Source organism: Chaetodon auriga, chromosome 24 (assembly GCF_051107435.1).
Source record: "Chaetodon auriga isolate fChaAug3 chromosome 24, fChaAug3.hap1, whole genome shotgun sequence".
Taxonomy (NCBI): domain Eukaryota; kingdom Metazoa; phylum Chordata; class Actinopteri; order Chaetodontiformes; family Chaetodontidae; genus Chaetodon; species Chaetodon auriga.
Window position 1 is genome coordinate 18183875 of NC_135097.1, and position 72089 is coordinate 18255963.

Genomic DNA, 72089 nt, shown 5'->3' on the forward strand with positions numbered 1-72089 from the left:
TAGAACCTGTTCAATTTTCTCAGTCGTTACAGGTATTTAGCTTATAGGAGTTTTGTGAGCTGGGGCTTCCTTGGGCGGAAGATACATGTAGTCATCCCATCATGCATCCCGTATACGTCGGGAGTTTCCTGATGCCCCCCCCCCCCCTTTGAATCTTGGCACGTAGCTGGCGATGACCTCCTCTTTGTCTGGATGCTCATGTTGTGAAAACATGTCCAGTGGGATGTTTATCTTCAGAATCTCAGCTCTGTAGGATGATGGGTCGACAAAGACCTTCTCCATAAAGAGTCCATCAAATTATCAATATACTCTGTGCAATACACAGACACACAGAAAAAAGTGAATCACTAGTATCATTTACTAGATTATTCAACAACTGTTAATATAGTGACATTTTGCACTTTGAATTTTGTAGTTTCTCAGGTATTTAAGTGTGTTTTTTTGTTTATTTATTGTGTTGAAAGTTGAGTTGTGATACTTTGTGTCATGTATATGAATGTTAACACTTATGCTGAATATGGCCTCAGTCTTCACTGGTTTGGCTCTGTACTCTCCCTTCATGGAATTTGGGAAGTTCAGTTTGGAAAGAGGATCCCCTGATGATGTGGTGGCCTGTCTTCTATCAGCATTCTTGCTGTAATGCAGAGCATTGCAACATTAGTCCTTGCAGGGCACAGTAGCCTGGACAGCTGAAACAAAAGTATATTGTTATGATAACAGGGCATACTTAGGAGTAAAACATGACACCACTGTTACAGTATAAATTCAAGCACAAAAGGCTGCAGCAGCTCACTGTTAAACTTGATCAACAGCAGGTAACTGTAATGACGCACTGGCCTATATAAAAAGAGAGAAGTGTTCATTTTATCGTACATGTATAGCTATGCACACAGCTACATACAGCATAAAAAAGGATCATTCATAAATAAACTCCAAGAAGAAACACATTGAACAGATCTGATCTGATAAGTGACACATAAATTCGTACAAATAAAAGTATTTATTCAATTCAGCATTTCTTATTGCACGTGGTGTGTGTGCGTGTGCTGTGTCTGTAACCCCCGCCTCTCCCCCTCCTCAGTGCGTACACACAGAAGCCACCACACATCATGTACCAAAAAACAGAAAAAAAGTCAAAAAAAACCCCAAAGCGGCTCCCACTGTGGCTCCCAGGCAGGAGCCGGCTGAGATCGTTCACTTCAAACAGCTGGCTATAAGAGCTGTTTCGTTCGCAACTGAGACATCACTAATTCCACTGTTCCATGTTATAAAATATAGTGGCGCAACTTGGTGGGCGTTATCCTGGTAATTTCTCTGCATGAGAAGTCCAAGGTGTGGCATGTGAGTGTGTGAACGGGTTGAAATGTATGTGTCTCACACCCAATGCGTGAGACTTGAGAGCCCTGCACTCGTTTTGCCCTGGGCTATGCTAACATATTCCAGTTTAGAAAATACTTCCAAATGCATCATTTTCACAAATTCACGAAGCTTAGACCCAGCAGAACCTCTGTGTATGTATCACTTGACTGACTGGTTCGCTGGGTTTGCATATGGAGACCATGCTGATTGCTAACCCAAAGCAAGCGGATAGTGTTAGTTTGTGCTATATGGCAAAACACACGTTACAACATGCAAGAGTTCACGCTAATCTATACACGGGTAATTATTTGTATACTTACATGTCCCTCATCTACAGGTATTCCGTGAAACTGGAAGCGTGTGGCCACTTGGCCTATTTCTGAGAAAAACAGGATTTGGAGGGAAGCTTGACTGGTTTGTCTTAAGTTTATGTTGGCACAGGTTCGTGTGGACTAATGAATGAATCTAGTGAGTGAGGTAAACAGGGTTAAGGTAAACCAGGCTGGTTGGTCTTAATGCACTTGAGGTGGTGGATAAGAGAATTGGAGGAATGGATGCAAATGTCAGATATGGTTGCGTCTCCAGATGGTTGGGAGTATAAGGTAGCAGCAGTGATTTCTGAGCAGTGTAGAAAGCTGAAGAATGCCAGAGGGAAGATGGATTTCTGGGCTCTCTATGACAGATAACCTGAGCACAGAGTAGTGATGCAGTGGCCAAGCAGGACTGAAGTGAGGGGAAACATTCTAACATAATACATGGTTCATCCTTGTGGAGACCTTGATTATGTTAATGTGATATGATAATGTGAAGGGACAAAGCTCTAAGGGACAAATCGCACTGATGTGGACCACCCTTTGTTAATTAGGCTATGACAGTGCTGTTGTCCAAGTAGATGGCATTGGTCTTCATTCATACCCCAAAGATTTGCTGGCAATTTGCAGGACACCAAAAGATACCATTAATCGGGGTGGATGGAAAGGACTTTGAAAGCGCTGTTGATGTCTGACTTGGACAACCAGGCTCCTTGGCCAGCAAGGCAGGTGTGGGAGATGGCAGCTACACAGGAGCAGCTGTGCTGACCTTTATTGAAATGGGAGGAGGTGAGGTGGCCAAATTGGGGGAGAAATAGGAGAAGAATGGCACAGGATTTGAAACAACCTGGGTCTGATGTGGTTGGCTGGGCTTTTTTGGCCTTGGGATGCGCCTTGACTTTATCGGTGTTGGTACAGAGTCAAACAAGCCTTCACAATGTTTAGGATTGTGAAGTTATTTATGATGACACACTGACATTGATTTCCAGGTCACAGACAGGAGGACGCAGGAAAGAGGAGACAAGGAAGCACAAAATAGAGAAATGAGAAGAGCCTCCTGAGTTTCCCTCTTCCACTGTGTCTCCTTTTTTTCCTGTCTCTGCATGTGTATGTGGTGTTGGTATGGCTTCCCTCCTGGTTCCAGGCTCGACTCCTCCTTCACACCTGCCATCAATCAGCTCTTCACCTTTCTCAGCCTACACACCTGCCATTTATCAGTTTGTCACATAGGTGCATTTCATTCCCAGCTCTTCACATATCCAGTGACAGATCAATGCTTCAGTTACTGTGACATGCTTGGAGTATGTCACTACCGCTTTCTGTTTTGTTGTGCTTTAATCTTGAATTGTACTAACTGTTTTATATAATATAGATAATAATATAAAGTGTAATCCCATCCAAGCTAGCAAAACTTTCAAAAATGTTCTGGGAATATATTTTTAGTTCTTACACAACATTCTCTAGATATTAAAAATATCTAAAAAGTTTTTCTGATCCAAGACCTACATTATTGTAAAGTTCACAGAACATTCCAAGGTTTCTTGAACATTTCCCCTTAACATTCTTTTGATGTTAAAATGGCACGTTTTTCTAACGTAAAACACACGTTATTATGTTCCCAGTGCATTCTGGGAAGATTAGTGGAATGTGCTAGGAAGGTCACTTGAACGTTATTCCCCGTAACATTCTCTAGTTGTTAAAATCACAAGTTTTTCTGACATAAAAATAACATTATTGTTATGTTCCCTAAAAATTCTTGGAAGGTTAGCTGACTATTCCCGTAAGTTTTACTTAAACGTTTTCCTTAATGTTCCCTTGATGTTAAAATATTTTTTCAACATATAACGAACATGAGGCTACATTCTCAGAATGTTTGTGGAAGGTTAGTTGAATAAGCCTTATGCTACAAACCTTTGATTTACAGAAAATTGAAAGTGTGTATTCAGCAGAATTGCAGCAGCTTGTTCTTCATGGCAAATTGTGCCTGCTTTAAGCTCCACCCTGTTAACATTAAAATGTAATATCCAAATCCCTTCAACAGCTCACACACACTACAATATTCTACCACATCCTCCATTCTGTCTTTGCCACACATACCAATGTTTCTCTGTGAGTCTGACTGTAAAGAGCATAACTCAGACTCAGTTGCAAGAATCACACCAAAATCCAAGTCCAAAACTGTAAGCGTTTAATTACGGAAAGAAAGAAAGAAAAAAAAGAAAAGAAAATACAACTAAACAACAATGAGAATAATAAAGGCTTGGGAGGACTGATTGGACGATTAAGAACAGGTGATGATAAAACTGACAGGAAACTGAACAATGACAGAAAGTAATTAGTATGGGAATGCATAAAGGAGACTTACTACAAAATAAAACAGGAAATGCACTTAACTAGTGTTTCCTCTTCTTTCGAGTATATATGTTATGCTAAGCTAACTGGCTGCTAGCTGTAGCTTCTTATTTTCTCTACAGACATGAAAGTGGAATTGATAGTGTTATCTAATTCTTGGCAAGAAAGCACATAAGTGTCTTTTCCAAAGTGTCAAACTTTTTCTTTTAAATAAAAGGATGTCACCGGATCCTGGTGTATCCTCCTGACTACCAGTAGTTCGAATTTGTCCTCTGTGGAGGACATTTGTAAACCTGAATATCTCCCACCCACTGCATACTACTGAATTAACACCTTTTGGCATCTACAGAGGACATTTAGGGCTTTTCAATGATACCAAATGTGAAGGGCTGGAGCTTTGGTACCCTTCTCTTTCTCGTTAAGGAAAATGGCATCCATCAGTGCAAAGCACATTTTATGGGAAGAGGAAAAGTAAGTGCATAATACTTTTTATTGAGCAAATTTTGGCTTGAAATGTTATTGGCATATTTTATATAAGTAACAACACATTAAAACATTGTCTGGATTATTTTAAATGTATTTTAGCATAGTATTTAAGTATTTAAAAAGTGTCCAAACCCCCCCTAATATTTTTTTTTCCTGGTAGTCAGGAGGATATCATTTGAAAAATGAAGGTACCCATTGTCTAAGGTGACTAAGGTGACTAAGGTACAACTCTAATTTCTAAGTATATCTGCTCATTCATGCTCTCAGATGGAAACTCGAAACACTACATCTTTCAGACATCATAGGATTGACTTAACCTTTCAGTCCCATACATAAGAATTAGACCTCTTCCCACTTGTCTAACTCCTTATATACCATTAGTTGCATCTTCATACAAAGTTAAGCCAGCAATGCAGTTTTGCCCCCATTTCCCATCTTACTCTGTTTCTTCATGCATACCCATTCATACTCTTTTCATTTCTTATCTGCTCATTTATACCTTAAACCAGAAACTTAATTTAAACCTTAAAATATCTCACACCTTTCATACATTATTAATATTATCGAACTTTTACAGCCAACAGTCCAGCATTCACACCACAATCAACACTGATTCAACCATCATCTAAAAAGTCAGTCTGCAGCTACATTTCAGCTGATTATATATTCGTATATACGTAGTGAAACAACATTGATACAGCCATCATCCAAAAGGCAGTCCGCGTCTAAATTTGTTCTTTGACATATTAGGCAAATAGTCTAAGAAAATACTAAGGCAAGACCTTTTTAAAGCGTAAATGATTTGTCTTTAAAGCAAGTCTCACTAATGAGTTTTCTCCTGAAATACACACCTTGGAAATTTGAAATAAAAAAAAAAAAAAATACATCCCTCAAATACTATACTGTATATGAGGTGGTCCAAACTTGTAAAACACACACACTAAACCATCTAACTGTTAGGAGATATTAGTATTATTTGCTTCTTAAAAATTAACTTTTGCCTAAGTTTCAATATAAATAAGAAAAACCATGGAACTATATGAAAACACATTTGAATAACTGAAAAACTACCAGCAAAAAAGGCTACCAGCAGGGAACCTCAGGGGAACTGGTTACTAAATTTGCCCCCCATAAAACATTACTTCATGTAGTTATTAGAACTATTTTGGTAATGTTACATTGACCAAAAACATTTGCACAACATTCTTAGAATGTTGTGGGAGGGTAACCAAATAGAAACCTGTACGGAACGTTCCAGGAATGCTATTGGAATGTTTTTTGTTAGCTGGGTATACCCCATGTTATGTTATTATATTGCACTCTATTATACTAGATTTTTTCAGAACAATATAATAGTGTAAGATAGCAAACACACACACAGTACCAGAGTGATAAGGACCACGCACCATGGACAAACTAACTGGATCATCCTCCAGCTTGATACACTGTTGTCCAGATGTGTTCATCAAAAAGAGCAGCAACACACTGGTTTATATGAGCATCAGTTGTGATTTAAACAGAATGTGTTTTACCTGTGTGGACCTGTGGATGGTCAGCAGTGTGTCAGAGATCTGTGTCTGTGTGCAGGAGAGCCACCAAAAACTTTGTCACACACTTGTGAGCCACTTGTGGTCAGTGTTGCAGGTTGACGTGTACATTGACATGAACCTGGAGTTTACTTTGGTAATTGCTAGTGAGTTATGAAGTTAGTTTAACACTGAATACTGAGGGGAACAATTAACTATAATTCAGCTTTTCTAGGGATCTGATGACATGTCAGGTCATTCCCAACTATTAGAAGGCACAAACGCCCACATGTCATATTTTGGGGGCATGTGACCCCCATCCCAATTAGCCATTAGAGGAGAGGCAGTGTGGCATCTTGATTTTAATTTTTATTGTAATTATAGATTGTGTGGAAGGAGACAGGTGCACATGCTGAACATTATTTCAATCAACACTGTTGAAAGCTCCAAAAAAGCAATTAAGTGGACCTTTTAGTTGAAATCATTTTAAGAGGTGAATAGTTCCGTTGATGTGTAAGCATATACCAACTAAGCAGGTGATTTCAGCAACAATACTGTTGTGCCTCTCCCCTCACTTCCAAAATTGAGTGTACTTCCTCCATTCCGCCCACTCACGCTACCAGTGGTGTTTTCAGTCACCAGAGGGACAGATTATACTGTTTGTTAATCCAAAAATAGTTCACTTCTCTCTACACTGTTGTTGCTGTTTAGGCTCATATCAAATGTGAAATAATGGGCCACAATCAATTTTTATTTACAATACTTACACAGTTTATCTTAGAAGTAATTGGTTCCCACATAGATTATTTCCTACTCCTTCTCGGTGAGTTTACTTTGTCTTTTGCACAACGTGCATGTCTGTCTGTGCCAGCTAGCCTTTTATTCACCTTATAAATCCTTTGCATCACAGTGGAGGTGACTCACCCAGTCTGCTACTGTCTGCATGTTTCTGCCCAGAGAGGAGCTCCAATGCTAAAAATGACTGTTTCTCTCAATGGCGCTGATGACACACTTCGAGTTAAGCTCGAAGATTCAGTGGCAGAGATTTGTTTGTTCATGTATGTAATATGACTTTAAGGCTGCATAACGTACCTATCAGATCGAAAAGTTCAGAGAAAATACTGTTAAGCATATCTGTTAAATTCTGCAATGCACAGATCAGTGTCTTTATTTTTTTTCCATGTCCTCCTAATTTGGAATTCATAATTCCTTTGAGTCCTTACCATTGTTAACAAATACATGTCAATAAACTGAAGGAACATTTAAAGGTGAATAAATTAGTTTTTTTTTTTTTTTTTTTTATCTTTTTTGAAGTTAGCAAGAATACAGAAAGTCCACTGATAAAGAAGCAAATGAATAAATACATTAGTCATCTTAAAAATGACTGATATAGAAGGAACAATGCATCTCATCAGAAAGCAAGTTGTCAGGATGTTCAGCAATGATAAATAATATACACCTGCAAATGTTTTTTACTAATTGAGTTGAAAATTAATTTTGGAAATATACACCACTGTATGAAGTAATCTTGCTTTTTGAAGAGAAGCTTGCATTAAAAACAAGTTTGAGACTTTCATTATTTCTGTTTTGTGCTCATGTTGTGTATTTCTAAGTTAACATGTTTAACCAAATTACCACATGACAAACTTAAGGCCAGGCAATATTGCACATTGTACAGAGTGTTAGAGGAATGGGAGGTGAATAGGATTCCACTAGCACATTTTTGTCCTCTAAGCAGGTTCATCTGGCCATGTGTTGTATTCCAAAGCAGATGAAAATGATGTCAACAATACAGAAATCAGCCACATTAAAACCAGGGCAGGGGTCCACAAAGGCATTTGTCCAAGAACCAAAATTTTCCTGAGGGAACTGGACTTTTAAAGAGAATAAATAAAGTTACTTAGGCCTAAATTAACAGTATGAAGAGACTCATAAAAACATGGAGAATCCATAATGATAACTTCACACTGAACTAGACAAGACCTCTGCAAAGGAGGCAGTCAGTACCCAGCATGAAACCCAGTTCCACTACCAATGAATCCTGAGTCCTTACTTTAACTAAAAACTCCTCTTTTGGGAGAAATAACCAATGAAAATAAACCTAAGTGACGCCTCTTGCGTCTAACAGACAAGCTGTGTGTTTCTCTTTAACTATCATGAAATATGGACTTTTTGTTTTTTTGCTAGGGGTTGCCAAGGACAGACTGGAAATCTTCCACTGGTGAGCAATGTTATTATACATTTTCTGAATTCATTAATATTCTGTAGCCAGATGGCAATGTGGTGGCTGGATATGACCCGAGGGCCACCAGTTGACGATATGGGCTGGGTCCGGATTGACTTAACGATGGGTCCAGATACGGACTTGGGTCCGTACTTTGAGAAGTCCTGGTCTAAGTGATACTGCTTTCTATGCGGTATAACATAATTGGCTAAATGAGGTACACTTTATGCCAAATAGATGAGTGGATATTTCATACATCAATGAAGCCAACTTTTTCTGAGTAGACTGGAATACTGGAATATATGGTCCTTGTGGTGTTGGGGAACACTACGTTAACAAAGACTGGGGGGCAGCAAAGGAAAAGGCCGGTTTAGACACACAAACAATGATCTTCCTCATTCTCCAGCAGCTCTAAAGTAATTCTGTGTTTCATTGCAACTGAATCAATACCCATGATAGGGACATGTCTTCAGCACAGTCATCTGTGAGGGCCAGGCTTCTCAAAAGCTTGGCTTTAAAGAATACACAACAAGCATTTCTTTTGTATTTTGCTAGACAAATAATAACATTGTGCTTTTTGATTGCATTACACTAGCTTACTCTGTTAATAGTGGAGGAAAATTTAAAACAGTGGAGTAAATAAAAGTTTTGATATTGATACTTGATATTAATGTTGCGTTTTTGCAAGTTGCAATGTGATATTAATAAAAGAAATGATATATTTTTACATTTGTTTTACTTTTAAAATATTCTGTTAAAGTGGCCTATATACCGTACTGTGCAAGGTTTTAGGCAGGTGTGAAAAAATGCTGTAAACTAAGAATGCTTTCAAAAATGGAAGTGTTAATAGTTTATTTTCATCAATTAACAAAATGCAGTGAATGAACAGAGGAGAAATCTAAATGAATCAATATTTGGTGTGACCACCCTTTGCCTTCAAAACAGCATCAATTCTTCTAGGTACACTTGCACACAGTTTTTGAAGGAACTCGGCTGGTAGGTTGTTCCAAACATCTTGGAGAACTGACTACAGATCTTCTGTGGATGTAGGCTTCCTCAAACTCTTCTGTCTCTTCATGTAATCCCAGACAGACTCCATGATGTTAAGATCAGAGTTCTGTGGGGGCCATACCATCACTTCCAGGACATTTTGTTCTTCTTTGCACTGAAGATAGTTCTTAATGACATTGGTTGCGTGTTTGGGGTCATTGTCCTGCTGCAATCATATGCCTCCCTGATGGTATTGCATGATGGATAAGTATCTGCCTGTATTTCTCAGCACTGAGGACACCATTAATCCTAACCAAATCCCCAACTCCATTTGCAGAAATGCAGCCCCCACCACCACCATGCTTCACTGTGGCCTGCAGACACTCTCCAGCCCTTTGGTGAACAAACTGCCTTCTGTTACAGCCAAATATGTCAACAGCAGTTCCTATGTTGTCATGCATAGTTGAGTTGCTTGGCCTTGTTTCCATGTCAGAGGTATGGCTTTTTGGCTGCAACTCTTCCATGAAGACCACTTCTGGTCAGACTTCTCCGGACAGCTGATGGGTGTACCTGAGTCCCACTGTCTTCTGAGCTGATGGCACTGCCGGACATCTTCCAATTTCAAAGGGAAATAAGCTTGATGTGTTTTTCATCTGCTGCACTAAGTTTCCTTGGCTGACCACTGCGTCTACAATCCTCAATGTTTCCCCATTCTTTGTGCTTCTTCAAAAGAGCCTGAACAGCACATATTGACACCCAGTCTGTTTTGAAATCTTTTCTGGAAGAGACCTTGCTGATGCAGTATAACTACCTTGTGTCTTGTTGCTCTGCTCAGTCTTGCCATGGTGTATGAACTGTGACATGAAACGGTCTTCCACAACCTCACCTTGGTGTCAGAGTTTGACTGTTCCTCATCCAGTTTTAAGCCTCCTACACAGCTGTGTCTGTTTCAGTTAATGACTGTATGTTGATCATACACCTGACTATAATCCTACAAAATCCCTGACTTTGTGCAAATGTACCTATAAGATCTGATGCTGGTTTGAAGGCAAAGGGTAGTAACCCCAAATACTGATTTGTTTTCGATTTTTCTTTTGTGTGCTTACTTTGCATTTTGCAAATTGAGAAATAAAACAAAATAAACAATTATTATTTCTATTTTTGAAAGCATTCTTAGTTTACAGCATTTTTTCACACCTGCCTAAAACCTTTGCACAGTACTGTATATTATCATATTTTGTTGTCTGTGCTTGTGCTTTGTACGTCTCATACAGTACAAAAACATATTTGTAAACAGTTGGTTTTAAAAAGACAGATACAGGCAGTTCATATTGGTTTAAGGTTTAGAGAATGAAGTCCTTGTGTGTGTGAGACGGGGGGATTATGTATGTGTGAAAGTGAGCGCGCGCGCGCGTGTGTGTGTGTGTGTGTGTGTGTGTCGGGGGGGGTTGTACATGCTCTCTTTGTGGAGAATTTTGCTAAAGCCCCTGATCAGTATCTGATCAGTATAATTTAAAGTAACTGATAACAAGATATGTGCATACTTGTCTTCCTGGAATGCATCCCGTCTCTCCACCTCCGTAGTCAACAAGTGTCTCGCGCACAGTCGGAGCCTTTTCACTTGCAAATGCACGAACACAGACTGAAGCTTTTCGCTCTCCTATTGGTCCACACCCGACTGACTACACGAGAACAGAAGAACTTTTGGAGTTAACAGGCAGATGAGTTCAGTGTGTGAGCTGGAAGTCTGACAACAGGTGGCTTTCTGTTTCTACTGAGTGAGGACAGGCAGCTGCTGCATTTTTAATATATTCAGTGTATGTTAGTATCAAAGTAATGAGTGTCACAGACAGATTTAGAATTTAAGAAAAATAGAAATAACTTGTCGTCTGTTGCGGTCTGTTTTGTTTCCCGTGTGTGTCGTGAGTAATTACTTAATTTGGATCACCCGGCGCTCCCGGTTAACCCTGCAGGGAAACCTGGCCACAAGTCGCCAGGTGGACGGCGACAAAGGCTGCCGTGTGCTTCAGCGTTTCAACTATTCTGTAACTCATCTTCAGTTTATTACATCCGTCCAACATGTACAGCATGATGGAACACGAACTGAAACCGACCGGCCAGCCCCCTTCTCATCAGACCTCCCAAGGAATGTCACCGGTCACCGGCAACATGACCGGGAACATGGGCAGTAATGGTAACTCTCACCCGAGCTCCAAAACGGCATGTGCACCTGGAGGCGATCCCATGGACAAAGTCAAGCGACCCATGAACGCTTTCATGGTCTGGTCCAGGGGACAGAGGCGTAAAATGGCTCAAGAAAACCCCAAAATGCACAACTCCGAGATCAGTAAGCGGCTGGGAGCTGAGTGGAAACTTCTGACCGACGCCGAGAAGCGGCCCTTCATCGACGAAGCCAAACGGCTGCGGGCAGTTCACATGAAGGAGTATCCCGACTACAAGTACAAACCACGCCGCAAGACAAAGCCCCTGCTGAAAAAGGACACTCAGGTTGGGAAGTACCCGCTGTCCGCAGGGAATCTGTTGGCGGCGGCAGCGCAAGGCCAAGGTGGTAGTCCGAGGATGGAAAGCTACGGCTGGGGGCCCACCGGAGGGTACGCGGGCATGCAGGGCGAGGCGCTCGGCTATACCCAGCAGCTACATCGGTATGACCTGTCAGCTCTCCAGTACCCACCTACCATGACGGCAGCACAGACGTACATGAACGGAGCTAGCTCGTACAGGTGAGCTGTGTGTGTTTGGGTTCCACCTCCTTAAGGTTCTCTGGCAGGTGTGTTACATTGAATCCAAACCCAATTTAAGGGCTTTTCTTCATAAAATCTGCTTATTTTGAAAGCCTGTTTAGTCATGCCACTTTTTGAACGAAAGCGCGGTGAAAAGGTGCCGCTTGTTAAAACAACCTCAACAAGCAGAAAACTTACTTTTTTTTTATGCCATCCAAAATCTGCCCCACTGAAATCAAAATGAATTTTGAATAAATTGTGATTTTGATATATTTAATTTGAAGTGCTTCAACGGCTGGGTCATTTTTCTGTTACCACCAAAAGCAATATCTGATAGTATCACAAGACGTACACGTTTAATAAAATGAACCCCCAACAGAAACACGTCGTATAAGGTGTACAACTTTCTCTATTAACCACTTCACTTATATCAGACACAGTCTGGCTTTATTTGTTATGCACTCAGAGTTTAACAAAATTTATGAACTTTTCGAGATACTGAACAAACTGTCAGTTTGTCTTGTGATGTGATAATGGCTGTCCAAAAAAGGGATAAAATAGTATGAGCTTAAAAATGACAGTGAAAGAGAGACATCTTCAGATAATAGGTAGAGCGAGCACAATGATCAAATGCACAAAAAAGTAAATTCAGACCAAGGTGTTTAACTAATGCATTCTTATATATATTCTGTTAAGTTTTAGCCTTCCTTGATAATTAGTGGGTACATGTAAAAACAGTCTTACTACTTTCCACCTGCAGACCTTGCTGATTGAAATAAGCCATAATTACACTTCTATTTAACTCTTTGATGCACATTCACAGAATTGCTTTTCAGTTTTTATTCAGTTTGTGAATTGGTGGTCTTAAAATACACCAATACTTCTGAAATTCTTATCTTACAGACTCCACCTTATGTAAAACTGACATAGTTAACTTAAAAATGAGACTTTAATCAGGTAAAGTTGTTGATGTACATTCAGTCCCATTGAGTCAAAGGAACACTGTATATGATGAAACAACAGGCTTTAGTCTGTCGTCCACTTGTTATGCATGTGACACTCTTCTCTGAGCTGCGTCCTGCTTGGAATGCTGATTAGTATAACTTGATGGCAGGCAGGACTGCTCTGTGTGTGGTCCTCTACCCACAATCCCCTATTCCTGCTAAAGCATTGTCCCCTGTTCCACTTCTGGGTCTTGCCTCCTAAGGCCTCATGTCCCTAAAACTACAAAGACTAAGTACTTTGATATATGTTCAGGTGTGAGGATGGATGCTGTTGAAGTTTATTCCAGTGTAGAATCATTTGATGTTTTTGTCGTGATGACTCAGCTGCAGTTCAACAACTTTAACAATTTAGACAACATCTTTGTTCTTAAAAATGTTTTTCTCCAGCAGGTGAATCATTTCAAGATTCCCTGAAAGATGTTTAAATGTTTATCAGTTACTCATTCGTCAGTTTTAGATGTTTAAAAGTTTGAGTCACTTTGGAGGTTTGGAACTTGTACGTGCCCATAAGATAAAACTTTACTGATCTCATGTCAGGGAAATTAAGTTGTTACAGCCAGCAAAGTATTAAACAGCAAAAACAGAAGGCATAGAAGGGTCAAGATAAGGAAGATGCAGGATAAAGACAATTGCCCACAAAAATACTATTGCCAATATTCTTATGAAAAAACTACTAATGCCTATGCTGAATTGCACTTGAGAAATGCTGCATGGATGTATGTATATGTACAACATTTACAGCTTATAAAAATACTATTGCCAATATGGATAATAAATAATAAAGACAATGTTTTCAAAAAGTTTAAAATAAGAACAAGACTGGACAGGACCACTTGTCAACTGATACTCACAAGTCTTTATGGATCATATGTTTCAGGTAATTTGGCTAAAAAATACAGCAAATAGCAAATAAAATTGGTATTTTAACATTTTTCATTGTATTGGAAATTTCTGTTGTGATGTAATGCCAAAATAGACCTGACTGACTCGAAAGCTCATGGTGTAAAGGTTTTGCACAGAGATGATATGTTGTCTGCTGGCAGGTGTCTCTGCAGTGACCCTTCAGAACACATCTCCAAGACTTCTCAGTGCATTCCACTCTGTCTCCTCAGTCATTTGGGTGTTATTAAGTCATATTCTTTCACTGGGCCTCCTTAGTGTTGGCTACATGAGGGATGCATTATACTCCATGAGGGTGTACCTGACATGTTCTAAGGCTCTGTTACTTTTTGAAGCATGTTCATGTATTATATTTCCATGTGTTTTTGAGTGTCCTGACAGGTCGGTATTGTGGTGGTAGTAGAGCAGCCAAATACCCTGTTCCCCAGAACAGAATCCCCCATATTGGAGTATTTAGTAATCTGATGTGGTTTTAACATAGGTGTACACCAGCTCATTGTCTTTTGGAATGGAGAAGCCAGCAGATTGGTTAAAAAGATACCTAATTCCATTAGTGGAAAATGTTTTACCTCTACAGTATTTATGCCATAAACATCATGTGTGCCATTCAAGTGACACTACAGAAGATACAAGTTGGTGTATTTGACTCTATTGTTTTGGCAAATGCCTTTAAAGTCAGTGTTTTCGGTTTGTTCCTGAAGTCAAGTATAAGCAAAACAGAATGACCCTCAGTCTCAGTTCATTAGTTGTAATGCTGCTGATTCAGACAGTGGTTGTCTTCTTTATAATTAAAATTTTTGGTCCACATTTTCCAGTTCTCCTACTTGGATAAGAGGACATTTGGAAAATCAGGCATTAAAAGTTGGAAATAACCTTTGAAATTGGTTTAGATTTTTTCCATTGGAAATGTCTTGGATTGTTATCATTTACACCTACATATCACATTGGTGTTAGCATGAAACAGAGCATTGCACATGGCATGTTGTCTCTCTCTGCATTTGTTCTTTTTTCTGTAATCTAATTATTAAAAATCACGTGAATGAGAGAGTGTTTTCCTAATTTGGGTAAACCACTTAAAGAAACCCTGTTACAACAGCTTAATTTGTGCTTTTTTCTTTTTTGTGAGTGCCCATAGACATGTTAAAGCACAGGGGCTTGAAATTGCAAGAATGAACTGCAACCGGCAAAAAAGAAAAATCATTAGTGCAGCAGTGCATCTTTCTATCAAATATATCTAAAGTTGTCTTAACTCTGATTACTACATGTAAATGTGTAGCATGATCTCTCCCTTTAACCAGATGTATTTATTAATATTTTAAAATCTCAGATGGTGTCTAACTTGGATTGTCTTTTACCCTCCACAGTCCTATGTCATATACCAGCAGTCCCCAGCAGCCTAGCCCTGTCACCATGTCCATGGTGAAGGCGGAACCAGTGTCCCACTCGCCTCCAACAGGAACGCCAAACCACCACCGGGGGCCTTTGCAGGGTGACCTCAGGGACATGATCAGCATGTACATTCCGGGACCGGGAGGGGATGCCAGCGACCCCACGACAGCCCAGAGGGGCTATACCAGTGTCCAGCAGCACTACCTCACTGGAACAGTCCCACTCACACACATCTAGAACTGAAGTAGGAATCATGGAGGTGGACGGTGAGCGGAGTGGGAGGACCAGAAATGCTCATGACACACAGCTGTTGGGACAGGAGGTGGAGTCAGATGTGGGGGACTTTTGACTGTCAAAGCATAAAGACACAACATGTGAAGGAAAACACTTTTTTCTCCTACAGTAGTCTCACAGTTCCAGATGTGTTTGTAATTACAGACAGAAATGTGAACTACATTTTTATATAATTGAAACGCTGTTTTTCTACCTCCTTGGTGCCTCATCAGTTCAGATATTAAATAACACACACCCACCACCATGTACACAGCTGAGACTCTTCCTGCTCACCACCCTCCAGTAGACTTCTCTCCATGAAGAATGTGAAGACAAGGGGAATGTTTGTTTATTGTGTACATATTATGAAATGTTACTTTTGTCTTTTTATATCTTTAGAAGCTATCCATAGTAACTCAAAAGACTCTTTAATACAACCCTAAACACTTGTGACACTGGCACTCACGACAGTTCCACCATACTCAGTTATTGCTGGGGGACTGGTCCAGTTAATGGGTTTAGTCTTCCACTGTTGGACCATGGAACCAGTCTATGAGGTTTACAACCACAGCAGAGGTAAATGACCTGGCAACCTGGTTGATGGATAGCAAACTTTCAGCTGGTGACAAACGAATCTCCTGAGCTGATGTGCTCTAGTTGTTGGTTATTGCTGTCCTGATGTGTGAGTGGAGCTGGAAAACAGCTAGGTGCCAGTGGGGAAAACGGGAAGGAAATGCAAAACTTGAATGACAGAGCTATTTTTAAAATGAACTCTTTGTGCCTTGGCTTTGGTTTGGTACTGTTGTATATTTTTATATTTTATTTTGAACTGACGAAATCCTGTTGGATGACATGGAAAACACCTGTTGGACAATCAGCACTGCATCCACAGGAAATTAACAGAATACACACTGGCTTCTATGATTTATGGTTGCTTACAATGTAGAGCCAGCCTGGTTCCTATATTCAATAGGTGTAGTGTCCTCAGTCACACCAGATCACTGGAATTTTGAATCTGAGCAGAACGGTAACACTATTTTTGCTGCCTGTATGAGTTTTATTTGCTATAGCTAGTTTTAGATTTGACCTTTTGATTGAAATGTTTGGATGGGTTGTTATGTCAAGCATCTGAGTCATCTTGTGTAGTTATTGTCACTTTGCTGAAGGTTAAGAGTTATGTTGTTTTTAGGCTTTTCATCAAGTGAATGGGATATAATATGAAATTCTACATTTCAATTTAGTTTTTTTAATTACAAACCGCAGATTGGCTTGCAAGTTATGTTTTCCACCAAGAAAACTTGACAAAAGGGCTTCCAGGCATGTTTTTTAATTACCTGTTTGTTTTTACCACCAGTAAAGGGAATGTATCAGTGTCAGTTTCGGATTAAATCTCCAAAGCTTCCATCCTGATTTGAAACTTTTTCAGATATCTTTACCTGTGGGTAATTAGGTCATTCATTAAAAATAACAAATCTGTGTTTTGTTTTTTTTTTTATCTTGGTTGTATCAAACAGTACCGTCATTTTTTTTTTTTTCTTTTTCCAATCTAGTCTTCTCTTTGGTAATAGAGCTGCTATGGACCTAAAGGAAACTTTAATTTTCAACTTACAGAACTGTGAATATTGAATGTGGTAGATTATTCAAACAGTTCTTAACTTTGAAGCATTCCATTACTAACTGAACTGCACCTGATACAGACTTATTTTTGAAAAAGGGAGAGCAGTTCTATTAAAGTAATGCATGAATGTTTACATTTCTACCCAAGTTTTTGAAAACTTAACTTTTAGATTGACTTGTATCTCTATTTTTAGAATGAATTCTTTGGTATGTAGATGCTGCCATATACTAGAGCTACTATATGTAGCTTGCATGTAAATAATGTATAACTATGTAGACTCTTATTGTAAGAGTCCTCATTCCCTTTTGATTAAAAGAAATGTTCGATATGGTATTCATGACAATATTAATAAAAAGTACAAATCCATTTTTCATTTATTGATAAATGTTGTTTGTGTGCTTTTAGTTCAAAAGCATTATATATGATGAAAATCATAGAGTTAAGTGAAAAGCCTAATTTCACATATCAGTGGCCACTTTATTAGTTACACTTGACACTTAAATCAGAAAACAGCTGTGGTGATGCCAACACTCCCATTTCCCTTTGAGCTCAGAGGTGAAGTGGAATGTCTAAGCAACCAGAAAACTGATTTTTGTGTAAGAAAGTAACAGTTTTATCTTGATTATTTTTTCACCAGTGTGCACAAGCTAAATCAGTTAGCTATGCGACGGGTGCGTGGGGTGGGGATAGTTTTAACAGTTCATTAAAAATGAAACATAGATTCCCTTAATATTTATTACTGTGACTCTTTTTCCAGCTTGCAACAGAAACATGGAGGTCAGGTAGGGAAAATCAGATCAGTCACCAAGGCTCCATCTGTCATGTCACGTTGTACAGATATTATGAAGCCTCACATAAGCTAAGAGAAGAGCGTTAATGTGAGCAGCCGTACCACTGAAGTCAGACTCTTCAGTGAGGTGCAGGAGGAACGCTTGGCTATTTGAAGGAGGCAGTTGCTTGTGTACTATTGATTAACCACCTGCGGGGTAAGAATGAGACAGGCTTAAATATAAAATGGGGCACTTGTATGTTTAAGAAAAATATGTCACTTCACAATTATTGTCTCAATTGTGACGCAGTAGGGACCATTGATTAACAGCTTTTCTGCAATGGTTGTTGTTGCTTGTTTATCACTGATTGCCAGTTGGTTGTACATCATTCATGGAGATAACATGTTTACTGTGACCGGTTTTCAGGCTTCATGAAATGTCACCAAAATCTGTCTATCAGAAGTGCACAGCAAACTAGTTTGTCTTGGGCAACAAGCTTCAATTGTCCAAATGTGGAGAGATTCTTCAAGAAGCTTGATGATGTGATTGAGAAGCACATCCTTGAAGGGAATGACATTTGGCATGTGGATGAAACAGAAATCAAAACTGTCCAGACTCCCGACCATGCAATTGCAAGCCACAACGTTATGCAAGTTGGTGCGATGATATCAGGAGAGAGGGATGTCCTGGTGTCAGTGGCTTGTGTTGTGAATGCACAGGGAAATGTAATTTGTCCAGCCCTTCCCCACGTAAAAGATACAAGGACTGTTTCCTGTGCAATGACAGCCATGTAGTTTTGAGAGTAATGGCTCTGGATGGATACAGGAGAAGGATTTGTCAAGCATACAAAGGTCATTCCTGAGAGGAAGGTGTAACTGTTTTTGGAGAACCATAGTTCTCATTCATACAATAAAGGCAATCATTTACTGCAAAGAAAATGGGGTGGTGCTCCTTTCTTTCAGTGAGTAATGCATGGATGAGAATGAAACTTGCAGAAACAATGTCAATCTATGCCTGGTCAGGAATGCATCCCCCAATGCTGTAACTGAAAGCAACATACAGGCTGGGTTTAGGTGAACAGGCAGCCCAAGCCTCCACCTTAGCTAATGTCGCAGTCCAAGCCTACCCTACCCTAGCTGACCAGCCTGCCTCAGTCTCCTCTTCAGCTGACCAGGCAGGTTAATCCTTTTCTCAGACTTATTTGACCCATCAGAAGGAGAATCAACAGGACTCCTCAACTGAAGCCTCAGATGCTCAAGAGGGTTTCGGTCCTTCTGCTCTCCGTACATTTCCCATAGCAGTACCAAGGAAGACTCCCATTGGGAAGGGAGAGAAAAGATAATTAGAAATCCTGAACAATATGCCTGTGAATCTGCACTTGAAGATGAAAAAAATAACAGGAGTATTGGAAAAAGTGTTTTTTAAAAAAAGGGAGAAGGGGCAAAAAGAAGGAAACAAAGCGATAGGCCCAAGTCCATTGAGCAAGAGGATTCTGACTCTTCTGATGATTAGAATTTCTGCATTGTGTGTATGCATTGAGCAAGAGGATTCTGACTCTTCTGATGATTAGAATTTCTGCATTGTGTGTATGCATTGAGCAAGAGGATTCTGACTCTTCTGATGATTAGAATTTCTGCATCGTGTGTATGGAACACTTTGCAAACTCCAAAAACAGCCAAAAGAAGTGTGGGTAGAGTGTGTGCGTCGTCAGCCCACAAAGCCTGCAATCCAGGGGCAGCCTAGAGAGAAAGAGAGAAACAGCATTGTCATTTTGAATAGTTCACTTTATTCAAAACAGTTTATTCCTTTTTTTTTCACATTGGATGGTGTGGATCTTATTTCAGCAAATTATCTCTCACTTATCTATCCCCAGCCAGTGTTAGAACTCACCCCAGTAGTGGGATAGGTTGTAAGACAGGAACTCTTTTATTTGACGAAATCTGTGACTGTGTAGTAGATGCCCAAGTGAGTTTTATTTGTAGTAGACAAGTATGGGTACCCTGTATCCTTGTTTCACAGACCTAGCACAAACAACCACTGAGTTACTAATGCTCAAATACAAAGTGTTTTTCCCATCCCCAGTCTTCCTTATGGCTTAAGAGGACAACCAGTGTCTTTAAAATACGTAGCTGATATATTACACAAGCGCTAACTTTTTCAAATCATGCAGTGGAATTTGTGTACTTTTCCTACTTTGCAGAAGATTGCTGCAATAATTTCCATATGATATGTAAATCAATTAGAAGACTTTAACTTTAACAACAAATACTTAAATCATCACAGTAAACATCAATTTGCAGTATTTGTTGTTAAAATGTGATTATTGGTGTATGGTGTATGTTGTTAGAAAGGCAGGTTGATTTCAAATTTTTTCAGATTTTCAAAAATCTGAAACAAGATGATCATCAAAATGGTTCACTTTAATGTAGGCCTTAAAGTGTAGGCTACAGAATTTCTTGTAAATTGAATAAAACATGCTAAATTACTTGTGTAATCATTTAATTGCTTCCGTATTTCTCCACAAAGACACTTACGGTGGGCCTATTACAGTCTAATTGGGATCATATTATTCAAAATATATATGTTTTTCTGATAGTACTGCAGATAGATATTACGTGCTTATTATTTTTAAATATTTCCTTTCTCGGAAGATCCGATTGTTATATATTTTTTTCTCCCCTAGTTGTTTCTCAGCTGTTGCTTCAAACATGACCTCATCCATCCAAATAATTAAAGAAGTAAGAATGGCATAGGCCAACCAGCAATCAAAACCGACCTTTTTTTTTTTTTTTTCACTTTCACAGCGTCTTCACAGGCGGAGCCGTCAGCTCTGCCTGACGCCGCTCACAATAAATCTGGGGACAAAAGTGAACATTAGCGGGAGAACATGAGTGTCTGCCGTCTTGGAAAGATGTGATGGGTGAGGGTGAATGGGGGCGGTTGTCTGTAGTGCCTAGAACGATTTAAAGCTCGATTATTTACTTTCTTATCTTTACCCTCTTTAAAAATTCACTTTCCCCGTTCCCCTCCTCCTCCTTTTCAACCCCCTCCCTGCTCCCCGACATCTCTCCACAGAGAAAGCGGGTGGATGGCCCGTTCGTAATTGGCCGTGTCGGAGGCGCATTGTCCAAGGCTTTTCAGGCCGCAGGTGCATATAGTAAAGCCGGAGTCTCCGCTCCTCCCCCGGGCGTCTTTGTTCCCTCTCCCCGCTTCCCCCACTCCCCCGCCGGGCAGAAAATTAGGGCTGCTTTTTGTGGCTTCGTCCTCAGGCTTAACCCTTTCTCCGACCGCCGCCTTTCTCATGGAAATGCGAGAGAACTCCGCACCGGCTAATCGGTCACTGAGGGGAGGGGGATCAACAGGAGGAGGAGAACAGTGAACAGATGCAGGGATAGGTGAAAACCAATACCGTCTCAAACTAACTCTGAATGTGATTTAATCTCATAGATGGTGGTATGGTACATTTTAGTTAATGTGGTATTTAATTAAGCCTATTACTGTGATAATGGTAATGACAGTGCAATCATAACTATTGCTACTATTCCTTCCTGACCCCAGAACTCCCGAAGGACTCCAACCCCCCCCCCAAGGATCCCTGGAACCTCTTAAGAACATTTGGAAGTATCTCAAGGACTTATGGAACCATATAGACATAAAGTAGGGCTCTTCAAAAAGTTCTTCGTCAGGGATGTATCTATGTAAACCAAATCTCACACTTTGATAAAAAAAAAAAAAAAAAGGAAAAAACCCAGTGTGGGCCCAGTTCATTTAATGCTGCTGCTGTCAAGCATTCTTAGATTGTGCTAAAGCATGGGGATGTGTGGCATATGTATAATGTTGTCAGTAATAAAAAGTTACAATACCAACTTTTAACCTGTTTTTTGAACAGTGTACATATGAGTTGAATCTGGCAAAGTACCACAAGAACACGTCTTGTCATGTAACTAGCGGAAGTTAGAGCATGTATGTGAGTTGTTTTGGCTGCAATCCATGGATGGGTTGCGATGGGGTAGGAAGAGGAATGGGTAGAGAAGGGGTTGGAGGGAGTGTCAATGGAAGGATTTTCTGGTCCAATACATCCCATCACTTAGCAACAAGCACTGAGGCTTCAACAAGTGGTTGCCATGGATCTGCAGGGAGTGACTTAAAAGTCCCTACAAAGAGCTGTGGTCAGCCTCTGTGTGTGAGAGAGTATATGTGTGAGAATCAGGTGGTGGTTACCAACAGTGTTTTTTAAGTGTGAACTGGCATTTACTTTAGTGACACACAATCTAATCATAACCTCCATGTCTTTTTTTTTTTATCGTTTTTGTGCAGCAATTGGATTTGAATGCCATGTTCAATCACTGGTAGGTCAAGCTCTTATTCACTGGCTGCTGTTGTCTCTTTCTTCAATGAACATTCCAACAACTAAGAGGAGGAATTGGGAATTATATATAGAAAAAAGGAAAGGAATGAGTTCAGCAACTGCTCCAGGAAACCACCACTTCAAAAGCAGTGATAGAAATGCTTCCTGGATTTTAATGTATAGTACCTACTGCATTCATCCAGCAGCCCAGACACAACTCTGATCTGTGTGCATTGCAGGGAAAACAGATACACATTCACATACATGAACAGGAGAGACAAAAGAGGTTTCACCAAAAACTTAAGTACTCTCACATGTCTTTTTATTATTTCTTACATGTATATGCATGGACCTTACAAAAAGTAATTCAATTCAATTCAATATTCCTTTATTTGTCCCGCGAGGGGAAATTCCAGAATTCCCTCACAACCAGGGACTTACTGTTGGCTCTCTTTGAAAGCACAGGAATCATGCACCCTTCCAATCCACCCTTTCTATATGATACATTTTTGTGTAGTTGAACAAAGTATGTAAGTGCTAAATAAATCCACTGGAGCTGATTTGAACTAAGTGAGACATGAATGATCATCATGGTATCACTGTTTTTAGTGATTATTTTCATCCTCTTCAGTCTTCGTCTTAATCTGAAACAATTTTTTTCTGAGACCAGAACAAGAAAATATTATAACACACTACAGTGAAGTTCTAAGCTTAGACATGGATGTGCTTATCAAATTAATATATATTAATACTTGTCAACAAAAATCCTTCTGCTTTGAAGATGTAGCACATTAACATAGATACAGCATATGAATTTCACCAATACATTCCATCCCTTCTTCTTAAATATCCTACTTTGGGTTTTAGTCTCCTGCCTGTGTGTGTTGCGGAGTCTGTGTTTGGGGATGCACTCAGAGTGATGATGTAGGTACATACGTGCGTTCATAAAAGTTGCTTTGATTTGAATGTGAAGAAATTACTGTGCCTTATTCTATGTAATATACGAGTCCTCCTGTATGCGTACCGCAGAGATTCAAGTTTGTTAATTAGTTTCGAATACGTCATTTACGTCCACCTGTCTTATGTGATACTGTGAACGGCAATTTAACAAGTGTTTGTCGTGTTGCTTGTAGCTATTGCTTTAAATCTATCACCATAGATTTAAAACAATAACTAATATTACACCATTTCCCCATATCCGACTCGGCTCGTCCCAACTGCACACAGTTAACAAGCCATTTTTCCCTGTTTTTTTCAAATTCTTGCATTTTTCTCTTATATAAAACATAGGCGTTTTGAGTGTGTCTTGCAGTGCTTCCTATGCAGAAAATCACCTCCGGCCCTCCATGTGTAGTTCCCGCCACAACGAAAAAGTGACATGACATCATATGCAAACAACCTATTACATTATCTTGCTTAATACACATTTAATTCCTGAAGTTTGAGTGTCTTGAAAGCACATTTAACTCTGCATGTACTTATATGCTAATTTATTTCCCTTGTATTTCTCAAAAAGCCTGAGGTAACATTTTACAATATTGTTGTAGACTCTGCTTTGATGTCACTTCAAGAGAGCTTTGAGACACTGAGCCAGGTCAAAGACAGATTTGGGGTGCTGCTTGATTTCAGCAACATCATGAAATGTCCAAGGAGGACTTACAAAAACATTGAACTCAAGTGCAGAATTGTAAAAGGAATGGTAAATGGTCAGCATTTATGTAGCACTTTTCTAGTCTACTGACAACTCAAGGTGCTTTACAACATGTCACATTGGCCCATTCATTGACACACACATGCCAGTGGCACAGCCATCAGGAGCAATTTGGGGTTTAGTATCTTATAATGTACACAGCGTCTATAGATTTCATTTTATGTCTTTTTGTTTTTTTTTTTCTATCCATCCTTTTAATTCTTGCTGTTGTAACAAGTGCATTTCCCCAGCGTGTCTTATCTTGCTCAAGGACACTTCAACATGCAGACTGGAGGAGTTGGGGATAAACTGCTGACCTTCTGAGTAGTGGACCACCTGCTCTCCCTCCCCAGCCACAGTCATTATCACAGAATGTTGGACCTGTAATGGTGAAGGAAATCATGACTCTTCCATATCAGTCACCATAGACAACTGCCCTGGAGATGCTTAATATTTCTTCATGACGACCAACTACAAGAGCTCTATCCAAATCTCTGGATTGCTCTATGTGTTCAACTAATTCTCCCACTTACAATTTTACTGGGACAGGAACATCTAAGTAGTCTTGTTGTCATCAGCATAAATGGAGAACTCATGTTGTCTGGAGTTCATGTGAGAAAATGGCTCTAGACTTGAGATTTTCAAAGAAATGGAATGGTGACAGCCAAACTGTTGCTGAAATTGCTGAAACAATAACTGCTCAATCTGAATATGTGCACATAGGTAGAAAAAAAAAAGAAAAAAGGGGTACAGTGCAGAAAGATTCTGCTTTTGTTTTTTGTTTTGGCAGTGTGAGAGTATCACAGAGAACGGCCAGTTAATTACAGCAAGACTATGTAACTTTTGCTGAGCAACAAACAAAAGCCTCAGCTGTCACAAGTGGTAATCAAAGGACACTGACACATTTAATGGGGACTGGGGGAAAAGGGGGAGTGAGTAGTTTGTTTTTAAGATAGTGTATGCTGTTGCTTACATGCAGGTTGCTATCTGCTATTTTCTGGCAGGCAGCTGTCAGAATGAGAGAATTTTCATATGCAACTACTAATTTGTTTAAGTTGTTCTGACAAAATATGGCAATAAAATGACATGCTAATAATATAAATCCCCTCAAGGCAGAGTTCGTACAACATTTTAAAAATTCCAGTAAAAAAAATAAAAAAAAGTAAAATTCCAGCACTTTCAAGGTACAGAGCCTACACCACACATTTCTAGACTCTCAAAGCCTTTATCATAAAATCTAAATTGTTACTAGAAATGCATTTGTGAAAAACGAAGCAAAGAAAATTCCTTTATACGGACAGCAGTCAATGTATATTGTCACTTTATTTTGAAAACTGTTCATATTAACTTATGCTTGTATGTTTTGATCATGATTGTTAAATGCTTGTTAATTTTGACACCAGGAGACAACTAACAAATATGACACAGGATTGTTTCATTTCAAATATTAAGATTTTTGGGGTGTATGAGTATATTCAAATTAAAGCATATTTATTCCTAACTTTGAACACAGAACTTTTAAAATTAAGCATTTTCCAAACTTTCACGACTTTGCAGAAATGCTGTCTCTGGATATGTTGTCATTTCTTTTACTGATCTGTCAGTAGTGCACTGTTTTCAGTCTTCTTAGCTTGGTGTAACACTCTATACTTTCTTGAGTCACATAAAAAGTGTGCTCCACCGCAAAAAAAAGTACAGGACAAACAGGTTCTGCTACAGCAGAGGAGAGAGTGAAGAGTGGCAGAAAATGCTACAAAGTTGACTCTTTGGACAGAGGGCTGTCATGGAGAGAAAGTTGTGCAGTTTATGGGAAACATGGACAGTATTAGAAAACTTTCACATATTCAACTGTCAGTATTCACTTGTTACTAGTTAATTCTATGTGAAGGTGTTTTTTGAAAGGTCTCCTTGCATAATTTATTATGTAATGGCTTTCCGATATATAGAGTGGATTTGGGGGGGCCATCCAAACAGTCGAGTGGAGAACGACAACACAGCAATAATAGACTTTTTCAGTGATTAATGATTAACTGAAGAAAAAACAATCCCTACCATCTATTAGAATTATAGCATTATTATGGCGTGTGTTGTTGTGCTAGCATGCTAATGTTAGCATTTAGCTAAAAGTCCACTGTGCCTAAGTACAGTCTCAAAGCCACTAGCTTGGCTGTAGACAATCAATCGCATTCAAACATGAGGTAAAGCGGATTAGCATCAATTTTAGATTTTTTACTTCAGTTAGGATTTTACCTTTGTTACATATAGCAATGTAGCAATACTGTAAAAATCTGCAAACTTCATGTCACTCATCATGTCAATCAGAATCAGAATCAGAATTCCTTAATTGATGTCCGAGGGGAAATTGTTTTTGGGGATCAATAAAGGAATTCTGATTCTGATTATCACCCCATAATGTCACCAAATACAGATCACACATCAGACCTAGTAATCAGAGGCCCTCAGTCTGAAAATTCAGCAGTCAAATGTACATACTGTTTCCGAACATTTTAACACAAAAGATTTGAACACAACAGATGCAATGAGCAAAACTTGATCAAGAGGAATGTATTAACAGTGTACCGCAAAGCGGGAGTCTGGACCCAACGGCCCTGCTCAGAACCAAAACTCTCAAGGTCATGTGGGCACTGGCCTTGAGAGTTTTGGTTCTGAGCATGTTACTTGGCACGTTACGTTCACATCCTTACTTCCAAGTCAAGTGATTGCCTAGCAGATTCAGTGTCCCACACCTCCCAGAAGGTCTGTACATGCATTTCAATTTCTTCTTTCAAGTTTTGAAGACACCTCTTGAAGAGTGTCTAAAGCTGGATTTCGAAAGAAAAGTGTTGCTTTATGATTGAAGATTAGTGACTGTCCTTTTACTACTCTCTCTTCTTTTTCCTCTTCTTCTTGCATTCTGGGGAACTGTTCCAGTAGTAGAGAACCTGCAGAGCGATGATGCAGTTACAGGCAGAGGATATGACAAAGGTGACGGCCATCAATGAGTCTCCAGTTTCCTGTAAGAATACAATATAGCTCAAAACAACATACCCTTGTGACTTATGTGAACATAAGCTGATGAAAAAATAACAATTTTTTAACACATACTTTTTCGGCTTTCCTCCTGAAACTGAAACAGGGTGGACCTTCTCAGGGGTTCAAATACAGTGAATGTGCTTTCTATCTGGGCTGGGCAGTTGATCAAATAAATATTCAGTTTACTATTTCAGACAGAAACTGACATTATGAATCTCTGACTGAACTAATATATGTTGTTGGTTGTTGTACAAAAGTCCAGTCTGTCAGACACATAAAATGACTAACATTTTGAATAAATGTGAGCTGTGTGTAGGTGCAGATGAGAAAAAAAAATGCAAAAAGTTGCCATGTCCATTGTGTGGACACCTTTTCTCTTCAGTCAATACAATACAGAACAAAACCATGCTGAACGTCAATACTGTCAGCAAATACAGTGCCTATCATAAGTATTCATCCCCTTGGATGTTTTCCCCTTTTATTGCATTCATAAATCAATCATGGTCGAAACAGTTTGGCTTTTTTAACACAAAAATTTATTGGAAAAAACTCTAATGTCAAAGTGAAAACAGACTTCTACAAAGTAATGTCAATGAAATAAAAATATATAAAGAAATATGATTGTTTGCATAATTATTCACCCCCTTTTTAATTTAATGGTCTAATTCAATAGAGGTCCATCAAATTGTTGCCAATAGTCTCACAATTAGTGAAATGAAGATCACCTGTGTGATCTGAGTGGTGTGGGTGTGTTTCAAGTGATTGAGGTATAAAACACCTATGTCTGAAGGGTCCAGAGACTGGTTGATCAGTATTCCTGGCTACCACTACACCATGAAGACAGAAGAACACTCCAAGCAACCCAGGGAAAGGGTTATTGAGAAGTACAATTCAGGGGATGGATACAAAAAAATTTCCAAGGCATTGATCCCCCGGAGTTCAGTGAAATCAATCATCAAGAAATGGAAGGAATATGGCACTTGTGTGAATCTGCCTAGATCAGGCCGCCCTCGTAAACTGAGTGACCGTGCAAGTAGGAGACTAGTGAGAGAAGCCACCAAGACCCCTACGACTACTGTGAAGGAGTTACAAGCTTCAGCTGCTGAGATGGGAGAGACTGTGCATATAGCAACTGCTGCCCGGGTTCTTCACCGGTCAAAGCTTTATGGGAGAGTGGCAATGAGAAAGCCACTGTTGAAGAGAAGTCATATTAGATCTCGACTAGACTTCGCCAAAAAGCATGTGGAAGACTCCATGGTCAAGTGGAAGAAGATTCTTTGGTCTGATCTCTGATGAGACCAAAATTGAGCTTTTTGGCCATCAGACAAGACGTTATGTTTGGCGGAAACCAAACACTGCACATCACCAAAAACACACCATCCCCACTGTGAAGCATGGTGGTGGCAGCATCATGCTGTGGGGATGTTTTTCAGCAGCCGGACCTGGAAGGCTTGTAAAGATAGAGGGCAGAATGAATGCTGCAAAATACACCGAAATCCTGGGGGACAATCTTCTTCAGTCTGCAAGAGAACTACGGCTTGGGAGAAGATTTATTTTCCAGCAAGACAATGATCCAAAGCATACTGCAAAAGCTACACAGGAATGGTTAAAAAAGAACCAGGTAAATGTTCTGGAGTGGCCGAGTCAAAGCCCAGACCTCAATTCTATAGAGTATTTGTGGCTGGACTTGAAAAGGGCTGTTCATGCCCAATACCCACGCAACCTGACAGAGCTTGAGCAGTTTTGCAAAGAAGAATGGAGCAAAATTGCAGTGGGCAGATGTACAAGACTGATTGAGACTTATCCACACAGACTCACTGCTGCGATTGCAGCCAAAGGTGCATCTACGAAATACTGACTTGAAGGGGATGAATAATTATGCAAACAATTATTTTCATTTAAATAATTTTCTTTCATTAACATTACTGTGTAGAAATCTGTTTCCACTTTGACATTAAAGAGTTTTTTCCAATAAATTTTTGTGTTAAAAAAGCCAAATTTTATTGACCATGATTGATTTATGAAAGCAATAAAAGTGTAAAACATCCAAGGGGGTGAATACTTATGATAGGCACTGTAGTTGGAGCTTCAAGAGGAAATGCAAGGAATTTGTTTCATCACCTGAATCACATTCACTGTTACACAAAATGAATGCCATTCCAAACCCTAGACATCCCACAGATGTAATGAGATGACAGAGCTCCTACATGTGCTATTCACATCTAATAATAATGCAAGCCTATATTTTAGATTTTAGATTTTCTATCCCAGTCCATAAAAATCACTGCAGCAGCTATTTAAGTACTTAATGTTAAATAATATTATTCTATGTCATAATACATGTAACATTTATTTTCAGTGCAAACAAATCAAGAGTGCCGCAGCAAAGATGGAGTTGTAGATCCCTTCCCTGGTTGTGGATATCTTCTCTGTTCTGTGGTGCAAGGGTCACATCACCCAAAATTATGTTCAAGTGGAGTGTGTGGGAGGGATCTGATGTTTGTCGAGATATACTGTATGTATACATATAGTATGTGAAGAGTAGCAATGATCATTTCTAAAATGTCATCAATCAGTCATATTATAGATGGACACACACATATATACCCAGACAACTGTGTGGGAGGAATTTTGTGATTCTCACGGAGAGGACATCGATAGTCTCACGCACTGCATAACTGACTATATTAACTTCTGTGTGGAAAACACCGTACCCACCAAGACTGTACAGTGTTTTTCCAACAACAAACCGTGGATTAACGCCGATATAAAGGCTCTCCTTAAGGAGAAGAAGAGGGCCTTTAGGTCAGGAAATAAGGATGAGCTGCAGGTTGTGCAGAAGAAGCTGAGAAGGAAGGAGTACTGTGAGAATCATGTTTTTTGATTTCTCCAGTGCTTTCAGTACCATTCAGCCTGCACATCTAAGGGACAAGCTGGAGCATACCGGGGTGAACCATCACCTCACACACTGGATTCTGGACTATCTTACCAACCGTCTACAGTATGTGAGGAACCGGGACTGTGTGTCCGACACGGTCATCTGCAGCACGGGGGCCCCGCAGGGAACAGTCCTGGCTCCGTTCCTCTTCACCCTCTACACTGCAGACTTCTCATACAACACACCCACCTGTCACCTGCAGAAGTTCTCTGATGACTCTGCAATCGTCGGCCTCATCACAGATGGGGACAACGGAGAGTACAGAGAACTGACGCAGGACTTCGTGGACTGGTGCCAGTGGGACTGCCTCCAGATCAACGCAGGGAAAACCAAAGAACTGGTGGTGGATTTCCGCAGACGAAAACTCTGCCCCCTGACACCAGTGAACATCCAGGGAACGGACCTCGAGATGGTGACATCTTATAAGTACCTGGGTGTTCACCTGAACAATTAACTGGACTGGACTCACAACACAACCGCACTTTACAAGAAAGGCCAGAGGAGACTTTATCTCAGCTCAGGAGACTGACACTGTGGTGGCATCAGCCATCTTTTATGGAGTGGTCTGCTAGGGGAGCAGCATCTCAACGGCTGACAGGAAGACACTTGACAAACTGATCAAGAAGGCCAGCTCTCTCCTGGGATGCCCCCTCGCCTCAGTGGAGGTAGTAGAAGAGAGGAGGATGATGGTTAAGCTGTCATCCATGATTGAGAACAACTCCCACCCCCTGCAGGACACTTTAACAACACTGGAGAGCTCCTTCAGCGACAGACTGCTTCACCCAAAGTGTGTGAAGGAACGCTATCGCAGGTCCTTCCTTCCTGCAGCAGTCAAACTTTACAACCAGCAGTGCTCCCAGTAGACCACACACTCACCAAGACTTTCAAACTGACTGCACTGTAATACACATCAACTGTGTTCAGTTAAACTGTGAAAATATTTAGCTCAGGTGAATTTCTACTTAAGGTGCAATATATTAATCTTTCAATCAGGTGTATTACTACTCCTATGTGCAATATCAATACTCCAGTCATGAGTACTATCATCCAGTGTGCAATATCAGTACCTATTGTTCATATTTTCAGTATTACTTGTTTATATTGTTTATATTGCTTGTTTGATATTTAATGCGCTCTATTTTTTGCTATCCACTTTGCTGCTGTAATATCGGAAATTTCCCCACTGTGGGACTAATAAAGGAATATCTTATCTTGTCTTATCTTACTTACCTGTAGTGAAGTGAAGATGCGGGCAAGTGATCCAGCAAACAGCAGGAAGACAGAGATAGCAGACAGCTGACCAGTGTGCCCATTACGGAAGTTGGAGGCTGCCTGGATCAGCTGGGACAATGCACACGGTCAGTCTCTCCTGTGTTGTGTGTGTTTGCACACGTGAATAAGTAACTTTTTTATGCTAGAAAAGCGATTTCCTGTCTTTTTTTGTATTTCTGTTTTTACTTGTTGGTGAGTATGCAGCATGTAAAGTCATTCTGCATTCGTTCCTGTTTGTACTGTAACGTAGAAACAGATAACAGTCATGGATTCATGTTAACACTGATGAAAGTGTTTGTGAATGTGATCACAAGATCTCGAGTGACAGGGATCGTCTTTCATATGTTCCTAAGCAGATGCAAATGAATTTATCACTGTTACTGGAGAAAGTGAGTTCTGCTGATCATAGGAGTGTGTTTATGATTTCTTTGTGTTATGATTTGACTGAGTTAAGACTTTAGGAAGAAGGGGTATACACTTTTACAAAAAATGCATGAGTCAGGTGCAGTAGGTTAGGACACCATGTTACTTGTTCCAGGATTTTGTTGAAAAAATGTAAGCATTATATTAATAAATACTGTATGTATCAGACTTGAGTTGTCTTCGCCTACCTTGCTGATGATGATGGCGGGCATGTTTGAGGCCTGCATGTAGGTGACCACTGACACAGGAGTGACTGGAGACAGCAGGAGGACCAGCAGGCCAAAATACACAACCAGAAACAGGAATCCTGGGACAGGAGAAACACTGGTGTTGATCTGAGGGCACGTGTCTGTATACATCCATTTTTTTTTCTTTTCACATGCCTGCAGTGTGAGAAAGAGGCTGAAGAGACTTAGAGAGACTGTGAATTACAAACTACCCGAACCCATCCCTAACACAGTCTTTCCCCCTAACCTTTAAGGATTAAATCAAATGTTGTGTAAAGTTTTCTATATGTAAGTTCTATTTCAGTTCACTTTTCAGAATGCATTGTCATCTTGGATTTTCATCTTTGATAACACAGGTCATTGTTTCTGTAGTTATCTAAGCCACAACCCTTCAGGAACCAATACTGATATCACATATTGATATCAGTATTGGTCTTTAACATCAAGCTCAAATTCTGCCCATGAGTGATTCTACAGTGTGCATGCAGTCTTACCTCTGCTGGTTCTTCCTCCGTAGTGTTGAATGAGGACGCCTATGGTGACTGTCTGCAGCATGAGGAACAGAGCCTCACCCCAGGCACTGAGGTAATATTCAGCCCGTTACTAAATTTGTTACTCAAAATATGAATCAACAAGGTGGAGAACTATTACAACAATATGTGCTCCGTGTACATATCTACTTGAGAGTTGATTTGAATGTGGCCCAACCTGAATGGGAACTTGTTGATGATACTGTAGGCCATTGTTCCTGTGATGGCCAGCAACTCCAGCAGCACAGACTTGAAACTCAGCCCCTCAGCACTTTTTGCTCCCATCAGCTTTAAGATCTGAGGCAGCTTTACTGTGATGAAAAAGGAGGGAGGAGAGTCAATGGAGGTATCTAAAAACATTCAACATTTCACATAATTTCTGTAATAACAAACAACAAAACAAAAAACAGCATTTTTTTTTCAAGCCACCCACTTTCCAAACAAAATCATGTACAAATTTACACTGTGAAATAAAAAACAAACACGCGGGTTGAAAGTTGATTGTTTTACATGACGAAACACTTTTAATAGCATACTTTGAGAAATATAAACATACTTTTCAATAAAACACTTTTGTTTATTAAAGAGAAGAAGACAAAGTCTGCAAACAGTTACAAGAACTTTGTCTAAATACAGAATAAAACTTGCAAAATCTGGATTTAAATCAGGAACGAACAGATCAAAGAATATGTAAACCATAAAACCATATTATGAATCTGACCAAATATTCAATGTCAGCTTTAAGTATTTGAGAGTTTTGGACACGTAGTGCTATGGACACATTTTCTGTGTGTGTGTGTGTTGGGTCACATTTACCTGGCATTATAAAAGCAATTTCTGTCACACTGTAATGAACCATCACCAACAATGTCTAATGGCATCATATGGCTTAGATTTGATTTTCTTCACTCAATAGAGAAGCACGCTTGTGACCGAAAGGCTGCCAGTTTGATTACCGGATCATAATCCCAACTGCTCAGTGGCCAACATGTCAGACTGCAGTTATACTGAGGAGCTTCCAGGTGGAAATGTGTGGAACTGTGAAAGTGTGCTCAGGAAAAAGGGAGCTGGGCTTTCAGTGAAACTTCTTGAACGAAAAAAGGTTACTTTTTTTAATGACTGGACCTGACTGGACCTGACATTTATATTATGGTAACATTACTGCATCATCACTTTTAGACAGCCGTTGGAATATCCTCAGAAAAAATACTACATCATAAATACAACTTTAAAGCTGCTGATGATTAGCATGAAAACAATATGATGAAAGTGAGACTAAATGTTACATACTTTAATATCTTTCATACTTCTTATATGCGCTTAGTTTTCATTGACTAAAACTAAACTAGACTAAAACAATACTAACAATACAAACAAGAACTACTTTATTAATCCCCAAGGCTGAAAAATTATTTCATCTCAATATCCAGTTACACACACACAGGCCTGAAATACAGACATGCACATACAGGACCCATAGACATGTGATGGGCCACCATACAGCAGTTTAAGCTTCAGTGCTTTGCTCAAGGGCACCTTGGCAGTGTCAAGGAGGTGAAATGGCTCCGCTCCAGCTACCAGTCCACACTCGGTGATGTGGTCAATGCTGGAACTGAACTGGCTACTTTCTGGTTCCCAAGCCAAGCCACCACAGACTGAGCTGCTGCCCCACTTAGCTAATGCAGGCCCAGTGAGTACAGTTTGATTAAAATTAGTAGAACAACTACATCGGGTGTCCAAATGAAAACATTAGAATGATTAGAGGAGGTGAGGTGTTTTACCCATCACTGATCCCAGGATGATGCCAATCCCCAGGACTTTGCTCAGTACAATCTTCAGACATGGTACTGGAACAAAATAGAAAATGCTTTGATTTGCTGGCTGTCAAAGATCACATCAAAGTATGCACACACATCCACACCAAATCAGTCGTCAATCAGAGAATCTAAAACAAGACAGGATAAAAAAATAAAAATGACTCTGTAAGCAAGAGAGAAGTAAAACATGCATTCATGATCTGCATGAGCTACATGTGTTAGTCTGTGTCTCAGTACTTTCCGACTTCCCTACTCTGTATGCGGCACTCAGGTCCAAGTGAACTGGTTCCTACTGAAGGCACTATTATTCACAAATGGCACACAAATTTATAGTTTAATGTTTAAAAAGATCAAACTTACAAAGGTTCAGTAATTTCCTAAAAGAGCTGTACTCTGTAGTTGTTTGCAAACATACTCTCATAAAGAAGGAAATAGTGCATTTGTTGAGGACCATTTTCAGTGGCAGATGAATCCACATTTGGTGCTTTAGTGTGGATTTGGAATTGAGTCAAAAAAAAAGAACTACAGCGTGTGGCGTGTCCATAGTAAAGAAGGAACATGTCACCCAGTGCAACAGTGTGGGACTTGTTTTTGGGCAACAATTGAACTCTATGGCACAGAGAAATAAAATATATCAGGCTTTGATACACACAATACTTGTTAGCGGGATACATTCACTGTTGATTTAGTTCTTTTCAGGGAAGCACAGAAGCTACATACATATACAAAACAGTATGTGAAGGATATTCAATACATATTGTACAAAGGAAAATCACAGTATACAAATGATGTACTCCTCATATTCATAATATATACTAAATGCATATTAATAACATGTGGTATACCACACCTTTTGCAAATTGTCAAAACTAGTAAGAAAATCCATTTCAATATTCTGCTCATATACAGATCAAAAAGGGAGGTACATGAAGAAAATACTGTATAGACAAAGGAAATTCACAGTGTGTATATATATATATATATATATATATATATACGCACATTATGTACCCCCAGTAGTTCATAAACAACTATTACAGTTACAAGGTGATTTCCTCGGCATGGGATGTGACCTTTATGGAGTACGAAATATTGGAGTACATGATTTGCATACCTTGGAGACGGTAAATTTCCTTTGTATATGCTGTTATTTTCTTTAGGTACCTACCTTTTCTAATCTGTATATCTGCACAATATTGAAATGGATTTTGTTACTACTTTCTGACAATTTGCAAAAGGTCTTGTATGCCACCTGTGTTTGTAATGTGCATTTAAAATACATTATGGCTATTTAGCCCAATGCTTTTATGAGGCATATGATATCTGTACAGGCCTCTGTACTTTCCCTTTGTATATACTGTGATTTTTTTATGTACCTTTGTGTATTTGTATACATGTGACCTCGGTATAATCTGTGTATAGGCTTTATTTGAAATGTATTTGACTGATGATTTGCATCATGTGTGGTATGTCACATATGCTTGTAAGATGCATTATGGGTATTTAAGATGGCGACTCGCTATTATTCAAATCTGAGGAAGAGCATTGTGCTTGAAACGTTACATAGCATTAAAATCCTTCTTCAGGGAGCTTTGAGGTGTGCCGATGGATCTGTTTCAACTCTGCCTGATTTTCCTTAGAATCAGAACCCATCCTATTGGTCACTGGAGTGGGCGTGTCTTTTTTTTAAACGTTACTTGTTTCACAAAGTCGCGCACTAAGGGCGATTCAGACAGGAAATATCACCCCTCAGGTTTTCCGAAGTTAACATTGCTGGTTATATTTGATCTATGGAAAATGGAAACGTGGCTCCGACTGTAACCACCATTTCCCCTAACCTTAACTAAACCTGTGAACATAATCAGACAAGGGAGAGGTTGCTTAATTACTCTCTTAGAGAACCATGTTTACATAGGCAAATAATATGCACGTTAAATTAACAATAAGTATTTTGAATTTGGCGTTCATACAAACATACTATCGGATCACTAGAATGGCCCGAAAACCCGAGCATTCTCCACTTGTTTAAAACCGAAAGTGGAATCCACACAAAATAAATGCAGCTAGTTTATTATCAGCATGCATTAAGTATCGAGCTACCGTATTCAACTTAAATGAGACACTTACCGTCCAAAAAGTTGAAATTGAGAAAGAACTCGTCGTAACATGATTCGGGCATAAAATATCTCAACAAAAGACCCCTAAAAGGATCCATGAAAGATGACCCTTTCTCCAAGACTGTTTCCTCCGCCATTGCAGGGATTAGATGTGACGTTGCCCTGAAATGTGTAACAGATATAGAGCCCCACCAGGTCGCACGATAATACAAGGGTTCCGCTGGTTGAGCAACCGCAAATGAATCAGCTGGTAGAATTACTATTATTATTCTCTAGGGCCTAAGCATGGTGTGAAGGCCCCATTGTAATTACATTATTATTATTATTCATTCATTCATTCATTCATCTTCTTTACCCGCGCATCCCATTTCGGGGTTGCGGGGGGCTGGAGCCTATCCCAGCTAGCAATGGGCGAGAGGCGGGGTACACCCTGAACCGGTCGCCAGCCGATCGCAGGGCAACATACACAGACACACAGACACACACTCACACTCACACCTACGGACAATTTAGAAACCAATTAACCTAATGAGCATGTTTTTGGTCTGTGGGAGGAAGCCGGAGTGCCCGGAGAGAACCCACGCATGCACGGGAAGAACATGCAAACTTCACACAGAAAGGCCCTGCCCGACCCCGGGTTCGAACCATATTAGTAGTAGTAGTAGTAGTAGTAGTAGTAGTAGTAGTTGCACTTGTGTATTTACCAGACAAATTACACTGGTTTTAATGTGCAGGCGGTTGAAGTGTGCAGGGACCGTCTACAAAGTGCAAAACCGAAAAGATATACTACAGAAGTATTGAACAATTTCACTGTTACATAGTGTTGTGTCACCAAAATCACATCGCACATCAATGGTGTCCTGATGGTTATACTATAACCCTTATATATATAAAATATATATTTGTATTTTGTCTTTTCGGTACCTGCCTTTTCTAATCTGTATATCTGCATAACAATGACAATTTGCAAAAGGTCTTGTATGCCTGTGTTTGTAATGTGCATTTAAAATACTATTTAGCCCAATGCTTTTATGAGGCATATGATATCTGTACAGGCCTCTGTACTTTCCCTTCGTATACAATGTGATTTTTTTATGCACCTTTTGTGTATTTGTATACGTGACCTCGGTATAATCTGTGTATAGGCTTTATTTGAAATGTATTTGACTGATGATGATTTGCATCATGTGTGGTATGTCACATATGCTTGTAAGATGCATTATGGGTATTTAAGATGGCGACTCGCTATTACTTATTCAAATCTGAGGAAGAGCACTGTGCTTGAAACGTTACATAGCATTAAAATCCTTCTTCAGGGAGCTTTGTGGTGTGCCGATGGGTCATTCATTCATTCATTCATTCATTCATTCATTTATCTTGTATACCTACTATCCCTTTTGGGGTTGGGGGGGGGGTTAGAGCCTATCCCAGCTGTCAACGGGCGAGAGGCGGGGTACACCCAGTCGGCAGTCAATTGCAGGGCAACATATAGAGACAGACAGCCATTCACGCTCACACTCACACCTAAGGACAATTTTTAGAGTCACCTAATGAGCATGTTTTTGGTCTGCGGGAGGAAGCCGGAGTGCCCGGAGAGAACCCTTGCATGCACAGGAAGAACATGCAAACTTCACACAGAAAGGCCCTGCCTGACCAGCACCCATCATCCCCCCCATGGTCACTGGGGTGGGCGTGTCTTTTTTAATGTTACTTGTTTCACAAAGTCGCGGTGGTTGAGACTGCTACATCACAGCACAATTTACACTCCAAGCCAACCATTCTGTGCAATGAGTTTCTTCTCTGGAATTTATTTATGAGTGATCCTTTTTCACGCTGTATGTAGCTGTTGGCATAGCTATACATGTAAGATGAGGTTGATCCCGTCTCTCTTTTTATATAGGCCAGTGCATCATTTACAGTTACCTGCTGTTGATCAAGTGTAACAGTGAGCTGTTGCAGCCTTTCGTGCATGAATTTATACTGCACTACAGTGCTGTCATGTTTTACTCCTAAGTATGCCCCGTTATCATAACAATATACTTTTGTTACAGCTATCAAGGCTACTGTGTCCTGCAAGGACTAATATTCTAATGCACTGCATTACAGTGAGAATGCTGATAGAGGACAAGCCACCACATCACCAGGGGATCCTCTTTCCATACTGAGCTTTCCAAAGTCCATGAAGGGAGAGTACAGAATCAAACCAGCGAAGACTCAGGCCACATTCGTAAGTGTTAACTTTTCTTTTTTCACTCAAAAAATAAACATTTATATTGTACATGACACAAAGTACCGCAACTTGGTACTTTCAACATAATAAATAAACCCAAAAACACACTTAAGATTCAATGTGGGGGGTGAAGGCTCCACATCTTCCCTGGGTGTCAGGAATCTCCCAACGTGTCTGAAGTACAATGCATGATGGGATGACTACACATATCTTTTGCTCAAGGACGCCCCAGCACTAGCTCACAAAACTCCTAAAAGCTAAACGCTTGTAACGACTGAGAAAATTGAACATTATGTTAGTCAGCAGTTTCTATAATGTCAGCATCTGTATTCACATTTTTCTAATTTGGATTCAGTGAATCCTTCACTTGTACTGTATTTCCATGTACAACTATTCAAGGCTGTGGCCAATTATTGTATATCTGTAAAATGTTTCATGTGAATACATTTATAATATACAGTATTTGCTTAGGAAAAACTTGGCTATATGTTCAAGAAAAAATAAAATCTAAATTTGTGGCATTGGCTGTGTATTGTGACTATCAACTTTTAATTAGTCACTGAGAGGGAGAAGGCAGGGATCTGTCTGACACGCTGAGTCCAAGAAAACATGAAGCCATTGCTGCTGTTCAAGGGTGTTTATTGACCCTTTAAGTAAAATCAAACTTTCGACCTTACACGATATGCAGATGTTATTGCATTACTGGACCTTTAGATGGTAAATGGCCTTTGCGGTCAACAGAAATATAGGCACCATACCTCACCCTCACTCTGTAACAAACAAACTGATCCCCAGGTAGGTGCAGGTGATATCAATCAAGCAACAACTCTGCCCCAGTGACACGCACACCCAGCCACACCTCCACATAGACACACCCACACACAGTGACAAGGTGAGAAAACACATCCCAGCTCCTACAGGCTGAATATATTTAGTTTATTATCGTGTATGAACAGTGAAGGTAAGCAAGTTATTATAGATAAAACTCACTGCTCTATCCCCCATAGCTGTAAAGGACCGTAGTCAGCCCTGTAAATGTTGCATGCGTTCTGCAGCAAGAACACATTTAGGTGGTTCTAAACCTAGATCGTCGATCATGCATGTAGGCCTTTTATCCAGCTGCAGCCATCTTGTAACGTATTAAGCATAACATAAGGTGAGTATCTGCAGTGGCATGTTATCTGCAATCATACTCGGCGATCATAAGTGTAGGTAATGATAATGTGACCTGTGGCACCTCCTGGCAACATATGTTCTCAGGCTCTGACTGTATTGTTACATACTTTCCACATGTGCACTGATACAAACAAATAAAAAGAATGGCGATTCATGCATGTATAAAGCAAAAGAAATAAGAAACCTTGCACACCAGTATTTACAGCCAATAATAGCACCCACATTTTAGATTTGAACGTGCGTGCTCTCGCACATTCAAATCTTGCTTCTTTTTCTCAGTCCTGAGGTGAATGGCCAATAGTGCTGGTCAGCAGGGTTCTCTGTGTGCGCTCTGCCCATTCATGTGTAAATGACAAGGAGCACTGAAACTAACAGCACAGTTAGATTGGTCAATGTCTCAGCAACCCAGTGGTTTAATTTGATGATTGACACCTCTATTGACCAGTCAGAGTCAAAAGATTTGAGGGGCAGCACCCAAGTTCACCATAGAAACATCACTGACAATCCAGAAGGAAGTAACTCCAGAGACTATAGGTGTGTCCCAATTCAGGGGCTGCATCCTTCGGAGGATGGATTTGAAGGCCGATTACGTCATAACGCTGCGCGAAGGCTGTCCCAATTCGTCCAAATTCGAAGGATCCTCCAAATGCAGCCGACAAATGTGTCCTCCTTTTCCCTGTATTTGGAGGATGCGTCGCTACTATCCTTCACGGCCTCCCATATCCCAAGATGCTTTGCGCACCGATTGTTTTTTTTAATAATGGCGACCTGTTGATATGAGGAGCTCAGTTAACAGTTAGCCTTATTAAAACTCTTCAATTACAAATGCTACAAGCTCGCATGTCAACTAATATCTTATTTTGGGTGAATTGTGATTGGCTGCAGGGTCTCCGTTAAAAAGAGTTGTAGGACAACTATAAAAACGTTCCGGTCAAATAGCCTGATTGTTCTAAATTGTTGCGCTGGCTCAAACGCTAGTTGGTAACCGTGGCAACAGAAACTCAGAACATACGTTATTTCACAGTTTATTTATCACAACGGCAAGACAGTAGACAACATGAGTGATTTTATAGTTTCCTTTAACCACATTTAATGATCAGAGTGAATCGTGGATAATATTTCTTGTCATAAAAATGATTTAGGAAACTATCTGTGGACTTTGAGTCTTTGAAATAAAATTTGGCATCATCCTCTGGACACACACAAGCGGTAAGACGTGCACTTGCCCTCTGAAACGATACTTTGTATCACGTAACATAACGTTAAGCAATCATGTCACTTCCCTCCACTGATTAGGTCTAATATAACAGTTGCGCCGACCGAGCTGCAGGTTCTGTGGCCAGAGCCGGTTACCTTGGCAACGCGTCACAACGAGCGATATTAAATAGTCCACTCAGCCGCCTCTTGTGAAAAACTTACGATGTTAACGGTAAAAAAACAACATTAACGTATTAATAATTGATTTAATATTTATTTCTTTTGTAAGTGACCATGGTATAAGCGGGATAATGCCCTTCGAGGTGTCCATTATCAGAAATGAATGGACGACGCGGAGGCGTGAACTGTCCGACGTGAAGCTGTGAAGATATTCACATCAGGTGAATTTGTAAGTTGTTTAATAGGCTACATTTCGCGCCTCTTACAAGCGATAGGAGCTGTACGGGCGCATCTCTGCACCCCATACGTGTGTTTTTCCCGGGTTAGGAGGGAAGAAGTTATGACGTCGTGACGCAATCAGGACACGCTCCGAAGGCTAGACCGTCCCATTTAACGATAGTTGATGCGGCCGACGGAGGATCCTCCGCAGGACCCAGCCTACAGAGACCGCGTAGGCTGGGTCCTCCGAAGGATGCAGCCCCTGAATTGGGACACACCTAGTATGTCGCATGAAGAGCGCTCCCCCCTCTCTAGAAACGCCCTCCTCTTTATGTAAACAACCAGGACCTTTGGACTCTCTGCTTTCATATCATACCAGGCTTGTGTGGTTTGCATGACATGGTAAAATCAGCAGACGCTCTAAAACACACAAACACACATGGACATATGCTATTTTCGTGTTGTTGTTACATGCCCATATATTTTCTTGCTATATGAATTATGTTTTGTTTGGGTGGCAATGCTTGGCAGAGGCTTTTAGCTGAGTTTCTTCCCGTCATTCTGGTATGCTACAACTTAGGATTGGTGTTCCTAGAGTGAGCATTGACCATCTGAGCTGCGTGCATCTCACGCTGCCCCCTGTACAGGGGGTGCTCGTGTTGAAGAGAAATAAATAGAAAGACGTTTTTTGGCTAACCATTCAGAAGCTTCCTGCTCAATTCTCTGAGGTTCTGTAGGAGCCTCCCCTCCTTCAGGATCCGATTCAGGTTTCAATATGTGTGGTTGAACTACTGAAGCACTCGATCTGTTCATTGCCACCATGTCCGCTACTTTCACATGGGTAGTGCCATAGACATGTACACGTAGACGCCGCATTGAGCTGGTTGGGCCGTTGCTGCATACGTCAGCGTGTCCGCCATATTGGATGTGGCAGATCTGCTCCGTAAACTAATGCAAGGAAATGGACCGAACTTCATAAAGCGCCTTTCTACAAACTGATTTAATGTGATGCCTTGTATTCACCCATTCACACACACACACACACACACACATACTAATATATTTGGGAAACAAATTGGCATCAAAAACATCATATGTAACTTTTAATGTGATGTGATAATGGTTATAATCTTATAGTATTTACGACATTTTTCTATTGCAATTTAAGATTGTGGGCGGCACGGTGGCGCAGCAGGTAGTGCGCGTGCCTCACAGCAAGAAGGTCGCCCCTTTCTGTGTGAAGTTTGCATGTTCTTCCCGTGGGTGACTCTAAATTGATCCTAGGTGTGACTGGTTGTCTGTCTGCATATATTGCCCTGCAATCGACTGGCGACTGGTTCAGGGTGTACCCCGCCTCTCGCCCATTGACAGCTGGGATAGGCTCCAGACCGCCGCAACCCCGAAAGGGATAGTCGGGTATAGAAGATGAATGAATGAATGAATACCACAGGAACACTCAGGAGGACACAAATTATAGCCCTGAAGTATTATACAGGGATGGTAGCAGTACCATAGAACACCACAGAGGTATTAAATAACTATTATCCTGAATTTTAGATGTGAGATGTGGGTTTTCTGAATAAAGAGCCCAAACATTTACATTTCACTGATTTTGATTAATCATTTTCATATTCAATGATTGCTGAACATATATACATACATATATCTATACATATATCTGTACAGGGGTGGCATTGATGAACATATATACATACATATACCTATATCTATCAATCTATACATTTATACAACTAGTCTCTGTGTGTGTACTGTGTGTGTGTGTGTGTGTGTGTGTGTGTGTGTGTGCATAAGCTAAAAGCCTTGGAAAAGAATGCAACGTATGTGGATGTGGGAGGTTGATTTTAAGAGTGTCTCTCAGATAGCTGTACGCCTTCTGACCAAGTAAGTGGAGGGTGATGGCAAAATCCCTCTGGTCTTTGGTGTATTCATGACTCTGTTTTGAAAGGAGGTGTACTGGAAGATCTGAAACACAATTAGCACTGGCAGGTCTTAACAACGAAGGTAAAGTATTATACACTTAAGTTCAAATTATCTCCAAATTTTGTATTTTCATTTCTCTCTTCATTTATTACATTCTTCACCCTGAGATCCTCCAGAAGACCACTCACAGTGTTCTTTGCCCTCCTCTCTCTGTCTTTTGCATTCCTCCTCTCTTTTTCCAGACTCTGTATGTGAGTCTGTCTGAAAGAGTGACAGAGAGTAGTAGGTGTTGTAAGGGCACAAGGGAGTGACAAGAAGTTTGAATATAACCAGCTTGCAGCTGTTTGAAGCATAGCTAGCACTTATTACTAACAACACTGGGCACAGGCAGGGGTTCGGTCTCCTGGACATGCTGGGAACAGTATGGTGACAAGGTCTTCTGTGCCTTCTTTGAGGTCTGAGACATCCTGGTAGCCAAGGGCTAAAGTGAAGGATGAAATATAGAAATGGGCTCACAGTGTAAAACTAAATACATCAATGTGACTCCTTCACATTCAGAAAGGGAAAAGATTGTTAGCATAGTGTGGCACTGAATGATCTAATCCTTACAGCCTATACACCTACCCTGTGGAGATGAGCTGGGAAACTGAAGACAGAAGGAAAAGCTCCGTCTCTGATCCTGACTGTCTGACCTGTCCTGTCAAAATCATCTGGTCTGAAGTGTTCACTGCAGAGCACAGATGACTGACTAGCAGAAAACCCTTCCCGCCTGACAGCTGTTTCCCACTTCTTTCTGAGCTCTTTATTTTTGGGAAACCTACAGAGTATATGAAAAGTTAACCAACTAACAGCAATCAGCGTAGTTACTACGGGCCACTTTTGTCAGGAAAGACTTCGTTGTTCGGAGGCTGACGTAGGACTCCAGCGCTCAATGCGGCGTCTATGTGTATATGTCTATGGGTAGTGCTACCTGTGTCTACGCTCTCCCTGTTACCACGGTAACATGGGTGGGGCAGCAGCAGCTCATTTGCATTTAAAGCTACAGACACCAGAAACAGCACATTCTGAAAGGGACTGAAACAGAGGGAAATAGAGGGAGGCGAGAATCGTTTCCTACAAGCTATTTCCAGCAAACAGCTTCACAAACATGTTTTATGGAACTCATAGACTGTAACTTATTGAAAAAGCTTCATAATATGGCACCTTCAATGAAAGATGGGGGAGCGAGTAGCCTACATGTTTGTACATCAAGGAGAAAAACCGTTATGTCTTCTGTGTTACAAGGCAGGGTCGGTGGTGAATGAATACAATTTACGTTAGCATTATGACACCAAACATGGAGCCAAGTATGCTTTATTAGCCTCAAAGAAAAACACCAAATTGTCCAATCGTAGCAGAATTTCTTTACAAAAGCTACAGACAGAAATGATGTGGCAGTGAAAGCCAGCTTTATTGTGGCTGAAGAAATCTCCCGAGATTCAAAGTGTTTTTCAGAAGGTGCATTTTTGAAGCAGTGCATGCTAAAGGTATGTGAACAGGTGTGCCTCGACCAGATACAGACTTTTCAAAATATCGGTTTGTCAAGAAACACCATCGGAGTTGAGGAACTAGCAGGCAATCTGACAGTACAGCTGGCTGAAGAGACTCACAGTTACCTGACTTATTCATTAGCTGTTCATGAAAGCACAGACAACACAGATACAGCGCATCTATCCATTCTTAGAAGAGGCGTGAAGGCAGGCTTCACTGTCAGTGACTGGCTCTTGGGTGGAGCTGCATGGGACGATGATGGGGAGGGACATTTTTGATGAGGTTGAGAGGAAAAGTTGGTTCGGCTAACTACTGATGGCGCCCCTCCAATATGTGGAGAAAAAACAGGCTTGGTTGGATGAGTGAAGTACAAAATACAAAAAAGTAACTGCCACACACCTCTGATAACTTACCATTGCATTATCCACCAAGAGGCTCTGTGTGGAAAGCTTCTGAAAGTGGATGATATAATAAAGATACATTATATAATGGATGTACGCCCTCTGCAAGGCCATCTGCAGCCATTTGCTTTTGTAAAATACCACATCTGTCACACATGTTCTTAGCAGCTCACATATTGTTGTACCATACCAACTGTGATAAAAAAAAGTTTTGATTGTAATAACTTGTATTTGATGATATTTGTCTTTGTTTCACTTTGATCTTTGATGTAGTAATGTGGGTTTCTTAACCTGATAAATTAAAGGGATTTATGTTAGAGTAACAGAGCAATGTGCTTACAATTATCTTAACATTTATATAAATGCATGTACAATACTTGTACACTTGAATAAATAATCAAGTGCAGAGACACTTATTTAACAATATGTTAAGGAGTAGTTACATTTATACAGTCTTACAACCGGCCCTTTGAGGGCAAACATAATGCTGATGTGGCCCGGAGTAAAAATGAGTTTGACACCCCTGCACTAGCTACACTGCTAATCTATAGTTGTATATAGATGAAATTACTGTATATTGACCATTAAATTCAAGAGTGCTGTTCATGTTTTCAGAAGTTGTCATCACTGCTAGTAACCAATTATAACAAATTGTAACACATTTTTAAATTAGATCTTGTCTAACAGGAGTGAAGGTTCAGCAACTGGCTTGCTTATTTCTCTCCTAAAAATTGCTCAGACAGGTTCTGGTGGACCATTAAGGTGAATAAGTCAAAGTGTAAATAGCCTGTTTCATACAATGGAACCTTACTATTCACGCTCAAACCCCATTGTCTCACAGAACTCGGGACTCAGGAGGGAGGTCATACTTAAAACCACAACATGGACACAGTGTCTGTGATGTCACCCATAGCTTTCTGAAGAGCCAATGTGAATCTCAGTGACAGTGGCCCAGGCTGTGTCTCACCAAACTCCATGAGTGGCCTAATGAAACCTGGCTGCTGAAACCTAGCGACTGTCACTCAAAGTGACTATGCCCATAACTATGCATAACTTTAAACCTTAATATAATCTATACGAGTGAGTTAAATAAAAAAAAAAAAAAAATCACCCCCGCCACAGTTGTCATAAATGTGAAAATTAGCTATAGAAACCAAAAGCTTTTTTTGTACCAGGCTGTAAAGATGTTTATTTTTATTTCAATATGGGCATCTGTGGGGACTGATTCATTTTTGGATCCAGCCACAACATGGACACCCATGTCTTGACCTCTGTGTCTTTTCCAACATTTACATATAAAAGTCACAAAATAATTGCCTAAAAATAACTTTACTTTGGTGCGGTGAAGGTATTGTACAACATCAAGATTATAGACTTGTAATCACCATCATTGTTTGTGTGTGGGTGGTGAAATGGATGATCTGTTGTGTAAGGTGGATGAACATTACACAACATGGTGGTTCTTTGACTATGTCAACAACTGGCGGAAATCAAACAAGTCAGCAAAGCGTGATACAGGTAGCTAAAGAATTTTACTAGTGGACTGGTTGTTATTCAATGCCATTCATCCTGAGACATGAGTTGATGAATGGTCCTACATAAAGCAGTGGCCATCCATCATGATGCTGCTAGTGAGTTTCACTTAGTTCAACTGTATACAGTATTTCCAACAAGTCTTCTCCAGTGCCACACGCTCGATACAGAAAATAATATTTCCTCTGGTGGCAAAAACACAACTGCTCTTGCTCCCCCTGTAAGTGCTTGCTGCTTTATACTACTACTACTACTACTACTACAAATAACAAAACAACAACAACAACAACAACAACAATAATAACACACAACTATGAAAATGGTGAAACTAACAAAATTTGGACATTTTGAATAATAACACCCTCCTAATAAAGCAACGTACAGTTACTTGGGATGACCCTCAGCCATTAAATTCAAAGAAGCAAGACTAAAAAGAGTCTTTGCCGGTGAGTTAGTCTGACTTCATCGGAGTAGTGAGTTATAGGGTTAGGGTTCATGCCTTAAATGCCTGTATAAAATTTCACTGCCATCCATCCAATAGTAATAGAGATACTTCTATTAACCAAATAGAAATATCCGAAGTAGTGGACAGACCAGATGTATGGCTAGTCCATTCCAAGAGCCTAATGGCTGGTGTGCAATAGTATGGTAGTTAAAGTGTACAGTTTGAACAGTTAAAAGCCAAATGACTTGCAAATGGGAGTAAAACAAATAAACAGCTTTCTAGCCATTCAAACAGTTCTTTAGTTTTGCCTGTGAATATTACGATTTTCAACATCCTTTTAAAAATGAAAAATTGCCTACACAGGCAATTATGAATTCATTACCCAGTCTTCAAAGGCTACAAAGGTTGGAGCCACATTTATAAGCTTTCCCTGATAATCGAAGAGTGTGTTCTGAGGGTTGGTGGTCGACTGAGCATCATATCTCAGACATTCTTCTAAGGCACATTCATCAGGAATTGGGACATGGTGGTTTAAACCACATGTTATCAAAGCTGTGGGAGAGGTACTGCTAGTAAAGCCATAAAGAAAGTTCTGTCTAAATGGGTCATCTGTCGGAGACTGAATGCTCAGCTCGTGTCCCAGCAGATGGCAGACTTACCTGTTGAACGAGTTATTCCAGATGAGCCCCCATTTACTTAGGTTGGAGTCGATTGTTTTGGGCCGTTTGAAGTAAAGAGCAGGAGGAGTGTAGTGAAGAGGTATGGTGTGATTTTTACCTGTCTGGTCATACATGCAATTCACATTGAAGTGGCACCTTCACTGGACACTGACTCTTTCATAAATGCACTGTGAGCAATACTATGCTCTGATAATAGGACAAACTTTGAGGGAGGAGAGTATGAATTGAGAGCAGCCACTGAGTAGTGGAATCAGGCGCAGATTAATGATGTACTTTTTAGGAAGGCAATTAAATGGAGCTTTAATCCTCTAGCTGGCTCGAATCATGGAGGACGTTGGGAGAGGTTAATCAGATCTGTGTGGAAAGCCCTGAACTCCACTTTAAATGTTCAAAACCTAGATGAAGACGGTCTTCACACGGTTCTGTGTGAAGTGGAATCCATCATCAACAGCCAGGCAATTACTAAGTCATCCACAGATCCTAATGATCTGGAAGCATTGATGCCAAACCACCTGTTGCTGTTGAAAACTGTACCATCACTACCACCAGGGGACTGCCATGTTAAGCTTTCACTTTGCAAAATGACTGGACTTAATAATGCAGACTGGCAGGCAGAATGAGTGTAAAAAGGAAACAGTTTATCAACAGATACTGCAACTGAAGGCGAACTCTTGGTGAGCCGTACAAGAAAAAAGTTGGGAGTAGAGGCAGAGCGGGACACTGAGGCCAGACGTGGCAGGCAGGCAACAGAGAAACGCTTGACATAGGAGGAATCAAGACAAACTGGCAACCAGTGGTGAAGAAAGCCAGGCTTACATACTGCTGGTCTGACGAGCCTGATGCACAGCAGGTGCGCAGGTGATTGCAGGACACATTGATCATCGACACTTTGAACGCACCTTGTGGCCCTGGGTTCTGCAGGAGCACAGGAAACAGCAGAGAGTGGAGGAAACCACGCCCAGCCTCAGACAGACAGACAAATAACATGAAGGGAGAGGGGAAAAGGAAAACACTAGGGACAGACATGTGAGCAGATCCTAACATGCTGGTGTGCTTGGTCAGAGATGGTCTGAAGTGAAGCGAAACATTATCCCAGGAGATATAGTACTTGTGTGGACAACACAGCACCAAGAAATTCTTGGGTCATGTGAAAAGTTCTGCAAATGTTTCTAGACAGAAAAGGATTTGTGCGTCAGGTGTGGATTAAAACAAAGAGCAGTTGCTTGGACAGATCAATAACAAAGATCTGTCTGCTACTGGAAGATGAAGCTGGATGAGGATCGGCTGCTACACACTTTAACACTTTGACCTCCTACTTGCCTTTGATTTTGACTTACCACAGAGTGATGACTAAAATGTCTCTGACTTTGCCTTGGTGCCAGTGACATCTGTCTACACTGACTTGTGACTCGAGAAAAAAGAAGAAAGAAGACAGAATATGAATTATGGACTGAATATTAAGCTTTTAATGGTTAATGTCTCCTATTAATGTGAATGTGGGTAATTACGTGTATTAACCTAATAATTAGGGGCTGGTGTGTAGGAGCCATGAATGAAGTAATAGTTATTTTTTCTTTTTATTAGAAATAAGGTTAAGGGGTGTATTGATTGTTATATTTAGTGTTTGTTTTGCTTCTATTTATTCTATTGTGGTTGTATTGAATAGGGGGATAACGGGTCACATGGATATATTAAGGTAATATAGTTACCTGCTCACCATTCTTTGTCTGAGGGAGAGTGAGGGCATGAGCTGGGTCACTGTATTTTTTGTTGAAAGCTATTTTTCTGTGAAAAAAGTGATTGTTTTGATTATGAGTTTGCACACATGATCATGAGTTGATCATCTTTTTTCTTTAATAAAATGTTAAAGTTATTTTTTGAAAACTCTGTGAATTCTTTTTGTTGCACGTCAGAAAAACAGGCCCAACCTTAGTCCCTCAGCGACTCTTTTGTTCTTTGAAGTCGCTATAGTGAACAACTGTGTTGACATAAATTTAAAAAATGTTTACATCACAGCCAGCATTAATATGTCAAATGTCTCTGAAATGGGTGCACTTGTAAGAAAGTAAAATTATTCTTTCTCATTTGAATGTCTTTTTGGGATCCTCCCCCAAGGTCCAACCACACTTGGAAGCAGGGCAGATGAATAAATGAAGGAACTCTTCAATCCAGGGCTCAAGATTGGTGGCTCACCATCCCCCTCGTCAGAAAGAGAATCAAATCCAACTAGTATCCAGGATCCAGGGTGCTCAACAAACCCAGCCTGTGTAACATAACATGGCTCATAAAGCATATGCAAATCTACTCAAAATGTGTGCTTTAAACCACAAAATACAACTTTTAAATATTTAACCCAAAAACACTGGACAACTGTTGAATGTTACATGTAAAATATCACCTTCACAATAATTATAGACCATTCAATTGTAAAATGTCAACAAAACATATTACGTGACTTAAATAATTGTGAAACCATTCTGAATTGTAAATAATTATGTTAACCACATACAATTAGTCATTAACTACTCACATTTGAATAATGTAAGTAAAATAATGTGACAAAATTTCCTTGCACAACAATGACACCTTGTGGCTGTGCATGCAGCACAGCAATGCACAGGATCAACTAGTCTCATAACACATGAAACTCAAGGTAATTAAACATACACATTTCGTTTTATTACACACAAACACTTTCACTGACACCGCTTCCATTAGGAAAACACACAAAAAAACCCCCACAACTTTATGCACTTGGCAGTTAAATCATCACACATGGCTGCGCTAATTAAGAACAATCAGCATGTGTGCTGTGCACTGTGGTGGCAGCATTAATATTCAGTACTCACAAAGAAAAGAAAAGAAAAGAAAAGAAAAGAAAAGAAAAGAAAAGAAAAGAAAAGAAAGACATGAAATTCAAACTTGTCCCAGGCTCCTTTTAGCAGTTGACTAACTCTTGTTTCCTAGATGTTTTACTATGTTGTACTGTCAAGAACGGGTAATAATTAATATCATGTTAGTTTCAGCATCTCTGCTTTCCTCTCCCCGTGCATGATGATCTCCCGCTGAAATACTAATCTGCATCTCTCTAACCTGAGTTAAAGAGGTGCAACTTGGTTGTTCTAGATCAAGAATCTCCCTACGGACCAATAAGCTTATCAATTGTCACTTTCTTCCAAAATAACAAAATAACATCAAAAATGAAAATAAAAATATGATTCCTAATTAAATAAAAGGAATCCCAGGTGAGGGGAAACATTTGTAACTCTTGTAGTAACAATTGATTTTTTCCACCTTAAGAGTTGCCTGACATGCTGAGGAGTGTTTGTACCGTTCCACTGGATCTCCCTTGGGGTGGTAAGAGCTTGTTCTCATCTTACGGATACCTTCCAATGCATATAGCTCTTTAATGGTATTAGACTCAAAGTCTCTCCTCTGGTCTCTATAAAAATGTTCTGGAAAGTCATAATGGACCAGGAAGTGTTACCATAATGTTTAACAATTGTGCTGGTTTTTTGGATAGACCCCTCTGCATAGTGGCCTCATTAAAATGAATGAGAATGCTACATTTTTAGAGATGTACAATTATCTGAACGTGGTCCAAAACTGCTGATGTTCATTCAGTGTCCCAGTGACCATCTGTTTATACAGCACAAGATGTTGTAGTTGTGTCACAAACCAGAAGTCAACTACAGTATGTACTGTATGTCTCTATCATGAAGAACTGGCTGTTAGTTAAAGACACTATGAGTAGGATTGGAAAATCAGCCACTTATTCATTCACCTCATTAGCCAATCAGTTTGTTTCTAGATTCATCAGATACGTTGCATGTGAAATCACCATAGCAATGATGTATGCTATTGGAAATAGGGGAAATTAATATATTCAGCACAGGGATAATAACCATGTTTAGTTCCAGCTTCCTGGCCCAGTAGAGGATCAGACTCCTGCTTGTGCACAAGCTGCCTGGTCCTTTGGTGCTCCCTTCTGGCACAGCCTTCTTACTGCCACACTTCACCTTAATTAAGAAGAGATGGAAATTGATGTAAATTTTTTGTCATAATCTAGATGTATCTGTTCTGAAACTGTGACAGTTCTGCCAGACAGAATCTAGAAGTTAGTGTTCTTCTAAAAAAGTACACCAGTATTAGCTGCCTTTATTAGGGATTATACTATTTTGGACAATACAAATTAGAAGTATATGTTCACATAAATATATCTAAAGTTTGAATTATAGATTAAACTGAGCATATTATGTTTATTACCTGGTCAAAAAAAAAAGCTTAATACAGTTTTTTGACTATACATTTAAGGTAAATTTAAGATACATCAGGTTGTGGTTAACAGACAATTCCACATCAAGTAAGCTTTTGAGAATAATCGAAAGCTGAAATATTGCTAGCCATAATCTCCAGTAATAGACTCTGGATAATTATTATTCCTCTTTTTTTTTTTTTTGGACCTCTTGTAGCTGGATAGTCTCCAGCCACATTCCCACTTGGTAAAACCAATGCCATGCAGTATGCACTCCTGCCAACCTTACAAGCAACAGGTTTAGAGCAATTTTAGGTTCTGCCAGTGAGTAAGATGGTGAGGCTGGCACAGAGGAGGATTCACGCAAGGCAACTGAACCGCTGACTGACCTCAAAGAATAGATCTGTGATTCATGGCACAATGTTTGTATGGCTTTTTATAAATCAAAAATCTAATAATGTATTTTAGACATTATAGCACAAGAAAATAGGCCTCCGGGCACTGAACGCTCTTAACATGTTAAGGCTGTGGTCCTGAGTTGTCCTTTCCCCTGTTCACATGCCTTTTTTTTCTTTCCTTCTCTCAGCAGGTCAGAGTGAGAGAGAGAGAGGCGGGGCCAGGTCACTCAGGTTGCGAGCTTCATGAGACGCACCTGCACCTCATCATTTAATCACGGGGCTTCTTAAGCCAGCTCATGCTCTGCCCCGGTGCCGGACTATTCCTAGCTCCAGGTCAAACACAGCTCGCACTGAGTTCTTGCGCATCTCTCGTCTCGCTCCTCCTGCCTCCTGTGAATCTCTCGTGATCTCCGCTGTGTTAGTTTTTACAGCTGCCTTTTGTTTAGCGTTTTGATTGCTAGTTCCATCGTTGCTGAGTTTTGAGTTATTTTGTTACTTTCGAGCTAAGCCTAGTTTTTTTTTTCTTATCTTGTTTTTGGTACCTTTTTCCCCGTAGTGGTGATTTTCTGTTCTGCTTGCAAGCAGTCATTGCCTGGTTCAGGTGATTTTTTGTTGCACCTTCTACAATAAACCTTGTTTTGCCGCCTCTGCATTTGGGTCCTGGCCTTGTCTCTTCTCAAGCCGTAACATAACAGCTACAAAGAGGAGTGTAGTGGGATCAATCCCTGGCAGAGGTCTCCTCCTCCGCAGTTTCTGAGGAAGTTGTAGTCATCCTGTCAGAGTTTGCAGTGACTTTAGGCTAGGATGAAAACAAAGAAAGATAATCTTAAGACTCCAGTGTGTCTTCCTTTCTTTCATTCCACTTTCACATTCTCCCATCCATTTACACAATTGGTTACCATTGTTGCAGGGAAACTTCTCAAAAATCGACGTTCCCTCAAAATCCATGATCTGTAGGAGCAGAACGAAAAGACACCTTTTCAGTGATGTTAGTTCACTTGGATTTCTCTGAGGGAGAATTTAGACTTTGTATGCGGAAAAGAATATGAAATTTGATTAATAAAAATGAATCTACAGATATACAGTGAACGCAATATAAGCATCAACCGTACATGAAAATCAATCTGCACAATAAACTAACTTTGAAGACCATATAAATTATACTACACACTGGAAACACATCAAATTATGCCCTGCAATTTAAAGCAACTAGTGCAGTGCCCATTCAAAACATGGCTGTTCTGAAGGGGCTGATTGCTTGACCTCAGGTATTGCTGCTTGCAGCTTTCTCAAAAACTGCTCTACCAAAGTACTTCACACTCCACACTGACTGCATAGGGTTATCAAAATACATTTAATCATACTACTCACCGTTAGAAAACTTAGATTCCCATGATTCAATTGATTTAAACCATTTCAAGATATAATGGCATAGATGACATTTTATTAATTGGGGATAGATGCAGAATGCCTGACCACTCCCTGCTGGTGCTTTCATTTCATGCTGGACTACTCTTTAATAGCAATGAGGGTCCTACTATACAACAGATAAAGGTCAGACCTTTAATAAGACAAATACCAGAATTCTTTCTGACTTCTAGCTCATGTAATATTATTTTAGAGGAACTCATTGATCAACTTTCATTTAACCTTGAAGAGGTGGATGTCTGGTATGATGCTTTTTGTGACTGTTTATATAATGAGTTAAATAAATGTGGTAGAAATAGATTTAGGCCATCCCAGAAAAGATTTAAGAGAACATGTAAGGCCTTCTGGAATCACAATCTACAAATGCTCTGGAATATTTTAAGAGCAGTTAAAAAGAGATATCTGAAAAGTGATAATAAAAACAAGAGAGCTGAGTTAAGAAATGAATTCAATAATTGTCAGGCCAATTTTGATAAACCTTTGCAGAATGTTAAACGTAAATTTTATTGTGGCCACTCAATATATATTGAACGGTTGCAAACACATTGCCCCCAGAAATTTTGGGATGAAATTAACAAAGTAGGGCCAAGGAAGAAAATGGAAATACCCATGGAGGTAAAATTAGAAACAGGCGAGTATAGCTCTGACATCAATGTGGTGCTAGAGAAATGGGAGAAAGATTTTGGCGATTTATTCTCGGGAGGTAATCATTTATCCTTCGATGATAATTTCTTAAAGACTGTATTGGATTCAAAGGCAATGTTGGAGGATGAAATGAATGCTGACTCTTTTTGTTCTACAGAGGAGGTTAAAATAGTCATTGATAAGGCCAAATTAAAGAAAGCAACCGGAATAGATGAGATTTCTTCTGAAGTTCTTAAGGCACCAAAATTATTTAGAATTTTGTTTGAGCTATTCCAATTTTGTTTTGAGCATGGTATCATTCCTGCTCAGTGGTATAAATCTATTATAAAGCCTATACCTAAATCATCTAGAAAGGACCCCAAATCCCCACTTAGTTACAGAGGGATAAGTCTTATCTGTAATGTCTATAAACTATATTCAGCTCTATTAAATAATAGATTAGTTGGACATCTAGAAAGGTCAGGATTGCGAGTAGATGAGCAAAATGGTTTTCGGAAGCAAAGGGCCTGTATAGACCACATATATTCGGTCACTTCTATTATTAGAGCAAGATTTAAAGAAAAAAAAGTCAACATTTGCATGTTTTATCGATTTCCAGAAGGCATTTGACTGGGTCAACAGAGAACTTCTGGAGTACAAGCTTATAAAATCAGGAATAAATGGTAAGTTTTATACAGCAATTAAATCCCTTTATCGAGCACCTACAGCTTGTGTGCAGTTAAACGATTTAAGAACAGGCTGGTTTTCGACACCATTCGGGGTGAAGCAAGGTGATGTATTGTCTCTTACGTTGTTCTCTATTTATGTCAATGATTTGTCTATTCAAATTACAAAAGCAAATCTTGGTATGCCACCCATAACACAAGGTACCAGCCCCATCTGATCCTTCCTGCGGGTGGTGGGCCTACGGAAAGGCGGGCCCACGTCGCTCCTTCGGGCTGCACCCGGCCGGGTCACGTGGGCAAAGACCCGGCCACCAGGCGATTACCTGCGAGCCCCAACCCCAGGCCTGGCTCCAGGATGGGGCCCCGGTGACGCCAATCCGGGCAACGTAAGCGTCCCCGTTTTTTTGTCTTTCATAGGGGCTTTTGAACCGCTCTTTTCGTCCTGGCCGCGGAACACTGGACCAGCTCCATACCCTCCACAGGGTGTTTGAGGGGTTATGGGAGTTTGCCCAACCAGTCCACATGTGTTTTGTGGACTTGGAGAAGGCATTCGACTGTGTCCCTCGTGTCACTCTGTGGGAGGTGCTCCAGGAGTATGGGGTTGGAGGCCCAGACGCCGGTCTGGCTGCCCACCCCTCCTGGTCTGCCGCGGAGGAGGGACGACCAGGATGGGTCAAAGGCGGAAGTCAAATTTCACCTCCGTGTGCCGTGCTGCATGTGTGTGTGACAATAAAGGGGAATGTCTCCCCCCGATTCTTCTTCTTCTTCTTCTCTGCTGAGGGCTGTACAGTCCCTGTACAACCCGAGCAGGAGCTTGGTCCGCATTGCCGGCAGTAAGTCAAACCTGTTCCCGGTGCATATTGGTCTCTGCCAGGGCTGCCCTTTGCACCGGTTCTGTTCATTATTTTTATGGACAGAATTTCTAGGCGCAGCCAGTGGCCGGAGGGGGTTCCGTTCGGGAGCCGGCAGATTTCATCTCTGCTTTTTGCAGATGATGTTGTCTTGTTGGCTCCCTTGAGCCAGGATCTTCAGCATGCACTGGGGCGGTTCGCAGCCGAGTGTGAAGCAGCTGGGATGAGAGTCAGCACCTCCAAGTCCGAGGCCATGGTTCTCGACCGGAAAAAGGTGGCTTGCTCCCTCCAGGTTGGGGGAGAGTTCCTGCCTAAAGTGGAGGAGTTTAAATATCTTGGGATCTTGTTCACGAGTGAGGGAAGAACGGAGCATGAGATTGACAGGCGGATCGGTGCAGCGGCAGCAGTAATGCGGTCACTGTATCGGTCCGTCGATTTACCGGTCAATCTACATTCCTACCCTCACCTATGGTCATGAACTGTCATGACCAAAAGAACGAGGTCCCGAATACAAGCGGCTGAAATGAGTTTCCTCCGCAGGGTGGTAGGGTGCTCCCTTAGAGATAGGGTGAGGAGCTCTGTCACCCGGGAGGAGCTCAGAGTAGAGTCGCTGCTCCTCCACATCGAGAGGAGTCAGCTGAGGTGGCTCGGGCATCTCTATCGGACGCCCCCTGGACACCTCCTTAGGGAGGTGTTCCAGGCATGCCCCACCGGGAGGAGGCCCCGAGGACGACCCAGGACACGCTGGTGTGACCATGTCGCTTGGCTGGCCTGGCAATGTTAGGTGTACGAACACCCTGAGACCAGAGGAAGGCGAACTCAAAGTGAAGGCTACAGGGATCACACAGGGCACGGGCAGGTAGATACAAAAAGGGTTTATTAACTAAGGGTGTCCACAAAAACGGGAAAACAAAAGGCGAGAGCACAAAAACCACTCTGTACAGTTCAACAAAGGGTGTCCACAAAAAACGGGAGCAACACAAAGCGAGAGCAAAAACACGCTCTGAAGAATCTGAGCTCCAACTCCTCTCACAACCGAGGCTGGGCTGAGGGCTATCCACAGGGCGAGACGCTCCTAAAACAAAAAGCAAAGCACAGGTCAGCGGACCGAGAAAGACACAGGGGATCAGAAGACTGGCAGAGGAACACACAATACCACGGAGGTAAGCAGACGATCTGACGACCACTGGAGAGAAGAGCCGGGGTTAAATGCATCCGTTGATTGGAAGGTGATGAGATGCAGGTGTGTGAGAGGAGGCGGGTAGGAGGGGCTGCCGAAACAGGTGCAGCCACTTAACCCGGACATGGACAGACAAGGGAAGACAAACAAGACCACAAGGGGGCAAGGAAACAGGGAAAACACAGGGAAAAAAAAGGGAAGACAGAGCCCTGCCTGACAGTACCCCCCCCTCAACGAGCGCCTCCTGGCGCGACGACAGAGCGTCTCCGGTGGAAGTCCCGGACCATCTGATCGTCCAGGATGAAGGATCGAGGAATCCAGGATCGCTCCTCCGGGCCGTACCCCTCCCAGTCCACTAGGTATTGGTGGCCGCGTCCGCGGCGGCGCACATCCAGGATGCGGCGGACAGTATAGGCTGGCTGGCCATCAACGATCCGGGTAGGGGGCCGTGAGTCGGCGGGCGGGCACAGGTGACTGGAGGAGACTGGCTTAATTTGTGAGACATGAAACACTGGATGTACCCGCAGGGAGGGAGGGAGGAGCAGCCTGACGGCGGACGGGTTGACGATGCTGCCAATCTCGAACGGGCCGAGGAATCTAGGTGACATCTTTTTACACATGGATTTAAGGGGGATATTTTTGGAAGAAAGCCAGACTTTCTGACCTGCGGTGTATGCCGGAGCAGCTCTCCTGTGGCGATCAGCGATGCGTTTGTTGGTCTCCGCCGTGCGGGCGAGAGCCGCTCTGGTAAGCCGCCAGATGCGTCTGCAGCGGCGCAGGTGATGCTGGACTGAGGGGACCGCGATTTCCTCCTCCTGGGATGGGAAGAGGGGGGGCTGGTAGCCGAGAGAGGCCTCAAACGGGGAGAGTCCGGTGGCCGAACTGACCAGGGAATTGTGGGCGTATTCCACCCAAGGGAGATGACGGGACCAGGCGGCGGGATCTTGGGAGGTCACGCACCGGAGCGCCGCCTCGAGGTCCTGGTTGGTGCGCTCCGACTGCCCGTTAGTCTGAGGGTGGAATCCTGAGGAGAGGCTGACGGAGGCTCCCAACGCCCTGCAGAATTCCTTCCACACCCCAGCGATGAACTGTGGACCCCTGTCAGAGACAACGTCAACCGGGATGCCGTGCAGGCGGAAGACATGGAGAGTTAGTAGTTCTGCAGTTTCTTTGGCTGAGGGGAGTTTGGGCAGAGCAATGAAGTGAGCAGACTTAGAGAAACGGTCAACACAGGTGAGGATGACGGTGTTACCAGCTGAGGGAGGGAGGCCGGTGACGAAGTCCAGGGCGATGTGCGACCAGGGACGTCCGGGAACCGGGAGCGGTCTGAGGAGACCCGCCGGGGCCTGGTGGGAGCTTTTATTTTGCGCACATACGGAGCAGGCTAACACATACTCCCGGACATCTCTTTCGAGTCCCGGCCACCAGAAACTTTGTTTGAGTAGTGTAGTGGTGCGACCAGTACCTGGATGGCAGGCGAAGCGGGAAGTGTGACCCCAGTCCAGCACCTGGGAGCGAACGGTCTCGGGGACGAACATCCGGTTGGGTGGTCCACCGCCCGGGTCGGGGTGGTCCTTTAAAGCGTCCCTTACCACGGACTCGATCTCCCAAGTCAGGGATCCTACCACACGTGAGGCTGGCAGGATGGTAGTCGGTGGAGTGCTGGACTCGGGGCCGGCAAACTGGCGAGAGAGCGCATCGGGCTTCACGTTCCGGGAGCCAGGTCTGTAAGACAAGGTGAAGTTAAAACGGCTAAAAAATAATGACCACCGGGCCTGGCGAGAATTCAGCCTCTTGGCCGCTTGAATATAAGCCAGGTTTTTGTGATCGGTCCATACGGTGAATGGCACCTCAGACCCCTCCAGCCAGTGTCTCCACTCCTCGAGCGCCAGTTTGACCGCTAGGAGCTCCCTGTCCCCGACATCATAATTCCTCTCCGCAGGGGAGAGTTTCTTGGAGAAGAAAGCGCATGGGTGGAGTTTCTGGTCTGGGGCGAATCTCTGAGAGAGGACGGCCCCCACCCCCGTGTCGGAGGCGTCCACCTCCACCACGAAGGGTTTGGACGGGTCAGGATGACGGAGGACAGGAGCGGAGGCGAAGAGTCCCTTAAGACGCTGGAAGGCGGACTGGGCCTCCGGAGACCAGGAGAACTGCAGAGAAGGAGAGGTCAGTTTGGTTAAGGGGGCCACCACTTTGCTGTAATCCCTGATGAAGCGCCGGTAAAAGTTGGCAAACCCCAGGAAACGCTGCAGCTGTTTACGATCAGTGGGAGGGGGCCACTCCACCACCGCCTTGGTCTTGTCGGGGTCGGTCCGGAGCTGTCCCTTCTCCACAATGAATCCCAGGAAGGACAGTGAGGAGACATGGAACTCACATTTTTCAGCCTTAACAAATAGTCTGTTTTCGAGAAGCCGTTGGAGTACTGACCTGACATGTACTTCGTGTTCCTCCTGGTTCCGGGAGAAGACGAGGATGTCGTCCAGGTACACGAAGACGAACCGGCTGATGAAGTCACGGAGCACGTCATTGACCAGGGCCTGGAAGACTGCCGGCGCATTGGTGAGGCCGAACGGCATCACTAAATATTCGTAGTGGCCAAGGGGGGTGTTAAATGCAGTCTTCCATTCATCACTCTCGCGGATGCGCACCAGGTGATATGCGTTACGCAGATCCAGCTTGGAGAAGACGTTCGCTCCCTGCAGAGGCTCGAAGGCAAAGGATATTAGTGGCAAGGGATATTTATTCTTGATGGTTATGGTGTTCAACCCCCGATAGTCTATGCAGGGGCGGAGAGATTTGTCTTTTTTAGCTACAAAGAAGAAGCCAGCACCCACCGGAGAGGAAGAGGGACGGATGATCCCAGCTGCCAGGGAGTCAGAAATGTATGTCTGCATGGCCTCTTGCTCCGGACGTGAGAGATTATACAGTCGACCGGACGGCAGAGGTGCGCCTGGCAGCAGGTCGATGGCGCAGTCATAAGGACGGTGGGGGGGCAGAGAGACCGCTCGGTCCTTGTCGAACACTGCGACCAGGTCGTGGTAGATCACCGGGACGTGAGAGAGGTCCGGGGGTTCGGCTGGCACAGGAGGCTGTGAGGGAACAGGTGGCAGAGCAGAGCGCAGACAGGAAGACAGACAATACTCACTCCACCCCAGGATCTTCCCGCTGGACCAGTTTATCTGGGGATTGTGTCTGGTTAGCCAGGGGTGTCCAAGTACCAGCGGGGGGTCAGAGGAAGGCAGGATACAGAACCTGATGCGTTCGGAATGGTTGCCTGAGGCGACTAAAGTCACGGGGATAGTTTGCTGGGTGATCTCCCCCAGGAAGGTGCCATTTAAGGCTCTGGCAGTGAGAGCGGGGGAGAGCGGTTCTACCGGAATGCGCAGACTAGCCACCAGCTCGGAGTCAATAAAATTATCCTCCGCGCCGGAATCCACCAGCGCGTTCAGGCTCCTACATTCCTCGTTGTGGCGGATAGTGACGTTTAAGGTTAATCTGCCCCGGAGCCTGGAAGAGGAAATATGACTCACCAGTACCCCCGGGTTTACTGGTGAGTCCGGTCTTTTGGCCGGACCGGACATGCGGCGCGGGCGTGTCCCGGCTGGCCACAGTAGAGACACTCACCAGCTCGGATCCGGCGCCATCTCTCCTCCTCGGTGAGGCGTGTCCTTCCCAGCTGCATGGGTTCAGCCGGAGGCGGCGGTGATGCGTCAGAGGGATCGGGGAACGAGCGTGGCACCGGGTGAAGCGGCCGAGGACCCCTGTCCCTGTGGCCGGCCCGAATCTGTTGGTCGAGCCTGCTGACGAAAGAGACTAGGGACCGCAGGTCACTAGGCAGCGCACATCGGGCGACTTCAGTCCTCAGCGAGCTGTTCAACGCCTTGAGGAAGACCCCCCGCAGCGCTCTCTCTTCCCACCGGGCGTCCTTGGCGGCGATCCAGAAATCCACCGAGAAGTCCGCCACACTTCTGGCACCTTGACGAAGGGAGAGGAGTCTTTCAGCTCCCTCCTCTTCGTGCTCGGGAGGATCAAAAACAGAGCGAAAGTGAGTTAAAAACTCCTCGCAGGTGAGTTGATCGATGGGATTGTTTGTGTGGAAAGCCTCAGCCCAGTCTAATGCCCGCCCTCGTAGCCTGGTGAAAATGTATCTAATACGACTAATGTCAGAACTGAAGGTGTGACATTTCTGTGCAAACATCATCTCACACTGAAGGATGAAACCTCGGGTCTTACGGAGTTCCCCTGTGAAAGGCTCCGGATCCGTCGCATGAGAGTCGGGGCAGAGGCGTGGGTCCTGCGAGGCGGCGGTGGCCGCGGCCGGTGGCACAGCAGGGCGCAGGTCTGAGGAAATAGAGTCATTTAACGGGAGAAGACGAGCCAGGCTGTCTGTTAAGGATCTCACCTGCTCGCCGAGTGTCCTATTTTGCTCTAGGAGGGCAGCTAGTGCTTGACCATGTTGTCCCAGAAGATTCCCGTGGTGAGCCAGAGCACGCTGCATGGCAGGTTGGTCCATCTCCGAGCCTTCTGAGTTCTGCATGGTCAGATCGTTCTGTTAGGTGTACGAACACCCTGAGACCAGAGGAAGGCGAACTCAAAGTGAAGGCTACAGGGATCACACAGGGCACGGGCAGGTAGATACAAAAAGGGTTTATTAACTAAGGGTGTCCACAAAAACGGGAAAACAAAAGGCGAGAGCACAAAAACCACTCTGTACAGTTCAACAAAGGGTGTCCACAAAAAACGGGAGCAACACAAAGCGAGAGCAAAAACACGCTCTGAAGAATCTGAGCTCCAACTCCTCTCACAACCGAGGCTGGGCTGAGGGCTATCCACAGGGCGAGACGCTCCTAAAACAAAAAGCAAAGCACAGGTCAGCGGACCGAGAAAGACACAGGGGATCAGAAGACTGGCAGAGGAACACACAATACCACGGAGGTAAGCAGACGATCTGACGACCACTGGAGAGAAGAGCCGGGGTTAAATGCATCCGTTGATTGGAAGGTGATGAGATGCAGGTGTGTGAGAGGAGGCGGGTAGGAGGGGCTGCCGAAACAGGTGCAGCCACTTAACCCGGACCTGGACAGACAAGGGAAGACAGACAAGACCACAAGGGGGCAAGGAAACAGGGAAAACACAGGGAAAAAAAAAGGGAAGACAGAGCCCTGCCTGACAGGCAATGCCTCGGGATCCCCCCGGATGAGCTGGAGGAAGTGTCCAGGGAGAGGGAAGTTTGGGCATCCCTGCTCAGACTGCTGCCCCCGCGACCCAGCCCCGGATAAGCGAGAGAAAATGGAATGGTATGAAAATCGATAATATTATTGTGGGCATTCTTGTATATGCTGATGATATTCTTTTATTAGCTGAATGTGAACAAGATTTGAAGAATATGTTAAATAGAGTTTCAGATTGGTGTTGGAAATTGAGACTTATGATTAATCAGGAGAAAACACAAATTGTTCATGTTACGCCCCAGTCTAGGGGAGCCAAGACGCAACATAAAAGAGTGACAGAAAAACAAACTTTGTCTCCAAATCAACAAATATTCTACGACCAAAACCAGGTTCAATGATAAACAATCAATTTATTGGTATTAACAAAAAGAGACCTGATGTACAGGTAAAAAAGGGCCACAGCCAAAACAAAACAAAATAGTGCTAACTATATACAGTGTTACAAACGACCAACCAAAACCTGAAGAAGATCCAAAACCCACCACCAGAAACCACACTACCAAAACTAACTCTACCACAATACACAACCGAGATCTGGGGACAAAGTTCTTTAGTCCAAAACGCCAGAAACATAGGAGCCACTGCTGTCAAGCCGAGTCCCCCGGTGAATGCGAAATCCCTGGTTTAAGAGACGCTGGATGCTGCAGCAGGGACCAATCGGAGAGCGACACCACTTGGCTTACGGAGGAGGGCAGGACCAGCACAGCTGCTCAAAAAAAAAGAAGAGCACACACTCACACACAAAAACATGAACCGGACAAAAAGACGCCACAGGACCACACAGGAACAAACACATAGCACAATACGGCCAGGGCCGTAACAGTTCATTTTAGAAAACAGGCTCTACAAAGAAGTTCACTTGTATTTAATTTTGCTTCAACACCATTGACCTATGCAAATGAGTATAAATACCTTGGTCTGACATGCAGTGAGTGCCACCACTGAAGACCACAAGTAAAACACAGAGGTGAAGGGGATTTTCAGGTGAAAATATTTTTTCATTTGACTACGCAGTCTGTGGCACTGAAATTTAATTTGGGATTCAGTTTGTGTCCAAGTTACCTCAAGTAAACTAAATTTGCCTTTAGTTTACTTTAGTAAACTAAAGGCAAATTTACTTTACTAAACTTTAGTAAACTAAAGTAGTTTACTTTAGTAAACTACTAAAGTTTACTAACACATTAATTAACATTAGTTAACGCTATTAACACCATAGCGTTAAGTGTTTCAACACCACTTAACGCTATGGTGGAGGAGGTGGGGGGGGGGGGGGGGGGATGACAGCCAAGCTGTCCTCCATGACAGACAATGACTCCCACCCCCTCCAAAACACACTCACTGCACTGAGGAGCTCCATCAATGACAGGATGCTACATCCAAAGTGTGTGAAAGAGCGGTATCGCAGGTCATTCCTCCCTGCAGCTGTCAGACTGTACAATAAAAACTACTCCAAGTAATCAGTGCAATAGTCTGGGCAATAAGCTGTGCAATAAAAACATGTACATAACAGTCTGTAAGTACTATCTACAATTTCCTACAATTTTTTATAATTTCTTTCTTTTTATTTTTATTTAAAATCCTCACTTTTTTGTATATACTGTTTTTGTTTCTAATTTGCATGCACTTCTTATATTAATCTTTACTGATGCTGCTGTATTCTGGAATTTCCCGTCACGGGACAAATAAAGGAATATTGAATTGAATTGAATTGAACTATTATCTCTGCCAGGAAATCATGCATTCAGTTGTGCTTGCGTGTGTGTGTGTCCGTCTATCAAAAATTTTATTTGCACACTCATAACTGTATGTCAACAAAACCTCCTTTGGTTAAACTGTTTCAAAGTCTTTAGAAAATGTTAAAATAATTGAATCAAATGAAAAAAAAAAAAAAAAGTGCTACTTCCCCAGTGTTGTACGAGCTGCCTGTAAAGTGTAAAGAGCTAAACTTCCACCTGGAAGAGATCTACTCTTCGTAGGCCAGAAATGTATCACTGCAAGTAGTGTGCCCATGAGAGTAAAACTATAATAGGTTTTACTAATCATATGAAACTCCACAGTAATGCCGCAAACTGCCCTTTTATCTGTGTTTGTTTCAACACCCAGCCCAAGAAACACAGTTTGAAACCCTGTCCCAACTTGTGAGTCAGCTCTCCACCTCTCTCACCGAGTATGATGAACGGTCAGACACAGAACTTGATGATATTGTGGATGAAGACCTCTTTTTAAAGAACTTGTCTCTGTTTTACTTGAAGCTTCAGGCTAAATTAGTTTTACCAGCATCAGTAATTCAGACTATTATTGAGGAAGTCCAGGACATCCATGATTCTGCTCAGTTGCATATCTTTTCCAAACTCAAAGAGAAATTGTCTGTGCTTGGGGTGCCTGACATGGATATCACAAATGTAACTGAAGAGCTCACAAGACATGACATGTTAAAAAAAGGCAAAGACTATGTACTGTGATACACTGTGCATGTTCTGTGTATATATATATGATTCAATTTGTTTGGCATCCAAAACATACACAGTGTGATGAAAATAACAAAACACTGCATTTAACTAAAAACAGAGCAAATGATGCACCATTGTCATTAAGACTAAGTGGTTCAGTTTGGTAGGGTAATGAATGCACAGCAAAAAAAAAAAAAAAAGACTGAAAGTTTTGCATTTTGTTTGTAGATATTAAGTGGTGCTATAACTCTTTTTTTTCCCCCTTGTAGACCAACCAAGACATTTGACACTGACTGCCTTCGAACCCTCTGACTTAATCTTAAGTACCATCACACAGGATCCTTCATCTTCTCAATCCCGCTCTACCTCCCCGAGTTCGTCGAGCTATGATAGCTCCGGAATGACAGTGAATTTAAGTGCCTGGCCTGAAAACTTCAGTGTTCCTTGGAACAGAATGCCTACTGGTATCAGAATTGCCATCACGCAGGAGACACGTCCCTCTGCTAAAGACCGCAGGGAAATGGTACGAATAATTGTTGATGAAATGAGGCTGACTGAATTAAATCCATCAAAGTCTCAGTGCTTGATAGTGGCCAGGATGATTGTAAAGCAGCATCCCAAAAGCTTTGCCGATTTCATGAAAGATGGCACTGTAATTGGCAGCAGCTTTGGATCCCTTGTGACTCTCTAGACGAAGGAAGTTGAGAAAGGTCTCAAAATCACCTGCAGATATAATAATATATCATAATCACATAGTCTCATAATCACCTGCGTGAAATGGCAGCCTGACTGTCCAGCGGACAAAACTGAAGAAGATCTCAGACAGAGAGAAATGAAAGACCTCTACGGCATTGAGGGGCCATCTGGTGCAGGGAGAGGACATTTGCCTCAGTTAATGAAAGCAGCCTACTACTTACAAAGAAAAACTATCAATGCCAGCCCACCCCCTTCGATCATTGAGCTGAAGAATGAGTGGCCATATCTTTTCACACTAAAAGAGCTGTATAGCCATTTCCAATTGCTCACTGACATTGACATACTGAATAAAATGGAGCATGCCATAGAAGACAAAGGGAAGCTAGCAGGGCCTAATGCAGACGAGAGGGAGCACATCCTGGTCAAGTACAACAACGAAGACAAGTGTGGTCCATGCCCATTTGTGATCCTCCTGCTTATGGCACAATTCAGAGAGAACCCTGACGGACTCATTTTGCAGGCAGATGTAAGTGTGAAATTATTGTAGTTTGCAGAGAAAGCAGAAGTACACATGTTCTTTACTCAAGTAGAAGTACAGATACTTGTACTTTTAAACTTAGAAGCTCTATAGGCTCTGGAATGAACTCTTAAGTATAAAACTAAAAAGTCTCCCTCTGAAAGACACTTCTACAGCTCTTTTTTCACAACCTGCTCTTTCTGTTAATTGTAGAGGTAGGCTAATAAGTTGTATTGTATTGGTATTGTATTGGTATGATGATATACTCAACAGTGAAACTGAGAGCAGTTGACTGTCAGTTTTCTTTTTCTCTGATTTTAGGTGTTGGCAACAGAAGCTGATGTCAAAAGAACACTGCTCCTTCCAGACTCTCCAAGACTAATTGTCTTAGGTATGCTGTACAGTATTTTTTATGCCTCCATATTGGTGACAGCCATGGCTGGATGTCATATCTCCAGAACTCTGGGAGGGAATTTCTTCAAATTTGGCGCATTTGATGCGCCAATGTCCATTTGAACTAATGTATGAACTGATTAGATTTTGGAGGTCAGAGGTCAAGGTTACTGTGACCTATGTGATGTTTTTTGGTCAAGAATCAATACATTAAATATGACAAATGTCTAATAGGATAAAATGAAGTGACATTTTCTATCCAATAGGCCAAAGGTCCGTTTACTGTGACATCATCATTTTCTGCAGAAACACTTTTCTGTCTGTTGTTCAACACCATAACTCAGGAACAGAAGGGCAGGTTATGCCCATATTTCACATTTGGTCAGAAACTGAATTGATGACACTAATCTTGGGTGCCCACCTTGAAGCTGTGCTGATTGTATAGATCTTCTGTGGTGCTGGGTGCAAGATGTGTGTGTGAAATATCCACGTTTTAGCAGCAACATCGATATCTGAAACATTGCCTGCTGTCATGGAGGCCACTTTGTGTTTTATCAGTCAGCTTTATTGGCCAAGCATATCAATACATACAAGGAATTTAAATGTTGTAAAGAAGTGTTGTAAGAAATGTTATAAGACCAAGACCTTGTGTAGGACACATTAATGTAACTGTTTAATGTGGATATGCTTATGTGGAAAGCAACAGGGAAAAAAAATACATTAACATATAAACCATATGTTTGTTTATATTTAGGTGAAGTGCTCACAACCGCACAGTAAATGCTGAGCATCGAGGGTCAGGTGGTTGTGCCTCCACACCCCAACTTTGTGGCAGGACTGGCAGCGCTGTTTTCAAGCTACTACAACTTTAATCTGGTGTACCAGGAGCAATCAGAATGCACACTGGAATTCATTCAAAGGTAACTAGGTGCTTGTAGTAGAGTACTTGTTAAGTTTGCTATTATGACTACTGGACAAGATATTATTTTGACTTGCCAGCACTAACAGTCAATGGACTCCTCTCAAGCCAGGGACATGCTCAATGGTGTAGTATACACCAGTTTATGGAGCATACTCTCCTCTTTTTATATCAGTTAACAATTTACCACCTATCAGCCATTGAAATCATACCTGCTTTCTCCTTAGTGATCTACCCATCTACCCAGTAGTATACCCACCAACCCAGACACCACTACACCACATGCTGGAAAACTATGAAACAAATGTTCAACATGTCTAAGTCCAGTTTTGTCCATTTCCTATCAAAATCCTTTTACCATGATTTTTTAGTTAACATATTTCTTTCAGTTATTGGTATTTACTGTTGCATATTGCAATAACTAGTCTTTTTGGTAAGAGTTTTTTTTTAATCCATCAACTGTAATACAAACCAACTCCCTGTCTCCACCCAGTCACAATAATGTGAAGTTATTAAGTTATTAACGTATAGTCTTGTGGCAAGAACTACAAACTTTTTAACCATTATGATGCTACATCGTGTAGTCATTGCATGGCAGAGCTATTTTCTATTTCAGCTTGCCTAAGTGCCTGGACTGCACAAATGAAATGATAATGAAAAATGGATGCCCATGGAAGGTCAAAATGATGGGCTTGTGTTGTATGACCTGATTGATTCTGCTGGCTTGTAGTGCAGCTGTGAGCTCATGAAGTTTTGTTATTTTCTTATTTTAGATGTTTTGTGGGAATCAACCCAACCAGTGGCACCAAGACAGCAAAGCTGGTCAGCAAAAGAAGTGGGAAGGTGACTGAGAAGAAGAACAACACGGTCAATCCTCACGTCTCCTCTCTGCTTAGGCGACTCATGGACTTTGAATGGCTTTCTGTGTAACTCGGATGCAAAAGATAAGGACTGTTCTCTCACTCATTGTGTGAACACATTGTTGCTCTTTTATTGTTAATTGTTCTTCATGTTCCATGCACCTTTTGCACATCCTCTTACATGTTAGAATGGCATACAGTAGGGCTATTTGATTGAAATGAAAAGGTTTTATGCAGTTAAAGCTACAATTACTAGAATCGGTCAAGGCTGATTTTATTTTATTTTTATTTTATTCATTTATTTATTTTTTGACTGAACTGTAAAATAATGTGTAATGAAAATGTTACCATACTGGTTGAATCTGGCTGGCCCAACTTGCGATAAATTACACATACATCTGAACAATAACGTTGGAAGTCAGATGGTTATTTTTTTACCTGATTTTAATTGTAGCTTTAAAAAAGGGAAAGAGTACTCAGGTACAGAACAGGACTGCTGGCCTGTTTCAAACTAAAAAAGGCACACTGTTTGGTGCCCAAATGTCACTGCACTCTTTGTTTTTACTACCTACGCCCCATTCATTCACTCTAGCTAGCTTGACCAACGCTGGACAGCCACATTTGGTCTGAATGGAGCGGCCCTCATTTTAGGAGCTGTTAAGAAAAATAAAAGTTACCTCAGGTTCTATAGGCTTAACATGTATTGTACAAATGCATTGAGTTTTAATAAAAGTTGTATTTTGTAGCAGCTCTGACACTGTTTTAATATTTGTTTCATTCACATTTCACAATTTGCATAATTTGCAAAGCAGCTAATGTAAAAACCAAAATTAACTGTAAAAACATTTTACAACAACATATTGTATTGTTAATTATTTACAGGTATATGGGCAACTCTAGTTGCCAGGTAACTACTGTAATTCAGAAGAATACAAGAAAAAGTTGTAAACCAGATTACATTGAATTGCTGTTTTTTAAAAAGCAAAACAATAAGTTACTGTAATTTATATACAGCAAGAACCTGTAAAAGATTTACAGCAATATACTGCAAAAGGTTTTACAGCAATAAACTGCGATTTTACAATACTTAACTGGCAACTTTTTTGCCAGGTATTTACTGTTAATTCTACAGTCAATTCTTTACAGTGTAGAAAAATATGTTGAACAAAATACATCCAAAATCCAAAGATCCCTCTGCGCCCAGCTATGTTCCAGCACTTTACCTCTGGCCATAGAGACGGGTAGGTTTAGTGGTGTACCTGAGGAACAGAGACTCTGCCTGCTCTGTGATTTAGAACAGATTGAAAATGAGATTCATTTTATGTTCCTTTGTCCTCTGCACTGAAACAAATGTTTTGTTGAATGAACATAATTTTATTGTCAAGTGGTTGCACGAAATAATTTTATCTGAAGCTAGATATTTTTATTATGTTGACTGAACTAATAATTTTTGAGTAAATTCAAATAAATTATATTATGTAACTCCTCCTCAACTATTTTGAGTAGATTTTACTCAAATTTCCTTAGTAAATCCAATTAAACCCATCTTAAATGTACTTAAATAAATTATGTATGCTTTTTAAATTGTTTTTGTACACTTTCAAATCAATTAAATTGTTTACATACTATCTATTTTTATTAAGTTGATTCTAATGAAATATTTTTAGCTATCATACATCACAAAGAACCACAAAATGTGTTTAGACAACCAACTTTAATATGGTACAAATATTTAATATCTCACATCAGAGCAGTCTAATGACCCAAGAATATTTTTCTAACATGAAAAACTGTAAAATACTCAGTGCATAGATAGCAACACTGTTAACTTTAACAGATGCATTAATCTGTTTGCAAAAGAAAAAAAAAATGTTGCTCTGATTGTGTAAACAACCATTAATAAAGAATAAACTGACACATGTTAAGTGAAGTCTCCTGATATGCGACAAGACAGAAGGCAACGCTTGCTCTCAACATGTACAATACTTTTTATAAGACAAGAACCTGTGAAATACAAAGTGCATACACAAGAATACTTGTTTTAGCTTTTAACCCTTACATTTTAAAAGCCTCTACTAAAGAGATCAAACACAAGAAAGCAGAAACCCGCTAATCAGATACTGTCAACCATAACCATAAGGATGGAATGAACAATATAAACTCTGACACTTTTGTGTAGTGTCCTGATCAGAGACTAGGCAGCAGAATAGTTCTATCCCTGTTACATGTAAAGTGGTAGTTACCCTTTATAGAGCTTACTTTACAGCTTTTTTGCAAAAATATACCTATGCCTTCAATTGAGAACATTACCCGTGAAAAAAAGACTTTCAGCAACATTCAAAACCCAAACCATACAGTGGGCCACATCTGGAAAACAAAACACAGGTTGCCTGACTCTGAAATGACAATATTATTGAAAGGCAATGTTTCACTGAGGCAATTGAACTGATAATAAAACAAGTGGCTTTGTTGAGAATCATAAGATTCATTTAAGTGCATATCCTGTCACTCTCTTGGATGCTGGCCTGAAACAGAAAAGAGGCAATCCTTCATTACTGCCCTAACACATATAACTACCAGTAAGTTTGTTTGTTGTAGTGTCCTCATCACTGGCTGCGTGAATACTTCTATCCTCTACAAAAGCATTTCTCATCTGTGTGGAACTCTTAGTGATGCTGCTTTTGAGATCAAATTAACCATTCATTGCACAATTCACAAACACCAAACAAAACAATTGTGGCCAAAGAATTTCTACAGCCCAACATCGATTTTGTTCTTTAGTCCAAGGACTTTGGGGGAAAGCTTTTCCCATCCATTCCCATGAGTACTTTTTGAATGAATTCGTAATAGTGTCTCAGTTCCTTGGGGTAGGCCAGGTTCAATGCGTAGATCACTCCAAGCATCACTGCGCAAGCCTGGGCTGCAGAACCAATGTTGTCCAGGATGATCGCTCCATCAACAGAAATTCTGGTGTCATCATGATGTCCAGGATCTCCATTCTCCTTGCCGATGACGTAAATGCCCATGGTCCACTTCTGCATGTCTGTCGGGGTGGCATTTCCTTCGATGTCCTGCATATTTTAAGTAAATAGGAGAAAAGGGAAACATTAGAATGCTTTGCCATGAATAAAGATTTTTACCATACATTGTACATCTGCATGACAGACATTTTCAGATTTCAATCAGGGCACTGTCCATTTGTGCATCAAGTGTTTTATGGGCACTGTGTGTTCCAAGGTGTGCTTTTGTGCTTCGACTCTATGCCTGGCTCTATCATATAAGCAACAAGAACTGACTTAGACAGGTAAAGCAGCACAAGAAACATCACTACATATCAAAGATTCTATAATGGTGCACTGTAACAGCAACTTATTCTTGTAAACACAAGAGACACCTTTGCTGTACACTGAAGAGACCCAGTGGGGAGCCAAAACTACAAGACAAACAACTTAAGAATCTTAAATACGAGTTACATTCAGAACATTAAACTTACCATATACTCATGGATCAGATGTCCATCATCCTCACCAAGGTAGAGGCAAAGTGCTCTAAGGACTGCTGCCCTTTTTGAATGAACATCACCTGTAGCCTGTGTGAAGAGATTCCACTGATTAAAAACATTTCCAGGCACTAAAGTAATTACAAAAATATTTTAACTTTTCAACCCACAGTTATACTATAAATAACCGTATTCCTTTGATTACAAAATTTATTGTGGTGTGGTTACAATA

The 72089-nt window shown here is 41.4% G+C and overlaps 3 protein-coding genes across 3 annotated transcripts in view; 1 reads left to right on the forward strand and 2 right to left on the reverse strand.

Moving 5' to 3' along the window:
- Nucleotides 1-10960: 10960 nt before the first annotated feature.
- On the forward strand, nucleotides 10961-17535 carry sox19b (SRY-box transcription factor 19b). The gene is made up of 2 exons (XM_076725493.1): nucleotides 10961-11989; nucleotides 15258-17535. Exons 1-2 carry the CDS (start codon nucleotides 11328-11330, stop codon nucleotides 15517-15519), a joined length of 924 nt encoding a protein of 307 aa, XP_076581608.1. The 5' UTR covers nucleotides 10961-11327; the 3' UTR covers nucleotides 15520-17535.
- Nucleotides 17536-25274: 7739 nt separating this feature from the next.
- Nucleotides 25275-36485, reverse strand: mpdu1b (mannose-P-dolichol utilization defect 1b). Its single transcript, XM_076725211.1, has 7 exons — nucleotides 36349-36485; nucleotides 34186-34251; nucleotides 32583-32715; nucleotides 32369-32454; nucleotides 31836-31954; nucleotides 31183-31293; nucleotides 25275-26995 (listed from the first exon to the last, which is right to left on the reverse strand). Exons 1-7 carry the CDS (start codon nucleotides 36473-36475, stop codon nucleotides 26861-26863), a joined length of 777 nt encoding a protein of 258 aa, XP_076581326.1. The 5' UTR covers nucleotides 36476-36485; the 3' UTR covers nucleotides 25275-26860.
- Nucleotides 36486-70150: 33665 nt separating this feature from the next.
- LOC143316859 (uncharacterized) overlaps nucleotides 70151-72089 on the reverse strand; it is a 2820-nt gene continuing 881 nt past the window's right edge. The window contains exons 3-4 of the mRNA XM_076724616.1: nucleotides 71852-71947; nucleotides 70151-71429 (exon numbers count right to left, since the gene is read on the reverse strand). Coding sequence (XP_076580731.1) covers nucleotides 71136-71429; nucleotides 71852-71947 — 390 coding nt within the window. The 3' untranslated portion in view covers nucleotides 70151-71135. The remainder of the gene's footprint in view (nucleotides 71430-71851; nucleotides 71948-72089) is intronic.

Bases quoted from the DNA above. Each gene is read 5' to 3' on its own strand.
- sox19b (XM_076725493.1), top strand. From the start codon at position 11,328: ATGTACAGCATGATGGAACACGAACTGAAACCGACCGGCCAGCCCCCT. The intron at 11,990-15,257 runs GTGAGCTGTGTG...TACCCTCCACAG, and splicing joins AACGGAGCTAGCTCGTACAG to TCCTATGTCATATACCAGCA.
- mpdu1b (XM_076725211.1), bottom strand. From the start codon at position 36,475: ATGGCGGAGGAAACAGTCTTGGAGAAAGGGTCATCTTTCATGGATCCT. The intron at 34,252-36,348 runs GTAAGTGTCTCA...ATTTTGTTCCAG, and splicing joins CAATTTCAACTTTTTGGACG to TACCATGTCTGAAGATTGTA. The intron at 31,294-31,835 runs GTAGGCGAAGAC...GCATTGTCCCAG, and splicing joins CCGCCATCATCATCAGCAAG to CTGATCCAGGCAGCCTCCAA.